Here is a 72,089-nt window from a genome sequence, read left to right on the forward strand (position 1 = left end):
GCTGAATGGTGGTATAACACTTCCTTCCATACAGTAACAAAAATACCCCATTTATGGCACTTTATGGGTATCAACCACCATCCATCACATCATATTTAAGAGAAAATTCTAAGGTTCAGGCAGTGGAACATCACATCGAACATCAACAACAAGTCCTCCAACTCTTAAAGGATAACCTCATGTTGGCACAAAATAGAATGAAACAACAGGCATATCAACATCGTAGTGAAAGAAGTTTTGATGTAGGTGATTGGGTATTCCTACGGCTACAACCATATAAGCAAATGTCCCTAAAGCAAGCTAAGAAGGATAATTAATTATCACCAAAGTATTATGGTCCATACAAGGTGTTGCAAAATATTGGTACTATGGCATACAAATTGGAGCTTTCTACAGCTTCTCGATTGCACCCAGTTTTCCATGTTTCATGTTTAAAGAAGGTTATAGGCGACAAGCTACCAGTTCAAACAATATTGCCAGAACTTGATGAGGAAGGAAAAATTATATTGGAACCGGAATCAGTCACAGAAATAGGAACTCGACAGCTACGAAATCGATCAATTTCAGAGTATCTTATCAAGTGGAAGAACTTATCCGCTGAAGATTCCACATGGGAGGATGAGAATTTTATGCAGAAGTATCTAGAACTACTCAAGCGTTGAGGACAACACTTTTTTGAAGGAGAGGGGCATGTTGGGTCCCTATAATACTAGTGATTACCCCATTACTATTGTAGTTCTACCCCTTATTTATATTGTTGTGCCCCTATTAACCCCATGTTGTTATTTCTGTGCCCCATAGAATCCCTCTATTGTTATTTTTGTGGCTTTATATTATTATTGTTAGGTCGACTGGATTATATTGTGACTCCTTAGACTCCTATATATAGAAAGGAGGTTTTGTCATTTGTATCATCCAAGAATTGTTCATCTATGTAATGTAAAGGAGGTTGCCCCCTCGAAGAGGTTGAATTCTAAGGCGTTGATCTATCTTTTCTATCTTTTCTTGAGCTGGTTTCATAACAGGCTTATTGATATAATTTCTCTTAGTCAGATTCTATACCTCCGCGAAGGTCTATGACTGCCTTTCACGGACCCTAAACAAGTGAATCAACCCTCTACATGCCTCTTTAACTACCCTTAAGCCTGTATTTTCCCAGGTTGGCTTAAGTGTTGATAATATTAACATGCAATAAGATATTCTTCGCATAAAAAATTATTATTACTTGCATTCATATGACAATGAAAACCATGTAAAATTGCACATGGGTAGAGCATTAATTTATAAACCCATCATTCATCATAGCATACGAGCGCATTCATTCGTAACAAGAATAGATAGACAAAACACAAATATTTCTAGAATAATCTCTTTATTAATGATTTTGTTCTTCTTATAGACTCAAGACTTCCCTACGCACTCAGCTGCAGGGGTCCACAGACTCAGCTGCAAACTCTACTCTAGGCCTCTGTGTACACAACTGAAAAGCCTCTCTTATACTCTAAGACTTCTTCTCTCTTACTACTAATGACCCATTACATCTCCATTCCCCGTTTCTATCTATGCCTTAGACTCTCTAAGACTCTCTGTTTTATACAATCTATACGAGCCGACACAACTTACATAACAGAAGGGTAAAACCCTTTATGACACTTAACTATCTATGCACTTCACGACCATAACTTGAGGAGACTTTACATTATTTACAACAAAACTTGGGATTTTTGCCCCAAAACTTGGGCTTTTGCCCCAAAATTGACCTTGGGGGATCCTGTCCCAACAGGCCCCCAACACAAATATCATGACTCACCCTTGAGTCACTCTGTTGGCATGGTCATCTTACTGTGGACACCTCCCAGCTCTACTTGTGCCACTGTCACCTCATCCGTTCCCTACGTGGCTGTCTATTTGATCTACTTTGTTGTTGGTCCTATGCTGTCTTCCTTGATCTTCTGTTGCGTTCTCTGTAGGATTGCCAATTTCTCCTCAATGGTGGTGGAGATAACATAGGCTTCATCCAACCAAGGCCCCAATTGAGCCTTGAGGACCACCTCTTTCCTTTGCACTACCTCCACCTGTTCAAGCAACTGTTTTGCATCATGCAGCTTATCCAATTGCTGTGAAATAGTGAAAGTGCGCATCGTCACTCTTGCTTCATTGTACTGATGATGTAATTCATGGGCTTCTGTGTTCAACCTCTACATGTTAGGATCTTCTTGCATAGTTGTAACTACCTCCATAGATTGGTCGAAGAGCACAGCACAATCTGCTACCGCGGCATCTACTGCTACAAATATTAGAAAATTATATATTACAGAGCAATGGAACACATAAAATATATTGTAGAAATATAAACACATAAAACAAGAGAGACATAGATATACGTGGTTCACCCAATTTGGGCTGCATCCACAGAGAAACAACCAGTCATTCCTTTCATATTATCCAAAAAACTGAAGAGATACAACCTACAATAGATCCACTATAATTCCCTCTTTTCTCTCAATCTCCTCTCTCTTCCTCGCTCAGAATATAGATCTACATAGACGCAATACAATTCCCTCATATATCGTGAGGGGTTGCCTTCTAGGGAAAAAACCCTAAATTAAAGATAACTTCTACCATCAGATCTTCGCCTAATGAATGGCCCAGATTGACTATGAAATTACAACGTCGCCCCCCTTGGACCCCCCTTGCAGCATAAATATTACGAGTGGCGTTGCGTCATGTTGGATGTATGGGTCCTGACTGAGGTTCAGTGTTAGTTCGCCAAACAAATCCCTACACTACTGGCCCTTTCGGCATCAGCCCATGGAGCACAGACCAAAGTCTCACCCGAAGTAATATGGGGGGATGCTAGAACCAGGTTTTTGCACCCTGAGATGGTTATGATGTTAGTTTGTACCCTCTTTTCCTATTTTCGTGTAGGTTACTAAGCTTTAGGGCTTTGTCAGTCTAGCCCTTTATTCTGCCCTTTAGTACCTCCATGAAGGTGTACAATTGACCTTCGCACAACCTTAACCTGCAGTCCAGGTACTTTCGCATTGCTAGGACAATGTATTGTATAGGTTCCCAAGTTATCTTAAGTGTTTTACTTATCTTACTAAACAATCACAGTTAGCACCACGTAAATTAATATTCTTTCTTGCATTCAATTAACCAATATAATCACATATATTCGCGCATCACATAAACATTGTAAATTAAACCCAAAACGTAGTATAACCAGATGCAGTAATAGGAAATAAATACATAGAATTTGTAGAATACTTCTCTTTATTGATATCTTCAATTTAATAAAGACTCTATTTGACCTCTGCACACAGCTGCAAGGGTCCATGCACTCAGCTGTGGACTTCCACCCTAGGCCTCTGTGCACTTAGTTGTAGAGCCTCTACCTATGCTAAGACCTGAAACACTTAGATTTCTCTACCAAGACTCTTCATTTCATTCTTCACTATCTTCTCCAAGACTACGTAGAGCTTACTTACTTAGCTCCTTTTTATACAATCCCATGGTTCGCGTGTACCATGGGTGGATCTTTACAGCTGACTTTACACTTTGAAAAATAATGGCAGACAACCCTTTATGACTCTTGACAGGTCGATCATGGCAGTGATGGCAGAGTCTCACTGTAAGGTCATATGTTCATTATTAATCTTATGCTCATTGATCACCTGTAAAGCACAGTGTTCACAGGCCACTAGCTCCGAGATCACTCCATCCTGCAATAGGTGGAGTGCCTCACTAGGGAGCGCTACTAAGTTCAACCCCACTCCCTTGAGGGCGCTGACAGTGGGCCTGTCAACGTCATTCTCTATGGTCAGTGCTTCATCTGGCAGCACTATCGTGCTGGAGACCTTTGCACACAACATCTCGGTAGCTTTTGAAGTGCCGATAGCAAGGTTGGTGGACACGATACCAGCCTAGGATGAGTGGGTCTGTAGCTCCTATCGACCTGTCTGGATGGCCCCCAAGAGTAGATGCTGCTATTTCTTCAACTACTATAGTGCCTCTGCAGTGACATCCCACACCATGTCTCCAATGTCATGCAAATTGCCCTTTGTGAGAGTGATTGGGTCTAGCGACATCTTAGTGGCCTTGGATTTCTTCCTTGACCCTCCTTTCTCTTGTTCCCTTGGACACTTGATGCGGGCAGACGTCACCTGCAGGTCCGCGCTGTGCTACTCTATTTGCTCGTTTGTTTCTTCCTCTGTCTCGAGCGAAAGCAACCTCATGCCTTTGTCAGAGCCACACTCTGTTTCACCTGTCTGTTTTTTTGTCTTCTGGGTGGCATTGCACTACTCCTGGTCCTTGTCAGTGGCCTCCTTCTTCCTCTTCTCAGCTAGTTGTTCCATCTTGAGCTTGGAATCCTCCTTCTTGCTGCACGTGGTAGACTTTCTTGCCCCTGTTAGGGTCCTATAATAATAGGATTCATAATTTTGAATTGACTATGATTAGTCTTGTAATATTGTACATACTTTTTCTTTCTCCAAAATGTTTTCCCATATTAAAAATAAAAAATGTAAAGAGGGTGAAGTCCTAAAAGAAAAATCAAAGGACTAATAAAAGAAAAGGATTAAAAAAAAAAAAAAAAATATGAACCCCACCAAAAATAGATAAAAAATAGATTCTGAAAGTGATGCAATTTCAAATGCCACTACTTTTTACTTTGTTTTACAAAATAAGATTGTGTGTAGCTTGTCAAAAATGCCACAATCCATGATGGCCAAAAAGTTTAATTTTGATTCATTCATGCTTTAAATTTCATGCTAATAGATAGAGAATAAATATCTAGATAAACTGTTAAATGGTCAAAAAGTAGTTAGGTAGAGAATAATAATGAGCTCAACAGTTTAATCTGAGCCACTGCAAAGTCATAAGGTTAGAATTAGATAGTTTTCTTACAAAAGAAAAAGAAATAAAGGGTCAGCAAACTCAAATGCACCTAGTGAATGAAGAAAAAATGTTAGGGTAAATGATGGGTAGGCAGAAGGAGCTTTCACAAGGCATGGAGAGTATCAATTGGCTCATTTTATATTACTAACTTCCTTCCAAACTCATTTTCCCTTGTAATAAAACTGCTTCCCTATTAATTTTCCCTCATTCTAACACATTCCCCTTCCTGATTTTCCCCTTATTCTAATGCTTTCCCTTCCATAAAATCCTTTCCCTAGCTTAAAAACCCATTCCCATCATTAAAACCCTTCCCTTAAGGTAATCGGGCCCCATGTGAAAATCCCACCCGATATTATTTAACTCATCCCTACTGTGTTTCTAACACTTTCTCTCATATTTCCTCAAAACCCCTTTATATTATTTTAAGCTATAGTTTTGATATATTTATTCCTCACCATATAATCCTAACCCCCACTATATTAAACCCTCACAATATGTATTATACCCCTCCACATACAATATCCCTTGGTCCCACTTCATTTAAACTCCTACTATCATGTAAACCTCTGCCTATCTATAACCTAACCCCACACCCGAACTCATCCCTCACAACTCCACCATGTGATAACCCTCTAATCACTAACCTCCAGATCCAACGGCCCACATCCCATATCGTGCACTTCGACGTCTAATCTTTCACATCCCAAAAGCACATGAGATTAGTGATTTTCCCCACTCGCCTTTTTGCTACGTGGCAGCTCCATGTTATATCACGTCCTCTAAAAAAATACCACCCTGCCACTCAAAAGCAGTGCGATAAACCACCTTATTGCCTCCTTGCATCAGACAAAACCGCCTTGCTATTTAGACTTAACCCCACGCCCAAAGATTAACCACTATTGGTTAAAAGCCAAAGAAGCCACCCTTTACAAACTTTTCACTATTATTTTGTTAGTGGTTGTAGAAAGAGCCTCTCCTGACCTATTCTAAATCCCATAAGATATGTTGAATTTTTTTAAGCCATTTACGACCAGAAGATGTCGTAGACTCTGATTTGAAGCAGGATAAATACCATTGAAGCCTCAGAAAGCCTCCACTACCCCTAGAGAACCCTTCTGCGTACCAAAGCTTCATTTTCCAGGTATTCCTAAAGTACCGAAGGCCTGTACTTAAGCTTTGCACAACATTTCTAATAGGTTAATCAATTGAACCAATCTAAAGCCTTGCTAACTTAAAGAAAGCCATTGCTGCATCCAAAACCCTTTTTGCAGACTATATTCATATTTTCACACTATCCCAAAGGTCCTAAGCCTATTTCTTAAGCCAAATAGTGATAAATTGAATAAAATAAACGAATCTATGGCTTCCCAAAGCATTCTGGATGCAAAGCACCTTCAAACTCCTCACCTAGATATTGGCCACCTCCCATATCAAAGATACAACCTCCCCTAGCAATCTGTTAGAACTCCACTACTGGAGCAAAGATAAATTCCTCAACCAGAATGATGATATTCGGCTATGGGAATCAAATTTACCCAAATATTTGTTCCCACGGGCACACCAGTTCCCTGAAATCATCCACCTATGCCAACTCTATTATATCCCAAGTCAAAGATCCATAGTCTCTCCTAGCCAACAAATTTTGTTCACAATCACTAAACGATAAACAAATGAAATGTTACAGATCCAGTGAAATTCTAATGAAGCCCATTTTCTATTGAAAACCTAATTGATCTGTACCTAAAGCTGCACCTTCCCAAGAGATCCAAAATTTTTCATACTTTCCTCCTAGAAAAGGTCCAAGTTCCTATAGATAGCCCTCCATACTCTGCCACCATTTTCTCTGAGAAAGCCAGACAGATTGTAACCATGTTGTCCTATATTCTAGGATATACCACTGATGAACATGTAGATGAGCCTATACTTGGTTTCCTTTCTATTTTTTTCTAGGCAACCCTCCAACTAGAAAGAGTATTCAAATACTCTTCAGTATTGTTCCATATGTTTCTATACTTCTAGTCAGAAAAGATTACAGTTAACATCCAAAAACTGGACACTAAGGGCCATCCTAGATCTGTTATCTTTTGGACACCCTTAATCTAAGAATATTCCACTATTTTTAGCTACAAGGAGTAAATTGATTCATTTGTTCACCCAGTCATTAACATGCTAAGCGGTAGCAATCAACCCAGGGTCAGTGATGAAATAAAGAAAGTTTTACAGTTGTAAAAAAAAATCAGAACAGGAGACTGGTATTTATACCAGAATCACACTAAAATTAGGGTGTATGGATGTCAACTCACTCCATATAAGCTTCCCAAATATCTACCCATGAGGATATTTTCACTAGAATATATCAAGCAGATCATAAATTTAGATGATGTTAATTTTCTATTAGCCAGGAAGAAAACACAGTTTAAAATCAGGAACCTGATTGGTCCTTTTATCTACAATAATAGGGATGCTGGAGAGGAAGCAGAAAGATGTTTATAGGAGATGAAGTTCAGTGATAGTTTCAAATGGAAATATGTTAGGTGTAATAAACAAACCAAGCCTCAAGTTTAAATTTAGCCCTTTTATGCATGAGTGCAAGCGAAAGATTGAAAGATATGCCAACTAGTCAGAGTGGTTGGAAAACAGCTTACTGGATATGGAGGAGCAGATAGATACTAGTTCCATTCTACATACTCCATCCCTACAGGAAAAAATGTAAAAAGGACTAGAGAATAAGGTTCTTGCTCAAACAAAGATACAAGAGATAACAAATTTGAAATAATGTACAAAAAAAGAAATCCTGTAATGAGCAAGAAGAATAAATTGATACAATTGAGATCATTGATATTGACACTATCATTAAGAAAATTTGCCTCCTTAAATTTCAAAGGAAACTCATCAGCCTTCAACTTCTAGTGCTTAGATCATCTAGAAGCAACATAGTGTTGAAGTCTCTTCATCAAGTGAACCGAAGGACAGAGAAAGATACAAATATATCAAGGCTAAAATTGAAGAAATAAAAGCTAAAATATATTCACAGTACTTGAAGTAGACTCCTAGAGGCCATAACAGATTACTTTCTGCATGTGATTATAAGAAAGGAAAATGTAGATGACCTTTTCGCAGCCCACAATACAGCAGATTACAAAATGACAGATTATGAGATTTCTGCCAAAGATGTTCATCCTCTAGACCAAATAGAATTTCATAAGCAAGTAGGAGAAATGATGTACTCAATTATGACTGAAAAATATATGAGTGCCCAAAAGCTTCACAATTCTTTGGAAAATGTAAAAGTACAGTTGAAACTACAAAAAGCATCCTCACAGGCTAGAGATAACATAATTAAATCCCTTGAAGATTTTTTATTGAAATGGGATATGATATTAATAATGTCAAAGGTGCAGAAGAACTCATTAAGAAAAAGAATGTAGACATTGTTGCATTGAAGAAACAACTTAAATGTCCTCCTACTGAACATCCACAGACCAAGGAAATCCTAGAGAATCAAAACCAAAAGGATGAAATGATGAAACTCATTCTTTACTTAACTGCTCAATTAACAGAAATGGAAAATGAGATGGATAAGTTAGTATAGGAGAAAAAGGTCGGCATGAAGCAATTACTGTCACTATAATTCCTCAGTTACTACAGCAGTTCCAGTAACTAAAACACTTCCTACTACATCAACGACTACATCAGTTACAGGATCATCTACAGCAGCAACTCATCCTAGTGATGAAGCATGAAAATTAATCAAAGCTATACAGGATATGTCCATCCAAACAAATGAAATAAGTAGACTTAAATATCAAATAAAAAGTCTAGAGGATGAAAAGAAGCTAGTTCAAATCTTGCATAAGGATGAAACACAGAAGTCAAACAGATTGACTAAGAGGATACAGAAGTTAGAAGAATAATTGACATTAAAAGAACCACTCGCCCAAGCAAAGTAGCAGTTGTGGGCCAATATCATTAACTCTGTTAATGATATTTGGCCATCCATCCAAGTCATCTTTGAGAATAAGGATTTAATCAATGAACCAATGGAATCTATTCAAAAGGTTAAGGAAGAACTTGGTAGCAAACTAGAAGAGGCCAATGAAGTCATTAAATTTCTTAATTTCAATTACAATTAGGAATTGGAAGAGATTTACATAAGTGACAGGACTGAAACAATTCTAGAAGTAAAGAAGGTAATCACCAAAAGGAATCTGATGATGAAACTTGAAGAAAAGTGTCAAAACATGGAGCTTGGAATAACCAGATTTATGGTGAAATTTGATGTTTTGAGGAAAAAAGGTTTGCCTAATCCATTGGTTATCAATGATAGATTGATGAAGCATGAAGACTATGATAATAAAATCAGAGAAGTGGCAAAGGAACAAACAAACAATTCAACGATGAAAGGGATTCCAACAGGGAAAGTGCTATATCAGCTAAGTCAAAGAGTATCAGATGAAAGACAAAGTTTAAAATTCAAAGGCAGAGTAAAGGGACAGCCAACGTAGAGCAACAACAAAAGATCAAAACATCAAACAACAAAATCAATAAAATAAGGGATATCTAGCCTTTTAGTCTCCTAAGTGTCTCTATCTTCTTGTATGAATATATTTCATTTTCCTTGAATAATTCCTAAATCAATTTTAGGATATTTTGTAATAGTTTTTGTATAAACACTTCACAATTCAAAGTATAGAGTGTGGATTGTTGAACCTTTCTATGGTTGTACTGATCTGAAACCTAAGGGTTTATTGTAACATTTTCAAGTCATCAGACTTGACAAGTAATAAAGGCATTGCATTATAGGATTCAAGTGTTGGGAAACTTCAGTGAAGTATCTTTCAATTGTTCAAATTGTTATTTTCTTAAGTATTCCATAAACTTGTACGTTTTCCAAATTTAAATGTTCTAACAGGAATATTATTGTAGAATATGTTTAATTACACTCTGTTCTGAACTGTTATTCATTTTGATGTTTTCTTCTAATATCTAAAGTAGGGAATTCTTCACTACTCCCTAGTTTCGATTGACCTCTTTCATTTCCCTCATTATCCAGTTTGAGCAATCCTTAACTGCTCCTTGATCCCAATTGAAAACCACTTCACCCTTCAGCTTAAAAAAATCTGAATTTGCTCAGCTACCTTGCCCTGTGGACACTTCCTTTAGAACTTGATTCGGTCCTGTTTTCTCAACATTTTGACTCCATAGCCCAATGGTAAAAAGACATTTATCTATCCATTGAAATCAGTGATTCCACCACCAAATCAAATCAAAACCCAATCAAGCTTAAATAACTAGCCTAAAATCAATCAATTCAACAAAGTTAAATTATTAAGAAAGAGACCTCTCTGAGATCTCAAAAATAGGTTTGTGGTTACCTCTATTATTTCTTTAAACACAACATGACAACCCTAGGGAAATTTTAGAGTAATAGCATAGTGGCTACCATACTGGGGAATCAATCCTCAGTTTAATAAACCTTAAAGGAAATCCTAAATCTCATCTTTTCACCTTAAGGCCATTTTACGGTTGTCAAAGGTTTCATTAACAAAAAAAAATAAAAAATAAAAAATTTCGTTTCCAAAAGAACATTCTATACCAGTGCACATCCAGATCCAAACCCTGCTATAATTGTTGATAATCCAGAAAAAATCTTAAGAAAAAACAATAAAGTAGAAAGTCAAGAAATCATTAGTCAGCTAATCAAAGAACATTCACTTCCTAAAGAGTTATCAAAATTAGAGGATCTTCAATTTGATTTACCATTTGAGCATTCATTGTTTCCTAACAAATATGAAACTTCAGTCCATGATATTTTAATAGACCCTACTTTTATTCAATTTATTGAATCAAAGAAGAATACTATACATCCTGATTCAGATCAACATGTTCTAGACACTTTTGAAAAACTTGATGCTTTAACCTCAAATTTGATAAGACACGTAGACGAATCCTATTTTCAACAGTCAGTTGAATTAGCTGCCCTAATTACTGCTACTCCTAAGCCTTCTATCATTCCTTCAGAGTCTGTAAATTCATATTTATTTAGTACCACCTCATCTATTATTTCCACTACACTTCATTCCATAGAATCATTCATCCCCGAGCTTCCTCTTCAGCCCAAAGTTTTATTTCCATCTCCAAATACTTCAAGTTCATCTTATAGCACTTCTGCTACATTTTCTAGCACTTCAAGATCATCTGTAAGCCCTTCAAGTTCATCTTCAAGCACTACCACTTTACCTCCTAGCCTATCTAGAATCTTAGCCATGGCTGCCAGATATGCTCCTTTGACCTTGCCAGCTCAAGTACATGCCATGCCCCAAGACTGTCAGAGTAAAATCTTTTAGTTTTATAGTACTGGCCATTATACTGCACATCAACATGTAAATAAAATGAATGATTATTTTGAATTACATGAAATTGATGAAGAAGATGTACAGATGAGATTATTTGCAAAAACCCTAATAGGAGATGTCAAGAAATGGGTTAAATATTTACATGTTGGTCATATTGCTGATTTAACTATTTTCCATAGATTATTTATCAATAGATGGGAAAGAAACAAAATTCCTTTAAAAATATTGTCTGAATATGAAAACATTAGAAGAGCTCCTAATGAATTTGTTCAGGACTATTGTACTAGATTTAACAATATTTATAATGCAATCCCTGCAAATATCAAACCTCCACCAGACTTAGCACTAATCAAATTTCTTGATGGTTTTGACACTGATATGTCTTATCAATTAAGAGAAAGAAACCCTCCAACTTTAGAATAGATGCAGAGTGATGCAGTTAGTGTAGAAGCTAACTTGATGGCTAAAAGAGCTAGAATGAAGAACGAGAGGAGAGTTACCATTAAGGAAGAACCACCCACTTCAGATGTTAAGATAGATACTTTGGCTAAAATTTTAGAAAAGTCAATGGATAGCTTAGAGAATATGGAAAGAAAACCCCAGTGGGAAAATCAACAAGGACCTCAAATAAAAAACCCTAACTTCAGGAAAAATCCTACTACTAGAAAATCAAAAGAAGGTACACCCAATCAACAAATTAGGCCACCTTTCCAGTAAAATTATGTTGAAGGTTCGCAACAGCTTGAAGAAGACCAGGACACCCAAATAAACTTGATGGGAGTAAACAATGAAGATGCCATTTTTCTTACCCAAGAAGAACATGAATTGTACATGTTATAGCAATTACAATTAGAATCTGGAGAATCCTTTGACTACAAACAAGGCTATGAATCTACCATCTATGAAGCTCACAAATAATATAGCATTAGAAGCAAAAAAACACAAAATTTCCTATTAGGAAGTCAATCCAAACCCAAACTAAGAAAATAGCAGAAGCCCCTGTGACCAAAATTCCACAAATTCTACCTAGAGGAACTCAGGAGGCTTCCAACCCAAAAATTGTAGACATAACTTCTGGTGAAACTCAAACTTCAACTGCTACTCAAACTATTCCAAACAAGAAAATTGAAAGAAAAATTGTTGATACAAAAATTAAATTACCAAGTGCTGGTAAAGAAGACAAAAACACATAAACCCAAATTGCTAAAAATAAAATCATTCAACTAGGCAAAACTCAAATGCCATTCAATATAAAAATTGAGATAGCCAAATTGAAAATACCAGTTCCTCTAACAGAGCTGGTGAAAAATGAATCATACAAAGCACAAATTATTGAAACACTTGACATAGCTGAAGGCGAAGATGTTGTAAACCTTAATGATGATCAACCTGAGTGATTATTTGGTCCAGAAGTGAATGGAAAACATCAACAAGGTGGTATTTCTCCATTCTACATTAGCTTAAACGTTCTGATAAACTCCTACATAATGCTATGTTAGATTCAGGAGCATCTCATAACCTTATGCCTAAAGCAATCATGGAAATATTAACTTAGACATCACTAGACCCTACAAGGACATGTTTGCCTTTGATTCTAGTCAAGTCAAATGCCTAGGCTTGATAAAAGATCTGTGTGTAACTCTAGTCCAATGTCCATCAAAAAGTATTGTTATGGACATAATAGTTCTTGATATTCCACCTAAATATGGTATGTTGTTATCTCACTCATGGGGAGAAAAATTACAAGGATCTCTGCAATTAGACATGTCATATGCTACCATTTCTGTATTTGGACAACAATGAAAGATTTATAAAGAAACCTTGATGAAATACATGGTAAGTAGTTCAGAAAGACCCCAAAATTACCCTATTTATTCCATGCATTCTGATTTGGATTCATTTATCTTGTATAATTCGAACAATGGTGTTAGCCTCCTACTGCAGCAGGTTAATCATCTTTCATGATCGACATTTTTACATGCCAAATATGTCATACTTTGCTTGCTGCAATGCTCCATATTTGCTACAAGTGGCCAGAGAAGTATCCATGAGAGTGTGCTAGTCTAAATGCCACTGCTGTGTTCCCATTTTGATGAGTAATCCATTTTGATCAGTTTTTAAGTATAGGGAGGTCCGAACAGCTTAATCTTCGCCTCCCTAGGTTTCAATTTCATGTTGTAGAATATAGAGAATAAACATCTGTCCAAACTGTTTAATCTTGGCAGATCTGTAAATAGGTAGAGAAACAAGGGTGCTCAACAGCTTAATCTGAGCCCCTGGATGCAATAAGTGTAGTTGTAGATAGGAGGACAGTAAGAAGAAAAGAATGAAAAGCTGGGTATGCTAGTTCAAGTGCACCCAAACCAAAAGGAAGAGAAAATGCTAGGTGAGTAGGTCGGGTAGGTAGCTTTGTGGTTGCAGAATCATGGCTTGTGATCCATTTCATATCGTCAAGTGTTATATCTATCATATCACAAGTTGAAGGCAGTTGTTTAGTTGGAGGACTTCAAGCGAGGCATGTCTAACTTCCCCTTCTTCCTCTTTCCCCAAATCACTCATTAACTTCCCCTAAAAGAGGTCAAGATCTGCTTGATACCTCTTAAATTCATCATTCTCCATATCATTTGCCTTGGTGGAGATCTGCTTCACTCAAGGAATGTTCACACTTCTTCTATCAGTCATTTTCCCCCATTGATAGCCTAAGACGTCATTCTTAGCACTTTTTCTCATCACTATCATATTAACTACTAACTTTATTATGTAACTCCCTATCTATTTCCCCTTCCCCTAGTAAAACTATGTATATAACTCCCCTGTATACTTATCCCTTCCCCTTGGTTGAAAAATAATCATATATATCCTCGGGAATTGCTAAGTTTATCTGAAACTCAGCAAGAACCCTCATTGACCCCTCTGACCATCTTCCAAATGCATAAGGACTCATTCCTTTGCACAGTTTCCCTTCATATGTATAAAAATCATCTCTTTGGACTTGGCTTGCCTTTATAAGGCATGAAACCCTCTTTGGTCACTAAACCCCTCTCAAAAACACATCACATTCCTCCTAAATGCCTTTGGACTCCTTCCAAGGCATGAAAATTGCCAAAAACCATGCAAAAATCATTAAAAACCTTCTACAAATGAAAAAATCCTCCCTTTTTGGCCATCAGACCCCTTCCGATGCCTTAGAATCCATCCGAAACACCAAAGGCTACCCCTCCGAATTCATTTTTCCTTTTCATTTTAATAAAATGCATGCTTCGATGAGAAAAGGATCTATTTGGTCCCCCTCCGATGCGATATCGCTATCGGGAGGGGGAAGTGGCATATAACAAGCATATTTGGAAACCCTCCGAAGACATTTGCCCTCCCTCCGACGCGATATCGCTGTCGAAGGTCGGGTGATATAATGTGTTAGCTCTATGTTGCATTGCCGAAAGCCCGGGCCGGACCCGATTTCAAAAATAATAAAGAGTTTGCAAAGGATTTCGGGTCCGCCATATTTCGGCGTTTCTATGTGGCAACGCCATGACCCCGCCCCCCGGTCCCTCCGACTGCCGATCCGCCAATGGATCCAGGACCGTTGGATCGGGCCCCAGATCTGATGATCCAGATCTTGTCGCGCGGCCCCCCACTTCGTATCGCCCCATATACTGCTCCGATTTGGCGGAGCCGATGAGTTATCAAATACAGTGTTAAGGGTTTTCGGGTTCGCAGACCCATTCCACTGTTAAAACCGCCGATTTGGGTTCCGCCGATGGGTCGGACTCGAAATAAAATAAAGAGGGCCTGTATAACTTATTGGGTTCGATGGGTTTTGGCGTTTCTATGTGGCAACCCCATGACCCCGCCGATAGTGAATTGCCAATTTAATCTCAGCCATCCATTCAGGCCCAGAGATCAACGACCCATATTTAATCGCATCACTCCTATATGGCTCTGACTATCGGAGCCGAAAAGTAATAAAGCACGGCATAAAGGCATATCGGGTCCGAAAGGGTCCGCACTGTGTGCTCCTATATCCCGGAGCCGAAAAATATTAAAGGGCATATAAGCATTTCGGGTCCACCAGGTTCATCGCTATTTTGAGGTTTTATGTGTTGGGACCAATGGTCTGCCCCGATGCGAGTTAGCGCCAGCCGTTGGATCTGCCTTCGCGCGATCCAACGGCCAGGATTTAATCTCCGCTATAGTGCCACTCTCGCCTATGTTTTTCACAAATTTTACATAGAAATTGGTTTTTTTCTGTGTAAAAGAAGAGGCGGCATTTGTTCATATTTTCACATATATGCCCGCGCCTGGCTCCCGATAAGGGAATGCATGCATCCCTAAGCTTTCTGAGATCGCTCCAAGGCCCAGTTTTGCTTTAGATAGCTAGTTTTGGCCTCAGCACAGTTGGAAACACTTTTTCCTCCTGTTTGCACCATTTTTCAAAAAGTTTAAGGCTAGTTTTGATCAGCCAAGCGCCGATTGCACCCAAAGGCCACAGAGGACATTTTTTTCTAGTTTAGACTAACCTAAGTACCCACGGGGATTTGAACCGGTGACCTATCGCAAGGAGTGCCTTAACAAGGCACCCATTCACCGTCAATCCAAACCCCCGTGGGCAGGCCACAGAGGACATTAGCAGTAGTTATTTTTTCATTAAAAGTTAGAAGGGGGCGATGGGATAGTTTAAAGAGTATCAGCGGTCAGAAAAGGCCTAGATTCAGTGCCAAAATGTATCAGGATACGGCAAAGAGTATCAGTCGAGTTTTTCAAAGCAGATGAAAGCAAAGTAAGCCCAGCAAAGTCAACAAAGCATCATTCAACCATTAAGGCTCACCAACACTTCTTTTGTTGCTTTAAAGCCACCTAAAGGCATAGATGAAGGCTTTCAAGGCAGAGTTATTGCAGAGACATTGTTCCCAGTCATATTTTTGGAGCAGCGCTGCTTCCTTAATTGCGTAGTTATCACACAGAGGACAGTGCGTGGCTCAAGGCACTCTTTCAGTCCTTTTTTGAAGCTGCAGGACCCTGTGCAGCCCTAAAGAGCCATTTTGATGAGGCTGCTCCCTTATATGCAGCTGTTTTATATATTTCATTGCATTTATTTCCAGCACAACTTAGCATTAGAAGCAGTTATTACACAGATCTCTTTTGGCTCTATTTTGATAGATATTTTGAGATATTTTCTCCTTTGACACCTGTTCAAGGGATGTTTGCAAATATTTTCTATTTAAACAACCCTCTATATTTATGTAAAGGGTTGGTTGGTCGATAACTCCCACTAGACTTGCATTGTATTTTCTGAGAGTCTCTATAATCAAAGATCGCTGGAATGTTTGGGAGATGAACTGACTGTTTTGTTTTAATGTCTGAAGAGTGACTATGGAATCCTAACGCTTCTACATAGCCCAATAAGTGTTTCTTATCTCTATTTACAGTTTATATGTTTTATGCCATCATTGCTTCACTATCTAAATAGCAGAAAGAAAGAATAGTTCAGAGCTCCCTTAGTTGTATTATGTTCTCAATTTCTCTGATTTATCTATGTTTTCCTATAAATAAGTCCTGAATATGAATACTGATTTGCTCATATTTACGCTAGTTCCTTCATATATGAATGTTGTTTAGGAATCCTTGACTGCTCCTATATAAACGTTCATTCACCTTCCCTCTGTCAGCATAATGAGAGCCACTTAGTTGCCTTTCATTCACTGACCTTCATTCCATCTTTATTCTAGCTAGATATTGTTTTTTGTGTAGCTATCCTGCTCTGTATTCCTCTTGTGACCAAGAAAACGCAACAGCAAGCCTAATCCATGACTCCATGCCCAATGGTTTGAACTTCTCATACTATTCATCCCAACTCTGTTTGAAAGAATCCTCCATCCCACCAAAATCAAAACAAAACCCAAGAAAATCATAACTAGCCTAAAATCAACCCAAAACAAAGCTAAATTATAAAGAGAGAGCCCTCTCTGATTGTAGGTAGGCTAGGACCTGCAATCCAAAGATTGGTTTGTGGTTACCTCAACTGTATCCTTTAAGGAGCTTTAAGGACAACCTGAGTGATAACATAATGGCGACTCCACTGGGGACAATCCTCAGTTAATTTCACAAATCAAGTTGGAAAGCTCCACTGGGAAGGAACCAGACCTTCAAAAGTTTCTTTCTAACCCTTATATTCTTAGAAAAATCCCCAAAAAACAAGCTAGAAGCTGGCTCCCAAAAAGAATTCACGTTATACAAGGTCAAATCCAGACCCAAATCCCCCAGCAACTTTTGAAAATCCCAATATAATCCCAAGGAACCTCAGGAAGCTAGAGCGAAGAGAGGATTTTGCTGATAATAGTCCTGAAGCAATTCACCCACGCTGTGGCCTAACCCCTGTCAAAGTTTTATTTCGTTCAACCCCCAGTTCCCCTTGTTCTTCATCCACCTCTCAAAGCACTCCTTCCACACCTCCATTCACTGCACATACTACCACTACTACTCCTATTATCCCAATTTTTCTAGTTGTTCCACTTATCCCTGTTGTTCCACTTATCCCTGCCAACATAGCGAATAGATATGCACCATTACAGCTGCCTGCAAATCCCGGGGCTATGCCTCAGGATTACCAAACTAAAATAACTTATTTTGATGGCACAAGTGCTTGCACAGACCTTCAGCATACAAAGAAAATGCAGGATTACTTTGAAAGCTATGAGATTGACGATGATGGTGTGAGAATGAATATTTTTTTCCAAATCTTGTCAGGTGATGTCAGGACTTGGTTTAGATCACTTCCAGCCAATTCCATAGCAGACCCAGAAGCCTTATACCAGTCATTTATCAACATATGGGAGAAAAAGAAATACCCCTTGCACATACTAGGAGAATCTGATTTAATTAAAAGAGGCCCTCAAGAGACTGTTTTGGAGTACTATGCAAGGTTCAATAGCGTTTATAATGCTATCCCACAAAACTTAAGGCCCCCACCTGACCTTGCCTTATATAAATTCCCTGATGGATTTGACCCAGATATGGCCTACCAATTAAAAGAAAGAGCCCCTAACAACCTTGCAGACATGCAAAATGTGGCTGTCACTATGGAGGAAAATTTAATTGCCAAAAGAAACAGAGCTAGAACTGAGAGAAGAACCACTTTCAAGGAAGATCCCTCAGCCTTAGATCAAAAGCTAGATGCTATTATCAATGGCATGCACAGACTGGGAGACAGAGTAGAGAGTGTTGAGAGGAAATCATCATGGGACGGGCAGCAAGCTAACACTGTCAGGAACCCGAATTTCAGGAAAAATCAAAATCCAAACGCTGGTAGGTCTAGCCCAGACCATGATATAAGACCTCCTTTCCAAGAAAACTATGCAGAAGCATCCACATCTAGTGATGCCATAGAGGACACTAACATGAACTTGGTGGATTTGAAGGGTGAGAAACAAATTTTCCTAACTCAACAAGACCAAGATGAGCATGACTTTAATCAATTTCAGACCAGGTCAGGTGAGTTTTTTGACTTCAAACAAGGTTATGATTCAGCGGTTTATGAAGTGCACAAACAATATAAACTGAGAACTAGAATAATTGATGTAACCGAGCCCACCAAACAGAAGGAAACAAAGCAGCCCAAGAAGATTAAGGACAGAGCTGCTTCCACAGAACCGACCAAACAAACAATCCGAGATTCGAAAGAAGTCACAATAGAGGATATAACAGACACACCAGACATGCAGCCCTCTAATGATCAGCCTCTGCTACCTTCGTCCTCAAAGGAAAATGTAAATAGCACTCCTAAAAGCCTTCCCAAAACAAAAATACCGCAAGGTATCACTCACCATAACACTGATAATCAAGAGGAAAACACAGAAAATACACTTGAAAAGGGGAAATCTGCTATTGCCAACACAAAGACTCCATTGGAGAAACCATTCAACTTAGAAGCAGAAATAAGCAAACTTAAGATTTCCATCCCCTTATCTGAACTTGCAAAGCATGATGTGTATAGGAAACAAATCCAAAGATCACTGCAAATGCCAGAGAAAAGGGATGATGTGAATGTTTTATATGATACAACTGAGTTGCTTTTTGGTCCAGAAGTTGGTGGCAAATCAGCACATGGAGTTGTTCTACCCTTTTATGTCAGTCTGCACATACATGATAAAGTTTTACATAATGCAATGTTTGACTCAGGTGCCTCACACAACCTTATGCCCAAAGCTGTAATGGAGAAGCTAAACCTTGATGTAACAAGACCATACAAAGATCTATTCTCCTTTGACTCAAGTCAGGTCAGGTGTTTAGGCTTAATCAAAGACTTATGTGTCTCCTTAGTCCAATACCCAAACAAGACAATCCTCATGGATGTGGTGGTTGCTGACATTCCACCAAAGCATGGCATGCTGTTGTCAAGATCTTAGGGGGCAAAACTCCAAGGATCTCTCCAATTAGACCTCTCCTATGCCACTATTTCAGTCTTTGGGCAACCAAAGAGACTGTATAGAGAAACACTGATTAAGTATGTGGTAAGTAGTGAGGAAAAGCCCCAGAATTTCCCTATCTATTCAATCCATTATGATATGGATTCTTTTATTTTGTTTAATAATGAAACAAGCCCTCCAACGGATTATAAGCCTATGGCTTTAGTACAACAAGCACACATCAATGAAGAATCAGTTGCACATACCCATGAGACTATCACAACAGCCAATGCAACCAGCACACAAGAAAAACCTCCCGAAACACAAGACTCGGGTCTGCCCAATCCTAAAATGACTGAAACTCTTAATAATAACCACAAGCAAGAAATCACATGGTATTTAGAGTTTGATGGCTCTGTTAACAAGTTAGGAGCAGGGGCAAGAATATGGATTCACAATACACATAACAACCATGCAGAGGGTCATGCTTATAGACTGAATTTCAAATGCACCAACAACATGGCTGAGTATGAGGCACTCCTCTTAGGCCTTAAGCTGCTCAAAGCTTTAGGAGCTGCCAAAGTTTCCGTTCTAGGTGACTCAGACCTAGTAATCCAACAAATAAAAGGCAACTTCGTTACCAATGATAGAAGGCTAAGAGCTTATAGGACTGCTGCCACTGCAATACTTGATACATTCACTGAATCCAAGCTTGCCAAGATTTCAAGAAATCATAACATTCATGCTCACAGCCTAGCCACTTTTGCTAGTACATGCAAGCTTCCCTTTGAGCCAAATCACCATTTCACTGCTGAAATAAAACATAGGCCTCATGTCCCAAATACCATTAAAGATTGGCAAGTGTTTGAGGATGATGCTCAAATCAATAATTTTCTTACCTTACAGCATGAGTTTTCACGCCTAAACATTGATATGGATGCTATGGATGAACCCCTGCAAGCAATAAACCAAATCCAGCAAACTGTAACAGCTGAAATAGCTAGAAAATTGCTACAGCCAACCATCTTTGATGAAGAAAACATAGAAGAGCTCAAACACCTGCATTTGGAGGAAATAGCCAAAACAGAGGCCGAAATCATTGATCTAAAGGACAATTTTCTCCCGGTTGGCCTCACTCCACTAGAAGACATGTTTGATGCAAATGATGTGCCCAAAAAGCCAAAAATGCAGCCTATAAACATTGCCAAAGAAGAATACAACATTGGAACAGCAGAGAAGCCCAAAATGATCAAACTGTCTAAATCTTTGCCTCCTGATCAAAAACCAAAGTATGTGGATTTGTTCAAAGAATTCCAAGATGTATTTGCTTGGAGTTATGAGGACTTGAAATCCTATGACACCTCAATTATTCAACATACCATTCCCTTAAAGCCAAATCAAAAGCCCTTCAAACAGAAACTGAGGAGAATCAATCTTGTGCTTCTCCCTTTAATTGAGAAAGAAGTGAAAAGAATGTTTGAAGCAGGTATCATAGCACCCATTAGATTTTCTGAATGGGTATCCAATCTAGTTCCCACAAGAAAGAAAACATGTGAGATTAGGCTTTGTGTAGATTTGAGAAACCTAAACGAAGTCTCCCTTAAAGACCACTACCCATTGCCCAAAATGGACCACATCCTACAAATAGTAGTGGGGTCATCTAGAATCTCTTTTGCTAGATGGCTTTTCAGGTTTTAATCAAATACTGGTTCACCCAAATTATCAAGACAAGACAACCTTTACAACACCTTGGGGAACATTTAAATATGTGAAAATGCCTTTCGGCCTAAAGAACGCAGGTGCCACCTTTCAAAGGGCCATGGACATTGCATTTTCCAAGGAAATCCATGATTTCTTGGTTGTCTATCTTGATGATCTTACCCCTTTCTCCAAATCTGACAAGACCACCTAAGACATTTGAGACAAGTGTTCCTAACATGTAGGAAATATGGCATTTCCTTGAACCCCAAGAAGTCTTTATTTGGCCTTGAAGAAGGCAAATTACTTGGACATATCATTTCAAAAGACGGGATTAGAATTGATACGGAAAGGATCCAAGCCATTCTCCAGATCCCATATCCAAGAAACATAAAAGAGCTACAAGCCTTCCTAGGAAAGATCAATTTCCTAAGGAGATTTATCCCAAATCTAGCCGAGCTGATAACGCTGTTGAGCAACATGTTAAAGAAGGATGCCAAGGTAAAATGGTCTCTTGAAACCAAGCAAGCATTTGAGAGTATCAAAGTTGCCCTAACTCAAGCCCCAGTCCTCACAAGTCCTCAATTTGATAGGGACTTTATCATATTTTCATTTGCATTTGATAATACCATAGCCACTGTCCTATTGCAAAAGGATGACCAAGGAAATGAAAAGCCAATTGCTTTTTTCAGCTGAGCCTTAAGAGATGCACCCCTGAAGTACCAAATCATGGAGAAGCAGGCCTATGCCCTTGTTAAAGCAATCAAAGACTTCAGAATTTACATTTTATATTCACACGTGATTGCTTATGTGCCAAACGCTATTGTAAAAGACATATTAACCCAAGAGGGGTTAGCAGGCAAAAGAGGCAAGTGGATTGCTAACATTCTTGAGTATGACATAGAAATAAAACCAACCAAGCTGATAAAGGGACAAGGTTTAGCTAAACTGATGTCTGAAACAAACTTTCAAGCCTTAGACATCAACCAACTAGACAATGAACAGGAGCTGGAGACTCCACAGATCAGTGACACCTTTTTGCAATCCCGATGGTATGCTGATATTTGCTTTGTATTGTTAAACCTGTTTGCTCCCCCAGGGTTGTCCAGGACCAAGAAGAGATTTTTAAGAATGAAGGCTTTGAAATTTTGTGTCTTAGATGGTGCTTTATTTTGGAAGAATCATGAAGGCATATTGCTTAATTCTTTGACCATGAATGAAACTAATAATGTCATGAAAGAATTCCATGCAGGGGACTGTCGAGGACATCTATATTGGAAGTCCACTGCTGATAAAATTTTAAGGGCTGGTTTCTATTGGCCCTCTTTGTTTGCAGATGTAAAGAAGTTTTCTATCTCATGTCACAAATGCCAAATCTTTGAGGGCAAAAGAAAGCTGTTGCCCTTGCCTCTTAAGCCCATCTCAACCGAAAAGCCTTTTCAACAATGGGGTCTTTACTTCATTGGAGAAATCCATCCCTCTTCCTCAAGCCAACATAAGTGGATTCTAACTGCCACCGACTATTTCACCAAGTGGATTGAAGCCATTCCATGCAGGCAGGCCAATGACACCACCATTATCCAATTCCTTGAGTGCAATATCCTGTCTAGATTTGGCTGCCCTGAGAAGATCATCACTGACAATGTCGCTGCTTTCAAATCCAAAAAGATGATCAATTTTTGCCATAAATTCCATATCACTTTAGGCCATTCCACAGCCTATTACCCTCAAGGTAATGGCTTAGTCGAGTCATCTAACAAGAGCCTCATCAGTATTATCAAGAAGATCTTAGAAGAAAACAAGAAGAACTGGCATAAAAAGCTCACCAATGCCCTTTGGGCAGACAGGTTTTCGACAAAAAAATCAATTGGGATGAGCCCTTATGAGCTAGTATATGGCATGGAGGCCAGATTTCCTTCATCACTGGGCATTCCTATTATCAAGCTACTGCAAGAGATTCAAGCTGAGCCAAATGATATACAAAGGAGGATAAACCAAACAATTCATTTGCAGCAGACAAGAGAGCAGGTCTATGACAGAGCTCAAATTATGCAAGAGAAGCTCAAAAGGATGTTTGATAAGAGGACTAAAGCTGAGAATTTCTGTGTTGGAAACAAAGTTCTAAGGTGGGACTCATGAAGAGAAGACAAGGGAAAACATGCAAAATTTGATTTCCTTTGGAGAGGGCCATTTGTTATTTCTGTTGTTCAGGGAAATAACACATATTTCCTCAAATCTGTAGAGGGCAGCACTGCTGAAGAAGGCCCTGTAAATGGTCGTATGCTGAAGCATTATCATGATCCCTTGTGTTGAACATAACACAGCTTTGTAAATATCCCTTTGTACATTGATATTTGTATATATCATCACTTTTGTTTATTATTTTGCATAAACAGTCTGATTGTTAGAGGAGAAACAACAAAGTTTGTGAAGACACAGTCAATGCAAGTCCTCTATTTTTAATCTCTGTCTCTGCAGTAATCTCAGCAAAATAGCAAGAGCAGCGCTGTCATATCACAGTGATTTATGTTAAAGAGAAGCTGTTTGCAGCTTGTAGTCTTCAAGTCAACAGTATCAAAAAGAAAGGAGGATTTTCAGTTTACTTCAGCACCCTTTCAAAGACAAGAAAAGAAGAGCTCCAGTTTTATTCCCTTTTTGTGTTTATTTCACAAGGCAGTGCTCAAGCAAAAGTGTATGCAATATCAAGCATGCAGAAGAAAGCAGGCGATGCTTTATTTTTCATAGTGTTTCAGATAAGGAGAAGTGCTGCATTCAGAAGTTAAAGTTCTAGTCATTCAGCAGTTAGCACAGAAGAAACTTTCAAATAACAGCAACTACAGAGGATCAAGGCATTCTGACCTGCTCTTCTTGGCTTGTCACAAGGAAAAGCCATCCCCAAGTGGAGCCACTGTTACCTCCTGCTGCAGCAGGTTAATCATCTTTCATGATCGACATTTTTACATGCCAAATATGTCATACTTTGCTTGCTGCAATGCTCCATATTTGCTACAGATGGCCAGAGAAGTATCCATGAGAGTGTGCTAGTCTAAATGCCACTCCTGTGTTCCAGTTTTGATGAGTAATCCATTTTGATCAGTTTTTAAGTATAGGGAGGTCCAAACAGCTTAATCTTGGCCTCCCTAGGTTTCAATTTCCTATTGTAGAATATAGAGAATAAACATCTGTCCAAACTGTTTAATCTTGGCAGATCTGTAAATAGGTAGAGAAACAAGGGTGCTCAACAGCTTAATCTGAGCCCCTAGATGCAATAAGTGTAGTTGTAGATAGGAGGACAACAAGAATAAAAGAATGAAAAGCTGGGTATGCTAGTTCAAGTGCACCCAAACCAAAAGGAAGAGAAAATGCTAGGTGAGTAGGTCGGGTAGGTAGCTTTGTGGTTGCAGAATCATGGCTTGTGATCCATTTCATATTGTCAAGTGTCATATCTATCATATCACAAGTTGAAGGAAGTTGTTCAGTTGGAGGACTTCAAGCGAGGCATGTCTAACTTCCCCTTCTTCCTCTTTCCCCAAATCACTCATTAACTTCCCCTAAAAGAGGTCAAGATCTGCTTGATACCTCTTAAATTCATCATTCTCCATATCATTTGCCTTGGTGGAGATCTGCTTCACTCAAGGAATGTTCACACTTCTTCTATCAGTCATTTTCCGCCATTGATAGCCTAAGACATCATTCTTAGCGCTTTTTCTCATCACTATCAGATTAACTACTAAACTTTATTATGTAACTCCCTATCTATTTCCCCTTCCCCTACTAAAACTATGTATATAACTCCCCTGTATACTTATCCCTTCCCCTTGGTTGAAAAATAACCATATATATCCTTGGGAATTGCTAAGTTTATCTGAAACTCAGCAAGAACCCTCATTGACCCCTCTGACCATCTTCCAAATGCATAAGGACTCATTCCTTTGCATAGTTTCCCTTCATATGTATAAAAATCATCTCTTTGGTCTTGGCTTGCCTTTATAAGGCATGAAACCCTCTTTGGTCACTAAACCCCTCTCAAAAACACATCACATTCCTCCTAAATGCCTTTGGACTCCTTCCAAGGCATGAAAATTGCCAAAAACCATGCAAAAATCATTAAAAACCTTCTACAAATGAAAAAATCCTCCCTTTTTGGCCATCGGACCCCTTCCGATGCCTTAGAATCCATCCGAAACACCAAAGGCTACCCCTCTGAATTCATTTTTCCTTTGCATTTTAATAAAATGCATGCTCCAATGAGAAAAGGATCTATTTGGTCCCCCTCCGATGCGATATCGCTATCAGGAGGGGGAAGTGGCATATAACAAGCATATTTGGAAACCCTCCAAAGACATGTGCCCTCCCTCCGAGGCGATATCGATGTCGGAGGTCGAGGGATATAATGTGTTAGCTCTATGTTGCATTGCCGAAAGCCCGGGCCGGACCCGATTTCAAAAATAATAAACGGTTTGCAAAGGATTTCGGGTTCACCATATTTTGGCGTTTCTATGTGGCAACCCCATGACCCCGCCCCCCGGTCCCTCCGACTGCCGATCCGCCAATGGATCCAGGACCGTTGGATCGGGCCCCAGATCTAACGGTCCAGATCTTGTCGCGCGGCCCCCCACTTCGCATCGCCCCATATACTGCTCCGATTTGGCGGAGCCGATGAGTTATCAAATACATTGTTAAGGGTTTTCGGGTCCGCGGACCCATTCCACTGTTAAAACCGCCGATTTGGGTTCCGCCGATGGGTCGGACACGAGATAAAATAAAGAGGGCCTGTATAACTTATCGGGTCCGATGGGTTTCGGACGTTTCTATGTGGCAACGCCATGACCCCGCCGATAGCGAATTTCCAAGTTAATCTTAGCCGCCCATTCAGGCCCAAAGATCAACGGCCCATATTTAATCGCATCACTCCTATATGGCTCCAACCAGCGGAGCCGAAAAGTAATAAAGCGTGGCATAAAGGCATATCGGGTCCGAAAGGGTCCGCACTGTGTGCTCCTATATCCCGGAGCCGAAAAGTATTAAAGGGCATATAAGCATTTCGGGTCCGCCAGGTTCATCACTATTTTGAGGTTTTATGTGTTGGGACCAATGGTCTGCCCCGATGCGAGTTAGCGCCAGCCGTTGGATCTGCCTTCGCGCGATCCAACGGCTAGGATTTAATCTCCGCTACAGTGCCGCTCCCGCCTATGTTTTTCACAAATTTTACATGGAAATTGGTCTTTTTCTGTGTAAAAGAAAAGGCGGCATTTGTTCATATTTTCACATATATGCCCGCGCCTGGCTCCCGATAAATGAATGCATGCATCCCTAAGCTTTCTGAGATCGCTCCAAGGCCTAGTTTTGCTTTAGATAGCCAGTTTCGGCCTCGGCACAGTTGGAAACACTTTTTCCTCCTGTTTGCACCATTTTTCAAAACGTTTAAGGCTAGTTTTGATCGGCCAAGCGCCGATTGCACCCAAAGGCCACAGAGGACATTAGCAGCAGTTATTTTTGCATTAAAAGGCAGAAGGGGGTGATGGGACAGTTTAAAGAGTATCAGCGGTGAGAAAAGGCCCAGATTCAGTGCCAAAATGTATCAGGATGCGTGAAAGATTATCAGTCGATTTTTTCAAAGCAGATGAAAGCAAAGCAAGCCCAGCAAAGTCAACAAAGCATCATTCAACCATTAAGGCTCACCAACACTTCTTTTGTTGCTTTAAAGCCACCTAAAGGCATAGATGAAGGATTTCAAGGCAGAGTTATTGCAGAGACATTGTTCCCAGTCATATTTTTGGAGCAGCGCTGATTCCTTAATTGCGCAGTTATCACACAGAGGACAGTGCGTGGCTCAAGGCACTCTTTCAGTCCTTTTTTGAAGCTGCAGGACCCTGTGCAGCCCTAAAGAGCCATTTTGATGAGGCTGCTCCCTTATGTGCAGCTGTTTTATATATTTTATTGCATTTATTTCCAGCACAACTTACCATTAGAAGCAGTTATTGCACAGATCTCTTTTGACTCTATTTTGATAGATATTTTGAGATATTTTCTCCTTTGACACCTGTTCAAGGGATGTTTGCAAATATTTTCTATTTAAACAACCCTCTATATTTATGTAAAGGGTTGGTTGGTCGATAACTCCCACTAGACTTGCATTGTATTTTCTGAGAGTCTTTATAATCAAAGATCGTTGGAATGTTTGGGAGATAAACTGACTGTTGTGTTTTAATGTCTGAAGAGTGACTATGGAATCCTAACACTTCTACATAGCCCAATAAGTGTTTCTTATCTCTATTTACAGTTTATATGTTTTACGCCATCATTGTTTCACTATCTAAATAGTAGAAAGAAAAAATAGTTCAGAGCTCACTTAGTTGTATTCTGTTCTCAATTTCTGTGATTTATCTATGTTTTCCTCTAAATTAGTCCTGAATATGAATATTGATTTGCTCATATTTACGCCAGTTCCTTCATATATGAATGTTGTTTAGGAATCCTTGACTGCTCCTATATAAATGTTCATTCACCTTCCCTCTGTCAGCATAATGAGAGCCACTTAGTTGCCTTTCATTCACTGACCTTCATTCCATCTTTATTCTAGCTAGATATTGTTTTATGTGTAGCTATCCTGCTCTGTATTCCTCTTGTGACCAAGAAAACGCAACAGCAAGCCTAATCCACGACTCCATGCCCAATGGTTTGAACTTCTCATACTATGCATCCCAACTCTATTTGAAAGAATCCTCCATCCCACCAAAATCAAAACAAAACCCAAGAAAATCATAACTAGCCTAAAATCAACCCAAAACAAAGCTAAATTATAAAGAGAGAGCCCTCTCTGATTGTAGGTAGGCTAGGACCTACAGTCCAAAGATTGGTTTGTGGTTACCTCGACCGTATCCTTAAGGATCTTTAAGGACAACCTGAGTGATAACATAGTGGCGACTCCACTGGGGACAATCCTCAGTTAATTTCACAAATCAAGTTGGAAAGCTCCACTGGGAAGGAACTAGACCTTCAAAAGTTTCTTTCTAACCCTTATATTCTTAGAAAAATCCCCAAAAAACAAGCTAGAAGTTGGCTCCCAAAAAGAATTCACGTTATACAAGGTCAAATCCAGACCCAAATCCCCCAGCAGCTTTTGAAAATCCCAATATAATCCCAAGGAACCTCAGGAAGCTAGAGCGAAGAGAGGATTTTGCTGATAATAGTCCTGAAGCAGTTCACCCATGCTGTGGCCCAACCCCTGTCAAAGTTTTATTTCGTTCAACCCCCAGTTCCCCTTGTTCTTCATCCACCTCTCAAAGCACTCCTTCCACACCTCCATTCACTGCACATACTACCACTACTACTCCTATTATCCCAGTTGTTCTAGTTGTTTTGTTTATCCCTATTGTTCCACTTATCCCTGCCAACATGGCGAATAGATATGCACCGTTACAGCTGCCTGCAAATCCCGGGGCTATGCCTCAAGATTACTGTTGTGGGGGAAAGTATCCAACTCGGAATGACCCTAACCCACTCTAAGGGTGACAGTTCCTTAGCAACAGCTGAAAGCAAAGCTATCTAAAGTTTCTTCTTTATGACATGCAAGAGATAAAAGAAAGAGATCCACTTACCGATGTCTTGCGCAAATGGTCGATCCAATCTCCTCTATTTGCCGCTTGCTCCCAACTCCAAGTCTTTTCACGGGCCCAGCTACACGAGATCTTGCAAACAAGACAAAGAAAGGAAACTACAAGAAGCATGCATTCATAAATGATTCAAGGATTAGTATAAATCAAAAACGCAAGTAAGACAATACATCATTGAAACACATGCGAATAGAAGAACCTCAAATGCTTTATTAATATATGGAAGTAAGGTTCAGGCGGTGATACAACCATGAGAGGTCCAATCCAGCATCACCTTCCCGACGGAGAGAAATCTCTTCTTCACCTCCCTCAAGCAATCACCCAATGCTCACAACTGTAAACCAACAGCAATCCTTTGCATTAAATTCCACCCTCCTAGATCCCATGGGATGAGATCCTTATATAGAGTTCTGGAGTGAAGATAAGTCAGCTTGATGTGTGACTTGTTGTCCTCTTCAACCCCATTTGTTCTTCAGTCCTTCACTCGGAGTTTCTACCTTCCACTTGGAGTTTTAGAACCTCTTTACTCATCATTAGGCGAATCTTCTAATCCAAGTGTCATTTTGGAAGCTTCCTGGGCACTGGCACATTGAGAAAAGATTCCTCCACATGTCAAAGTACGCCCAGCGCAGGTAGCCTTTGTTGCACTTGCTATGCAGCGCAGGTACACCATAGAGCTTTTGACATTCAGCGCAGATGCTTAGTGGAGCAGCTGCTTTGATCCAAAATTGACCTGTTTTTGAGTGTTTTTCAGTGGAGAACTGATTTGCAGTGCTGTGGTTTGCTGACCTTGTTCCTCTAAGGGTAAGAAAAACATGTTTAGGGACTTTGGATCCCTTAGATTATTGACATTTCATGCTCTGTGCTGTAAGGCACAAAAATGTCTATAACAATTACCAAACTAAAATAACTTATTTTGATGGCACAAGTGCTTGCACAGCCCTTCAGCATACAAAGAAAATGCAGGATTACTTTGAAAGCTATGAGATTGACAATGATGGTGTGAGAATGAATATTTTTGTCCAAATCTTGTCAGGTGATGTCAGGAATTGGTTTAGAGCACTTCCAGCCAATTCCATAGCAGACCTAGAAGCCTTATACCAGTCATTTATCAACAGATGGGAGAAAAAGAAAGACCCCTTGCACATACTAGGAGAATATGATTCAATTAAAAGAGGCCCTCAAGGGACTGTTTTGGAGTATTGTGCAAGGTTCAATAGCGTTTATAATGCTATCCCACAAAACTTAAGGCCCCCACCTGACCTTGCCTTATATAAATTCCCTGATGGATTCGACCCAGATATGGCCTACCAATTAAAAGAAAGAGCCCCTAACAGCCTTGCAGACATGCAAAATGTGGCTGTCACTGTGGAGGAAAATTTAATTGCCAAAAGAAACAGAGCTAGAACTGAGAGAAGAACCACCTTCAAGGAAGAGCCCTCAGCCTTAGATCAAAAGCTAGATGCTATTATCAATGGCATGCACAGGCTGGGAGACAGAGTAGAGAGTGTTGAGAGGAAATCATCATGGGACGAGTAGCAAGCTAACATTGTCAGGAACCCAAATTTCAGGAAAAATCAAAATCCAAATGCTGGTAGGTCTAGCCCAGACCATGATATAAGACCTCCTTTCCAAGAAAACTACGCAGAAGCATCCACATCTAGTGATGCCATAGAGGACACTAACATGAACTTGGTGGATTTGAAGGGTGAGCAACAAATTTTCCTAACTCAACAAGACCAAGATGAGCATGACTTTAATCAATTTCAGACCTAGTCAGGTGAGTCTTTTGACTTCAAACAAGGTTATGATTCAGTGGTTTATGAAGTTCACAAACAATATAAACTGAGAACTAGAATAATTGATGTAACCGAGCCCACCAAACAGAAGGAAACAAAGCAGCCCAAGAAGATTAAGGACAGAGCTGCTTCCACAGAACCGACCAAACAAACAATCCGAGATTCGAAAGAAGTCACAATAGAGGATATAACAGACACACCAGACATGCAGCCCTCTAATGATCAGCCTCTGCTACCTTCGTCCTCAAAGGAAAATGTAAATAGCACTCCTAAAAGCCTTCCCAAAACAGAAATACCGCAAGGTATCACTCACCGTAACACTGATAATCAAGAGGAAAACGCAGAAAATACACTTGAAAAGGGGAAATCTGCTATTGCCAACACAAAGACTCCATTGGAGAAACCATTCAACTTAGAATCAGAAATAAGCAAAATTAAGATTTCCATCCCCTTATCTGAACTTGCAAAGCATGATGTGATAGGCAACAAATCCAAAGATCACTGCAAATGCCAGAGAAAAGGGATGATGTGAATGTTTTAGATGATACACCTGAGTTGCTTTTTGGTCTAGAAGTTGATGGCAAATCAGCACATGGAGCTGTTCTACCCTTTTATGTCAGTCTGCACATACATGATAAATTTTACATAATGCAATGTTTGACTCAAGGGCCTCACACAACCTTATGCCCAAAGCTATAATGGAGAAGCTAAACCTTGATGTAACAAGACCATACAAAGATCTATTCTCCTTTGACTCAAGTCAGGTCAGGTGTTTAGGCTTAATCAAAGACTTATGTGTCTCCTTAGTCCAATACCCAAACAAGACAATCCTCATGGATGTGGTGGTTGCTGACATCCCACCAAAGCATGGCATGTTGTTGTCAAGATCTTGGGGGGAAAACTCCAAGTATCTCTCCAATTAGACCTCTCCTATGCCACTATTTCAGTCTTGGGCAACCAAAGAGACTGTATAGAGAAACATTGATTAAGTATGTGGTAAGTAGTGAGGAAAAGCCCCAGAATTTCCCTATCTATTCAATCCATTATGATATGGATTCTTTTATTTTTTTTAATAATGAAACAAGCCCTCCAATGGATGATAAGCCTATGGCTTTAGTACAACAAGCACACATCAATGAAGAATCGGTTGCACATACCCATGAGACTGTCACAATAGCCAATGCAACCAGCACACAAGAAAAACCTCCCGAAACACAAGACTCGGGTCTGCCCAATCCTAAAATGACTGAAACTCTTAATAATAACCACAAGCAAGAAATCACATGGTATTTAGAGTTTGATGGCTCTGTTAACAAGTTAGGAGCAGGGGCAGGAATATGGATTCACAATACACATAACAACCATGCAGAGGGTCATGCTTATATACTGAATTTCAAATGCACCAACAACATGGCTAAGTATGAGGCACTTCTCTTAGGCCTTAAGCTGCTCAAAGCTTTAGGAGCTGCCAAAGTTTTCGTTCTAGGTGACTCAGACCTAGTAATCCAACAAATAAAAGGAAACTTCGTTACCAATGATAGAAGGCTAAGAGCTTATAGGACTGCTGCCACTGCAATACTTGATACATTCACTGAATCCAAGCTTGCCAAGATTTCAAGAAATCATAACATTCATGCTCACAGCCTAGCCACTTTCGCTAGTACATGCAAGCTTCCCTTTGAGCCAAATCACCATTTCACTGCTGAAATAAAACATAGGCCTGATGTCCCAAATAACATTAAAGATTGGCAAGTGTTTGAGGATGATGCTCAAATCAACAAATTTCTTACCTTACAGCATGAGTTTTCAGGCCTAAACATTGATATGGATGCTATGGATGATCCCCTGCAAGCAATAAACCAAATCCAGCAAACTGTAACAGCTGAAACAGCTAGAAAATTTCTACAGCCAACCATCTTTGATGAAGAAAACATAGAAGAGCTGAAACACCTGCATTTGGAGGAAATAGCCAAAACAGAGGCCGAAATCATTGATCTAAAGGACAATTTTCTCCCGGTTGGCCTCACTCCACTAGAAGACATGTTTGATGCAAATGATGTGCCCAAAAAGCCAAAAATGCAGCCTATAAACACTGCCAATGAAGAATACAACATTGGAACAGCAGAGAAGCCCAAAATGATCAAACTGTCTAAATCTTTGCCTCCTGATCTAAAACCAAAGTATGTGGATTTGTTCAAAGAATTCCAAGATGTATTTGCTTGGAGTTATGAGGACTTGAAATCCTATGACACCTCAATTATTCAACATACCATTCCCTTAAAGCCAAATCAAAAGCCCTTCAAACAGAAACTGAGGAGAATCAATCTTGTGCTTCTCCTTTTAATTGAGAAAGAAGTGAAAAGAATGTTTGAAGCAGGTATCATAGCACCCATTAGATTTTCTGAATGGGTATCCAATCTAGTTCCCACAAGAAAGAAAACAGGTGAGATTAGGCTTTGTGTAGATTTGAGAAACCTAAACCAAGTCTCCCTTAAAGACCACTACCCATTGCCCAAAATGGACCACATCCTACAAAGAGTAGTGGGGTCATCTAGAATCTCTTTGCTAGATGGCTTTTCAGGTTTTAATCAAATACTGGTTCACCCAGATTATCAAGACAAGACAACCTTTACAACACCTTGGGGAACATTTAAATATGTGAAAATGCCTTTCGGCCTAAAGAACGCAGGTGCCACCTTTCAAAGGGCCATGGACATTTCATTTGCCAAGGAAATCCATGATTTCTTGGTTGTCTATCTTGATGATCTTACCCCTTTCTCCAAATCTGACCAAGACCACCTAAGACATTTGAGACAAGTGTTCCTAACATGTAGGAAATATGGCATTTCCTTGAACCCCAAGAAGTCTTTATTTGGCCTTGAAGAAGGCAAATTACTTGGACATATCATTTCAAAAGATGGGATTAGAATTGATCCGGAAAGGATCCAAGTCATTCTCCAGATCCCATATCCAAGAAACATAAAAGAGCTACAAGCATTCATAGGAAAGATCAATTTCCTAAGGAGATTTATCCAAATCTAGCCGAGCTGGTAAGACTGTTTAGCAACATGTTAAAGAAGGATGCCAAGGTAAAATGGTCTCTTGAAACCAAGCAAGCATTTGAGAGTATCAAATTTTCCCTAACTCAAGCCCAAGTCCTCACAAGTCCTCAATTTGATAGGGACTTTATCATATTTTCATTTGCATCTAATAATACCATAGCCGTTGTCCTATTGCAAAAGGATGACCAAGGAAATGAAAATCCAATTGCTTTTTTCAGCCGAGCCTTAAGAGATGCACCCCTAAAGTACCAAATCATGGAGAAGCAGGCCTATGCCCTTGTTAAAGCAATCAAAGACTTCAGAATTTACATTTTATATTCACATGTAATTTCTTATGTGCCAAACGCTATTGTAAAAGACATATTAACCCAAGAGGGGTTAGAAGGCAAAAGAGGCAAGTGGATTGCTAAACTGATAAAGGGACAAGGTTTAGCTAAACTGATGTCTGAAACAAACTTTCAAGCCCTAGACATCAACCAACTGGACAATGAACAGGAGCTGGCGACTCCACAGATCAGTGACACCTTTTTGCAATCCCAATGGTATGCTGATATTTGCTTTGTATTGTTAAACCTGTTTTCTCCCCCAGGATTGTCCAGGACCAAGAAGAGATTTTTAAGAATGAAGGCTTTGAAATTTTGTGTCTTAGATGGTGCTTTATTTTGGAAGAATCATGAAGGCATATTGCTTAATTGTTTGACCATGAATGAAACTAATAATGTCATGAAAGAATTCCATGCAGGGGACTGTGGAGGACATCTATATTGGAAGTCCACTACTGATAAAATTTTAAGGGTTGGTTTCTATTGGCCCTCTTTGTTTGCAGATGTAAAGAAGTTTGCTATCTCATGTCACAAATGCCAAATCTTTGAGGGCAATAGAAAGTTGTTGCCCTTGCCTCTTAAGCCCATCTCAACCGAAAAGCCTTTTCAACAATGGGGTCTTTACTTCATTGGAGAAATCCATCCCTCTTCCTGAGGCCAGCATAAGTGGATTCTAACTGCCACCGACTATTTCACCAAGTGGATTGAAGCCATTCCATGCAGGCAGGCCAATGACACCACCATTATCCAATTCCTTGAGTGCAATATCCTGTCTAGATTTGGCTGCCCTGAGAAGATCATCACTGACAATGCTGCTGCTTTCAAATCCAAAAAGATGATCAATTTTTGCCATAAATTCCATATCACTTTAGGCCATTCCACAGCCTATTACCCTCAAGGTAATGGCTTAGCCGAGTCATCTAACAAGAGCCTCATCAGTATTATCAAGAAGATCTTAGAAGAAAACAAGAAGAACTGGCATAAAAAGCTCACCAATGCCCTTTGGGCAGACAGGATTTCGACAAAAAAATCAATTGGTATGAGCCCTTATGAGCTAGTATATGGCATGGAGGCCAGATTTCCTTCATCACTGGGCATTCCTATTATCAAGCTACTGCAAGAGATTCAAGCTGAGCCAAATGATATACAAAGGAGGATAAACCAAACAATTCGTTTGCAGCAGACAAGAGAGCAGGTCTATGACAGAGCTCAAATTATGCAAGAGAAGCTCAAAAGGATGTTTGATAAGAGGACTAAAGCTAAGAATTTCTGTGTTGGAAACAAAGTTCTAAGGTGGGACTCACGAAGAGAAGACAAGGGAAAACATTCAAAATTTGATTTCCTTTGGAGAGGGCCATTTTTTATTTCTGTTGTTTAGGGAAATAACACATATTTCCTCAAATCTGTAGAGGGCAGCACTGCTGAAGAAGGCCCTGTAAATGGTCGTATGCTGAAGCATTATCATGATCCATTGTTTTGAAAATAACACAGCTTTGTAAATATCCCTTTGTACATTGATATTTGTATATATCAGCACTTTTGTTTATTATTTTGCATAAACAGTCTGATTGTTAGAGGAGCAGCAACAAAGTTTGTGAAGACACAGTCAATGTAAGTCCTCTATTTTTAATCTCTGTCTCTGCAGTAATCTCAGAAAAACAACAAGAGCAGCGCTATCATATCACAATGATTTATGTTAAAGAGAAGTTGTTTGCAGCTTGTAGTCTTCAAGTCAACAGTATAAAAAAGAAAGGAGGATTTTCAGTTTACTTCAGCACCCTTTCAAAGACAAGAAAAGAAGAGCTCCAGTTTTATTCCCTTTTTGTGTTTATTTCACAAGGCAGTGCTCAAGCAAAAGCGTATGCAATATCAAGCACGCAGAAGAAAGCAGGTGATGCTTTATTTTTCATAGTGTTTCAGATAAGGAGAAGTGCTGCATTCAGAAGTTAAAGTTCTAGTCATTCAGCAGTTAGCACAGAAGAAACTTTCAAATAACAGCAACTACAGAGGATCAAGGCATTCTGACCTGCTGTTCTTGGCTTGTCACAAGGAAAAGCCATCCCCAACTGGAGCCACTGTTAGCCTCCTGCTGCAGCAGGTTAATCATCTTTCATGATCAACATTTTTACATGCCAAATATGTCATACTTTGCTTGCTGCAATGCTCCATATTTGCTACAGATGGCCAGAGAAGTATCCATGACAGTGTGCTAGTCTAAATGCCACTGTTGTGTTCCAGTTTTGATGAGTAATCCATTTTGATCAGTTTTTAATTATAGGGAGGTCCAAACAGCTTAATCTTGGCCTCCCTAGGTTTCAATTTCCTGTTGTAGAATATAGAGAATAAACATCTGTCCAAACTGTTTAATCTTGGCAGATCTGTAAATAGGTAGAGAAACAAGGGTGCTCAACAGCTTAATCTGAGCCCCTGGATGCAATAAGTGTAGTTGTAGATAGGAGGACAGCAAGAAGAAAAGAATGAAAAGCTGGGTATGCTAGTTCAAGTGCACCCAAACCAAAAGGAAGAGAAAATGCTAGGTGAGTAGGTCAGGTAGGTAGCTTTGTGGTTGCAGAATCATGGCTTGTGATCCATTTCATATTGTCAAGTGTTATATCTATCATATCACAAGTTAAAGGCAGTTGTTCAGTTGGAGGACTTCAAGCAAGGCATGTCTAACTTCCCCTTCTTCCTCTTTCCCCAAATTACTCATTAACTTCCCCTAAAAGAGGTCAAGATCTCCTTGATACCTCTTAAATTCATCATTCTCCATATCATTTGCCTTGGTGGAGATCTGCTTCACTCAAGGAATGTTCACACTTCTTCTATTAGTAATTTTCCCCCATTGATAGCCTAAGACATCATTCTTAGCACTTTTTCTAATCACTATCATATTAAATACTAACTTTATTATGTAACTCCCTATCTATTTCCCCTTCCCCTACTAAAACTATGTATATAACTCCCCTGTATACTTATCCCTTCCCCTTGGTTGAAAAATAACCATATATATCCTCGGGAATTGCTAAGTTTATCTGAAACTCAGCAAGAACCCTCATTGACCCCTCTGACCATCTTCCAAATGCATAAGGACTCATTCCTTTGCATAGTTTCCCTTCATATGTATAAAAATCATCTCTTTGGCCTTGGCTTGCCTTTATAAGGCATGAAACCCTCTTTGGTCACTAAACCCCTCTCAAAAACACATCACATTCCTCCTAAATGCCTTTGGACTCCTTCCAAGGCATGAAAATTGCCAAAAACCATGCAAAAATCATTAAAAACCTTCTACAAATGAAAAAATCCTCCCTTTTTGGCCATCGGACCCCCTCCGATGCCTTAGAATCCATCCGAAACACCAAAGGCTACCCCTCCGAATTCATTTTTCCTTTGCATTTTAATAAAATGCATGCTCCGATGAGAAAAGGATCTATTTGGTCCCCCTCCAATGCGATATCGCTATCGGGAGGGGGAAGTGGCATATAAAAAGCATATTTGGAAACCCTCCGAAGACATGTGCCCTCCCTCCGACACGATATCGTTGTCGGAGGTCGGGTGATATAATGTGTTAACTCTATGTTGCATTGCCGAAGCCCGGGCCGGACCCGATTTCAAAAATAATAAAGGGCTTGCAAAGGATTTCGAGTCCGCCATATTTCGGCGTTTCTATGTGGCAACCCCATGACCCCGCCCCTCGGTCCCTCCGACTGCCGATTCGCCGACGGATCCAGGACCGTTGGATCGGGCCCCAGATCTGACGGTCCAGATCTTGTCGTGCGGCCCCCCACTTCGCATCGCCCCATATACTGCTCCGATTTGGCGGAGCCGATGAGTTATCAAATACAGTTTAAGGGTTTTCGGGTCCGCGGACCCATTCCACTGTTAAAACCGCCGATTTGGGTTCCGCCGATGGGTCGGACCCGAAATAAAATAAAGAGGGCCTGTATAACTTATCGGGTCCAATGGGTTTCGGCGTTTCTATGTGGCAACCCCATGACCCCGCCGATAGCGAATTGCCGAGTTAATCTCAGCCGCCCATTTAGGCCCAGAGATCAACGGCCCATATTTAATCGCATCACTCCTATATGGCTCCGACCAGCGGAGCTGAAAAGTAATAAAGCGTGGCATAAAGGCATATCGGGTCCGAAAGGGTCCGCACTATGTGCTCCTATATCCCGGAGCCGAAAAATATTAAAGGGCATATAAGCATTTCGGGTCCGCCAGGTTCATTGCTATTCGAAGGTTTTATGTGTTGGGACCAATGGTCCGCCCCAATGCGAGTTAGCGCCAGCCGTTGGATTTGCCTTCGCGTGATCCAACGGCCAGGATTTAATCTCCGCTACAGTGCCGCTCCCGCCTATGTTTTTCACGAATTTTACATAGAAATTGGTCTTTTTCTGTGTAAAATAAAAGGCGGCATTTGTTCATATCTTCACATATATGCCTGCACCCGGCTCCCGATAAGGGAATGCATGCATCCCTAAGCTTTCTGAGATCGCTCCAAGGCCCAGTTTTGCTTTAGATAGCCAGTTTCGGCCTCGGCACAGTTGGAAACACTTTTTCCTCCTGTTTGCACCATTTTTCAAAAAGTTTAAGGCTAGTTTTGATCGGCCAAGCGCTGATTGCACCCAAAGGCCACGGAGGAAATTAGCAGCAGTTATTTTTGCATTAAAAGGCAGAAGGGGGCGATGGGATAGTTTAAAGAGTATCAGCGGTGAGAAAAGGCCCAGATTCAGTGCCAAAATGTATCAGGATGCGACAAAGAGTATCAATCTAGTTTTTCAAACTAGATGAAAGCAAAGCAAGACCAGCAAAGTCAACAAAGCATCATTCAGCCATTAAGGCTCACCAACACTTCTTTTGTTGCTTTAAAGCCACCTAAAGGCATAGATGAAGGCTTTCAAGGTAGAGTTATTGTAGAGACATTGTTCCCAGTCATATTTTTGGAGCAACGCTGCTTCCTTAATTGCGCAGTTATCACACAGAGGACAGCGCGTGGCTCAAGGCACTCTTTCAGTACTTTTTTGAAGCTGCAGGACCCTGTGTAGCCCTAAAGAGCCATTTTGATGAGGCTGCTCCCTTATGTGCAACTGTTTTAGATATTTTATTGCATTTATTTCCAGCACAACTTAGCATTAGAAGCAGTTATCGCACAGATCTCTTTTGGCTCTGTTTTGATAGATATTTTGAGATATTTTCTCCTTTGACACCTGTTCAAGGGATGTTTGTAAATATTTTCTATTTAAACAACCCTCTGTATTTATGTAAAGGGTTGGTTGGTCGATAACTCCCATTAGACTTGCATTGTATTTTCTGAGAGTCTCTATAATCAAAGGTCGCTGGAATGTTTGGGAGATGAACTGATTGTTGTGTTTTAATGTCTGAAGAGTGACTATGGAATCCTAACGCTTCTACATAGCCCAATAAGTGTTTCTTATCTCTGTTTACAGTTTATATGTTTTATGCCATCATTGTTTCACTATCTAAATAGAAGAAAGAAACAATATTTCAGAGCTCACTTAGTTGTACTCTGTTCTCAATTTCTGTGATTTATCTATGTTTTCCTCTGAATTTTTCCTGAATATGAATACTGATTTGCTCATATTTACGCCAGTTCCTTCATATATGAATGTTGTTTAGGAATCCTTGACTGCTCCTATATAAATGTTCATTCACCTTCCCTCTATCAGCATAATGAGAGCCACTTAGTTGCCTTTCATTCACTGACCTTCGTTCCATCTTTATTCTAGCTAGATATTGTTTTATGTGTAGCTATCCTACTCTGTATTCCTCTTGTGACCAAGAAAATGCAACAGCAAGCCTAATCCACGACTCCATGCCCAATGGTTTGAACTTCTCATACTATGCATCCCAACTACGTTTGAAAGAATCCTCCATCCCACCAAAATCAAAACAAAACCCAAGAAAATCATAACTAGCCTAAAATCAACCCAAAACAAAGCTAAATTATAAAGAGAGAGCCCTCTTTGATTTTAGGTAGGCTAGGACCTGCAGTCCAAAGATTGGTTTGTGGTTACTTCGGCTGTGTCCTTTAAGGATCTTTAAGGACAACCTGAGTGATAACAAATGGCAAAGGTGAAATCACAACTTTAGAAGAAAAACATTAAGAACCTGATAGTCATAATATATTTCATGAATCTAGGTGGCACCTAGATTTTGATGGTTCAGTGAACAGATTAGGAGAAGGTGCAGGAGTTTGGATTCATAACATGGAAAATAATCATTTTGAAGGTCATGCCTTCATATTAAACTTCAAATGTACTAACAACATTGCAGAGTATGAAGCTTTAATCTTAGGATTGGAAATTGTAAGAAACCTTGGAGCCAAGAGAGTTTCTATCATGGGAGACTTAGAATTGATCATAAAAAAATTAAAGGAGGGTATTCTATAAATATTCCTAGACTTATCCAATACAGAAACTGTTCTAGATCTGATTAGAGAACTTCTTGAATTGATTTTTCTGTTATTCCTAGGAAACAGAACATGCAAGCTCATAGTTTGGCTACTTTTGCTAGCACTTGCAGATTAACTTTTCAACCCATTCACCAGTACACTGCAAAGGTAAGACACACGCCTGTTATACCTAATAATCTGAAATATTTGCAGATTTTTTCACAAGATTCTCAAATCTGTGATTTTATGAATGCTAAGGGAGAGTTCCAAAACTGTAACATAGATACTGATTGTACAGTAGATGACATCATAAATAGCGAGATAGATATAAATGTTGTAGATGTAAATAAACCCACTAAATTCACTAAAGTAGAAATAGATAACTTAGAAAAAGTAGAAATAGAAGAAATAGTCAATGATGATTATGAGATTTTAAACCTTAAAAATAACTTTTTTCCTAAGGGATTAGCCCCATTAGAAGATTTGTTTGATTCAAATGATGTAGCTAGAAAATAAAAAATGGATCCTTTAAGATCAGACATAGAAGAATGTAATATAGGAATAGAATAAAAACCTAAGATTATTAAATTATCCAAAGCATTACCTCCAGCTAAAAAGTTGAAATACATAAGTATGTTTAAATAATTTCATGATGTCTTTCCCTGGAGTTATGAAGACCTCAAATCTTATGATACTGACATTATTCAACATAAACTACCCATCAAAGAAGATCAGAAACCCTTTAAAAAAAATCTTAGTAGGATTAATCCAGTTCTTATGCCATTGATAGAAAAAGAATTAAAATGGATGTGTGAGGCACAAATCGTAGAACCAATTAGATATTCAGATTGGGTCTCTAATTTAGTCACCACTAGAAAGAAAACATGAGAAATTAGACTCTGTGTTGATTTCATAAAATTGAAAAAGTATCATTGAAGGATAACTATCCCCTCCCTAAAATGGACCACATTCTCCAGAGGGTAGTAGGGTCATCTAGAATTTCATTACTTGATGGATTCTCTGGATACAATCAAATCCTAGTCCAACCCGAAGATCAAGCAAAGACTGCATTCACCACTCCCTAGGGAACTTTCGTGTATTTAAAGATGCCCTTTGGATCGATGAATGCTGGAGAAACATTCCAAAGAGAAATGGACATAGATTTTGTAAAAGAAATCCATGACTTTTTATTTGTTTACCAAGATGATATCACAGTGTTTTCCAAATCAGATAATGAACATCTAGATCATATGAGAAGAGTTTTTATTAAATGTAGAAATTTGGCATTTCTTTGAATCCCAAAAAGACATTCTTTGGGCTAGAAGAAGGTAAATCTTAGGACACATAATTTCAAAAGAGGGCATTAGAAATCATCCAGCTAGAATAGAAGCAATCCTAAACATCAGTCATCCTAGGAACATTAAAGAATTGCAATCATTTTTAAGTAAATTAAATTTTCTTAGAAGATTCATTTCTAACTTAGTAGAACTAATTAGATATTGAATAACATGTTGAAAAAGGATTCAACGCTTAAATGGATAGTAGAGGCTAAGTAGCCTTTTGAGGCAATCAAATAAGCCCTTACTAAAACACCTATCCTTGTAAGTCCTAATTTCAACAAAGACTTCATAATTTTACATTTGCTTTAGAACACACTATTACAGCAGTCTTGTTGCAAAAGAATGATGAGGGTTATGAACCCATTGCCTTCTTCAGTAAATCTTTGAGAGATGCTACACTAAAGTATAATATAATGGAAAAACAAGCTCTTTCTTTAGTAAAATCCATAAAGGATTTCAAAGTATATGTTCTATACTCTCACATAATAGCATATGTTCCAAACTTAGTTGTAAAGGACATTCTAACTCACAATGGGCCTGATGGAAAAAGAGGCAAATGGATTGCCACCATATTAGAATATGACATTGAGATCAAGCCTACAAAGTTGATTAAAGGCCAAGGTTTAGCCAAACTCATGGCTAAATCGAATTGTTGAGCCTTAGACATAAATTTCATTGCTGCTATAGATGATCAGGAAGAGATGGCAACTCCACAAATCAATGAAGCTTTCATAGATTCACCCTAGTATGCAGACATTATTTTTGTTTTACTCAACTTACAAGCTCCTCCTGGTTTATCTAGAACCAAAAGTAGATTCCTAAAGATGAAAGCAATGAAATATTGTATCTTAGACAATGTTTTATTTTGGAAATATAATGGTGGCATTTTGTTAAATTGTTTATTAAAAGATGAAGCTGACAAAGTCATGTAGGAATTTCATACAAGGGATTGTGGGGGATACCTATACTGGAAAACCACTGCTGATAAAATTATAAGCGAAGGTTTTTATTGGCCCACCCTTTTTTCAGATGTCATAAAATATGTGACCTCCTATCACAAATGCCAAATATTTGAAGACAATAAGAAACTCTTACCATTACCCCTCAAACCCATCTCCGCAGAAATGCCATTTCAGCAATGGGGTCTAGACTTCATTGGTGAAATTCATCCATCCTCATCAACCCAACATAAATGGATTTTGACAGCCATTGATTACTTTACTAAATGGATAGAAGCCATCCCTTCTAGACAAGCCATAGATTTTGTCATCATTTCATTCCTTGAAAACAACATCCTTTCTAGATTTAGATGCCCACAAAATCTTATCACTGATAATGCTGCTCCCTTTAAATCCAAGAAAATGGTAGACTTTTGTAACCGATACCACATTACCCTTGGCCATTCCATGGTCTATTACCCTCAAGGTAATGGACTTGCAAAATACCAAAAAAAATCATGGTTAATATCATCAAGAAATTGTTAGAAGAGAATAAGAAGACCTGGAACAAAAATTTGATTAATGCCTTATGGGCAGATAGACTAACTACAAATAAGTCCAGTGGTACATCTCCATATCAGCTAGTATATGGAATGGATGTTGTTTTTCCATCCTCTTTAGGAGTACTAGTAATGAAGATGATTCAAGAACTGCAGGTAGAATCCAATGATAACCAAAGGAGGATAAATCAGACAATACATTTGCAGCAAACCAGGGAAGAATTCTATGACAAATCCCAAGTGATCTAAGATAAAATCAAAAAGTTTTTTGATAAGAAAACCAAAGATGATGATTTTTACATAGGTGACAAAGTACTCAAATGGAATTCCAGAAGAGAAGAAAAAGGTAAACATGGGAAATTTGATTTCCTATGGCAAGGCCCTTACAACATTTATGGTTACAGAGTTAACAATGCATTTTTCTTGAAACAGTTAGATGGAACAGATCTACCAGGTGGACCAATCAATGGTAGAATGTTGCAGCATTACCCTTCCCCAGATTAACATTAGTTCATTTGTTTAATTTTCTCATGGTACATAACATTTCAAAGTTTATATTTGATTGGATGATTGCCTTTTGAGGTTAAAGCCCGAAGAGAAGGCCTTAAACTTTGAAAGGTGTAGCATCATAGATATGAATAAAGCAAATCATAGAAAAATAGTTACAAGGCAAGCACAGTCAAAGTTTGAAAGGCTATTCATCTTAAAGTTCTTGACATTTCACCAGCAAAAGCCATCCCCATGTGGAGCCACTGTTAGGGTCCTATAATAATAGGATTCATAATTTTGAATTGACTATGATTATTCTTGTAATATTGTAAATACTTTTTCATTCTACAAAATGTTTTCCCATATTAAAAATAAAAAAAGTAAAGAGGGTGAAGTCCTAAAAGAAAAATCAAAGGACTAATAAAAGAAAAGGATAAAAAAAAAAAAAAAAATATCAATCCCACCAGAAAGAGATAAAAAATAGATTCTGAAAGTGATTCAAATTCAAATGCCACTACTTTTTACTTTGTTTTGAAAAATTAGATTGTGTGCAGCTTGTAAAAAATGCCACAATCTATGATGGTCAAAAAGTTTAATCTTGATTCATTCACACTTTAAATTTCATGCTGATAGATAGAGAATAAATATCTAACCAAACTGTTTAATCTTGGCAGATTAGTAGTTAGGTAGAGAATAATAATGAGCTCAACAGTTTAATCTGAGCCATTGGAAAGTCATAAGGTTAGAATTAGATAGTTTGCTTACAAAAGAAAAAGAAATAAAGGGTCGGCAAACTCAAATTCACCCAATGAATGAAGAAAAAATGTTAGGGTAAATGATGGGTAGGCAGAACCAATTTTCACAAGGCATGGAGAGCATCAATTGGCTCATTTTATATTACTAACTTCCTTCCAAACTCATTTTCCCTTGTAAGAGAACCCCTTCCATATTCATTTCCCCTTGTTCTAACACATTCCCCTTCCTAATTTTCCCCTTATTCTAACCCTTTCCCTAGCTTAAAAACCCGTTCCCATCATTAAAACCCTTCCCTTAAGGTAATCAGGCCCCATGCAAAAATCCCTCCTGATATTATTTAACTCATCACTAATGTGTTTCTAACACTCTCTCTCATATTTCCTCAAAATCCCTTTATATTATTTTAACCTATAGTTTCGATATCTTTATTCCCCGCCATATAATCCTAACCCCCACTATATTAAACCTTCACAATATGAATTATACCCCTCCGCATACAATATCCCTGGGTCTCAATTCATTTAAACTCCTGCTATCATTTAAACCTCTGCCTATCTATAACTCGATCCCACACCCTGACTCATACCTCACATCTCCACCACGCGATAACCCTCTTATCACTCACCTCTAGATACAGTGACCCACATCCCATATTACGCATGATCCAGGTGGATATTGGTGGCCACCTACCAAGTCCACCTGGACCCCCACCATTGTTTCTCTCAGCATTTTCAGTTTCCTTAATTGTAGCACAACTTACTATTTTTAGTACTTTTTCAGGTCCTGAACTTCCGGAGTCGTTTTGAGGCCTTAAACGATGTTTTTTGGGAACTCTGGGGCAACATGCGACCATGTACCAATGTTGCCTCCCAAAGTGGTAGTGCTCGGATAAATCTTTCTAACGAGCTATTGTACGCGTCAAACGGAGATCGTATGCCAAAGTTACGACCCCGGGAAATTGGTGTACCAATTTACCCAAACGGGGCCCATAGTTTGGCGTTTCATCTTCTAGGGTTAGGTTTTGGAATGTTAAGGGTTTTCCATTGTTTCTCAACAATAAATAGGCCTTTGAGTCTCACTGTAACACAGTTCAGAGGCATGTAGCCACCACATATCTTCTTAGAGATAAGCTACCATCACCCTAGCTAGTTTATTTCCATTACTGTTTGTAAGCATATTTCAATATTTTACATTAATGAAATGAAGTATTATTTCCACTGCATATCTGTGTTTATGGTTATCTCTGTAATTTGTTGCGTCCCTGTTTAAGTATGGATCAGTGGTATCAGAGCGGTCTGCTTTTTCTCTGTTTTTCTTTGCATGTCCCCAACAAGGTCGGGATATAAGGAGTTAGGGCTTGAACTGGTCGAACCTTTGCAAGATCAACCTTGCAAATCCCGACGGCCTCCCATGGTGGATGAGAAGAAAGATGAGGGGGTAGGAGATCCTATCAAAATCTTGCTCGAAGAAGCCCTCGAGCGACAACAAAACGCGATGATGGACAGCTTTGCCCAGATCCTTCATCGGCTACCCAGAAGCGACGCATCAGCTTCCAGTAGCTACTCTGGAGACACCACGCCCTTTAAGGTACAAGTTAATTTTGAAATCCCCATATTTGAGGGTCAGATAGATGCAGATGCCGTAGATAAATGGTTAAATCTGCTAGAGGATTATTTTTCTGTTCATGAATTTTTGAGTCAGGAAAAGATTGTTTTCGCTCTTCTCAAAGCAGCCCCCCACGTCAAGGACTGGTGGGAAACCTACTGCGAGTAGAAGGATGAAAGTAATGGCTCACTATTTTCAGCCGCACCCACCTGGAATTCATTCCGGGATGCCATCAAGGAGCAGTACTACCCTGTCGGAAGCTATGAGGATGAATACATAAAGTGGACCACGCTGCGGCAGGGAAGGGACCAAGACGTGCCAGAGTTCACCAATCTTTCCATACCCTTCGCACAAAGTTGGGTATCAAGGATTCGAAGCAGCATTTGATACTCAAATACCGTGGCTGCCTGCACAAGTACATCCAGGAAGAAATACAATTCCTGAACATCTCCTCGCTCGGCACAGCATACCGATATGCCGTCAAGGTCGAGCAGAAGTTTAAACAAAAGAAGCGAGACTTTGGATCTACGAATCCAAAGCAGGAGAAAGGTGCCCCTAAACCACAGAACAAAGGACAAAGCCAAGGCGGGGCAGCCCAAGACAACTGTCGAAGCTGCAAGCAAAGAACAATGCCGTGAAGCCGAAAAAGGACACGGGAAAATGGTGTGAGTTCCATAAGAGCTCCACCCACAACACAAGTGAGTTTCGGGCCAAGCAGTCACTGGTGGCTGAGCTAAAGGTTTCAGAATCAGATGCATGTTCTGACTCTGAGTCAGAACCCGACAAGGGGAATGACAAAGGGAAGCAGATCATTGATGCGGATCCCAATGCCACTTTTGCTACCGCCAAGATCTAGAAAAATGAACCCGAAGATCCAGAGGAGGAGGAGCGTCTCTTCCACTCCCAGATGTGGGTAAAGGGCTCCCCGATACAGTTCATTGTTGATAGCGGGAGCCAAAAGAACCTCACTTCGGTAGAGGTCATGAAGCAGTTGGGCTTAATGACCACAGCACATCCACAACCGTACACCATCGGGTGGCTTCACCAAGGGCGAGATCTTCGCGTCAGCCAGAAGTGTTGCCTTCCATACAACATCAAGCCCTTCACAGATGAGGTATTGTGTGACATTGGTCCCCTTGAAGTTTGTGATGTATTATTAGGACAGCCATACTTGTGGAAGCGACATGCTATGTATGAATCAAGGCCCCATGTTGTTATTATTACATTGGGAAATAAGTTGTACATGATACCAGAGGTAGCACCACCTACTGCCATCTCTTTGATTACTGCAAAACAATGCAGTAAGCTCATTTCCAAAACCGGGAAATTTGTTTTCCTGATGATACGCCCTCAAGGAAAGAAGCAGACGGTGACCGCGGCCTCCAGACAGGGCCCCTCCGCATGACAACTACAAATGGACAAGGTCGTGGAGGAGTACGAGGACATCTTCACCTCCCCCGCAGGGGTTCCTCTGCACTGTCAGGTCAAGCACTCCATCGATCTGACCCCAGGTGTGCCACTACCTAATGGACCAATTTATCGGTGCTCCGTTCTGGAGAACGATGAAATCAAGAGGCAGATTGAAGAGCTCCTGCAGAAAGGTCACATCCATCCGAGTTCATCACCTTGTGGGAGCCCGATCGTGTTGGTACAGAAGAAGGATGGGACGTGGAGACTCTGTATTGACTATCAGGCGCTGAACAAGATCACTGTCGGTAATAGGTACCCGATCCCACGAATTGATGACCTCCTGGACCAACTAAAGGGGGTGGAATATTTCAGCAAGATCGATCTGAAGTCAGGATATCACTAGGTACCAATCGAACCCTCTGATGTGTGGAAGACTGCCTTGAAATCCAAGGAGGGCCTTTTCGAATGGTTGGTTATGCCTTTCAGATTGACGAATGCTCCTGCAACCTTCATGAGGCTAATGGATGACATCTTGTGGCCATTCACCAACCCATTTGTAGTAGTATACTTGGATGACATTCTGATCTTCAGCGAGAGTTGGGAAGAGCACCTCCACCACATCTGACAGGTTCTCCAAACACTGCGGCAACACAAGCTATGTTCCAATTTGGAGAAATGCACTTTTGGCATGACCCAGGTTCAGTATCTGGGATACATCATTGATGAACAGGGGGTGCATGTGGATCCAGTGAAGATCCAAGTCATTCGGGATTGGCCATCTCCAACCACTCTAACAGAGCTCCGCAGCTTTCTAGGTCTTGCCAACTTCTACCGCAGGTTCATGTTGGGGTTTTCTCATATTACTTGGCCCTTGAGTCAAGTCACCAAGGGAGGAGCGAAAGCAAAATTCTTTTGGCCTGAATCTCAACAGAAGGAATTCATAGATTTGAAGGATCGCCTCTGCACGGCACCAGTGCTCGCGTTACCAGATTTACAACAACCATTTGAGGTCGAGACAGATGCCTCTGACTATGCTATTGGGGCAGTCCTTACTCACATGGACATCCAGTGGCATATCATAGTGAAACACTTTCAGACACAGTCCTGAAGTACCCCACTTATGATAAAGAGATGCATTTCATTGTGCAGGCCTACCAACAATGGAAGCATTACATTTTGGGGAAGGAAACGGTCATCCACACAGACCATCGACCCCTGCAGTTCATACAAACCAAAGGGAAATTGCAGAATGATCGCCATCAGAAGTGGTCTACATACCTGCAACAGTTCCACTTGAATATCAAGTATAAGAAGGGAAACACCAATAATGTTGCATATTGCCTCAGTCGACCACCGATCATGGCGTTAACCACCATGCTTAACTCTTGTGGGCACAAGACTTCTGATTGGCCACTTCTCTACAAAAGCGACCTAGAATTCGGCCACACATACCAGACACTCTTGGAGGGTCGGCATGTTCCAGATTTTCACCTCCAGGATGCCCTGTTATGCCACCTAGGTCACCTTTGTGTTCCTTCAAGAGAGTGTGCCAAGATGATTTGGGAAGCACACTATAGTCGGGCTGCTAGGCATTTCGAGGTCGAGAAAATAGTGGAAGTACTGCAAAATTATTTCTATTGGCCGAAGCTTCGACAGGATGTTGGGAAGTACATCAGATCATGTACTGCCTGTGCCATTGCCAAACCGCCATCAAGAAGCACGGCCTCTATACCCCATTGCCTACCCCTAATCAACCTTGGGAATCCATCTCCATGGATTACATGTCATGCCTTCCTTCCACTAAGCATGGAAATGACTGTGTTTTTGTGGTTGTCGACAGGTTCTCGAAGATGGCCATTATGGCAGCCTACAAGAAGAATATCACAGCAGAAGCCACTGCTAAACTCTTCTTTGAACGAGTGTGGGTGCACTTTGGGATCCCACAGTCTATCATCTCAGATCGGGACAGTCGGTTCCTCAGCACATTTTGGTCCAGTCTCTGGTCAATGCTGGACACCAAACCCACGAAGTCCACAGCCTTCCATCCTCAAACTGATGGCCAGACAGAGGTTGTCAATAGGATGATTGTGCACATTCTGCGCATGTATAACTCAAAGCATCCACACACAAGGGACGAGAGCCTCCCCTATGTTCAGCATAGCTACAACCGAGCTCTTCACAGCTCCACTAGCCATAGCCCTTTTCAGGTGGATTTGGGATTCCAGCCACTATGCCCCATTAATGTGGCCATGCCACTTGCAGCTACTCACATAAATTCAGCTCATGTATAGTTCGAAACAGATAAGGCCACCAGCTTCATTGAACGCATCCAACATATTCGCCAGCAGGTCCATGACATTCTGGAGAAATCAAATGCCAAGTACAAGCAGTGACATGATCAACATCGGGTGCCACACAAGTTTCAAGTGGGCGACAAAGTCTGGTTGCATTTGCAAAAGGAACACCTTACTGGAGCCTATTGGAAACTGAGACTACTCCGATATGGTCCTTACACCATTACTAAGGCTATGGGAGATAATGCATTTGAGCTCAGCATTCCCCCATTCCTTGGCCTGCACCTAGTGTTCAATGTGGACCGCCTTCGGCCATACTTTCCACCATTGCTAGACACATCTGACATTGCAGAACAACTCACACCCACAAAATTAAATCCAGATTGCATGGAACAAGCTACAACTGATTGGATCATGGAAACACAGATCAAGAACACTCGCCAACAGAATATCCAACTGTATCGAGTTGTCAAAGCAGGCCAACTCCTTCACCAGGGCAAGTGGCTCACCAAGGAACAAGTTCAACAAAAGTTTCCTCATCTCATGGAGGAACTCAAAGCAATGGGGACCATTGCTTCCTAATGGGGGAGGAATGATCCAGGTGGATATTGGTGGCCACCTGCCAAGTCCACCTGGACCCCCACCATTGTTTCTCTCAGCATTTTCAGTTTCCTTAATTGTAGCACAACTTACTATTTTTAGTAGTTTTTCGGGTCCTGAACTTCCGGAGCCGTTTTGAGGCCCTAAACAATGTTTTTTGAGAAATCTGGCGCAACATGGGTCCATGGACCGATGTTTCCTCCTAAAGTGGTATTGCTTGGATAGATCTTTCTAATGAGCTATTGTACGCGTCAAATGGAGATTGTATGCCAAAGTTACGACCCCAGGAAATTGGTGTACCAATTTACCTAAACGTGGCCCACAGTTTGGTGTTTCATCTTCTAGGGTTAGGTTTTGGAATGTTAAGGGTTTTCCATTGTTTCTCAACAATAAATAGGCCTTCCAGCCTCATTGTAACATAGTTCAGAGGCATGTAGCCACCACATCTCTTCTTAGAGATAAGCTACCATCACCCTATCTAGTTTATTTCCATTACTGTTTGTAAGCATATTTCAATATTTTACATTAATGAAATGAAGTATTATTTCCGCTGCATATCTTTGTTTATGGTTATCTCTATAATTTGTTGCATTCATGTTTAAGTCCAGATCAACACACTCCGACGTCTGACCTTTAACATCCCAAAAGCACATGATATTAGCAGTTTTCCCTGCTCGCCTTTTTGCTACGTGGCAGCCCCACATTATATCACATCCTCTAAAAAAATACCACCCTACCACTCAAAAATGGTGCGATAAACCACATTACTACCTCCTTGCATCATATGAAATTGCCCTGTTGTTTAGGCTTAACCCCACACCCAAATATTAACCACTGTTGGTTAAAACCCAAAGAAGTCACCCTTTCCAAACTTTTCAATATTATTCTATTAATAGTTCCAGAAAGAACCTCTGTTGACCTATTCTAAAGCCTAGAAGATATGTTGAACTATTTTAAGCCATTTATGATGAGAAGACGCCATAGACTATGATTTCAAGCAGGATAAAGACCATTGAAGCCTTAGAAAGCCTCTGCTACCCCTAGAGAACCCTTCTACATACCAAAGCTTCATTTTCCAAGTGTTCTTGAAGTACCGAAGGCCTGCACTTAAGATTTGCACAAAATTTCTAATAGGTTAATCAATTGAACCAATTTAAAGCCTTGCCAACCTAAAGAAAGCCATTGTTGCATCCAAAGCCCTTTTTGTAGATTATATTCATCTTTTCACACTATCCTAGAGGTCCTAAGCCTACTTCTTAAGCCAGATAGTGATAAATTGAATAAAATAAATGAATCTATGGCTTCCCAAAGCATTCTAGATGCAAAACACCTGCAAAATCCTCACCTAGATATTGGCCACCTCCCATTGGCTGATAGAGATTTCCAGATCAAAGATACAGCCTCCCCAAACAATCTGTTAAAATGACACTGCTGGAGCTAAGATAAATTCCTCAACCAGAATGATGATATTCAGCTATGGGAGTCAAATTTACCCAAATACTTGTTCCCACAGGTATACCAGTTCCTTGAAATCATCCACCTATGCCAACTCTACTACATCCCAATTCAAAGAGCCATAGTCTCTCCTAGCCAACAAATGTTTTTCACAATCACTGCAGGATCAATAAATGAAATGTTACAGATCCAGCCAAAGCCTAATTAATCTCCATTTTCTATTGAAAACCTAATTGATCTATACCAAAAGCTGGACCTTCCCAAGAGATCCCAAATTTTTTAGACTTTCCTCCTAGAAAAGGTCCAATTTCCTGTAGACAACCCTCCATATTCTGCCACCATTTTCTCTGAGAAATCAAGACAAATTGTAACCATGTTGTCCTATATTCTAGGATGTACCACTGATGAACATGTAGATGAGCCTATACTTGGTTTCCTTTCTATTTTTTTCCTAGGCAACCCTCCAACTACAGTTTTCAATTTTGCCCAATTCTTAGCAGACATAATCCATGATCAACTGATCAAATTGCTAGATGAAAGAGTATTAAAATAATCTTCAGTATTGTTCCATATGTTTCTATACTTCCAGTGAGAAAGGTTTACAGTTAACATCCAAAAACTGGACACTAAGGGCCATCCTAGATCTATTATCTTTTGGAAACCCTTAATCCAAAAATTTTCCATTGTTTTCAGCTACAAGGAGTTCATTCATTCATTTGTTCACCTAGTGGTTAACATGCTAAGTAGTATAAATCAACCCAGGGTCAGTGATGAAATAAAGAAAGTTTTACATTTGTCAAAACAAATCAGAACATGAGACTGGTATTTATACCATAACCACACTGAAATTAGGGTGAATGGATGTCAACTCACTCCATATAAGCTACCCAAATATCTGCCCATGAGGATATTTGCACTAGAATATATCAGGCAGATCATAAATTTAGATGATGTTAATTTTCTATAACCCAGGAAGAAAACACAGTTTAAAATCAAGAACCAGTGTTGTCCTTTTATCTGCAATAATAGTGATGTTGGAGAGGAAGAAAAAAGATGTTGACAAGAGATGAAGTTCAATGATAGTTTCAAATGGAAGTATGATCCTTTAGGTGTCATAAACAAACTAAGACTCAAGTTTAAATTCAGCCCTTTTATGCACGAGTCCAGGCCAGAGATTGAAAGATATGCTAACTAGTCAGAGTGGTTGGAAAGCACCTTACTGGATATGGAGGAGTAGATAGATACTAGTTCCATTCTACATACTCCGACCCTACAGGATAGAAATGTAAAAAGGACTAGAGAAGAAGGTTCTTTCTCAAACAAAGATACAACAGATAAAAAATTTGAAATAATGTACAGAAAAAGAACAAAGTTGAATCCTATAAATGAGCAAGAAGAAGAAATTTATACAAGTGAGATCATTCATACTGACATTTTCATTAAAGAAAATGCACCTCCTTCAGTTTTAAAGCAAACTCATCAGCCTTCAACTTCTAGTGCTCAAATCATCTAGTAGCAGCATAGTGTTGAAGTCTCTTCATCAAGTGAACCAAAGGACAGAGAAATGGACATCAAAGAAAGATACAAAGATATTAAGGCCAAAAATGAAGAAATAAAAGTTGAAATATATTCACAGTACTTGAAGCAGACTCCTGGAGGCCATAACAGATTACTTTCTGCATGTGATTATAAGATAGGAAAAATGTAGATGACCTCTTTGTAGCCCACAGTAGATAACCAGGAGAAATTTTGTACTCAACTATGACTGACAAAGATATGAGTGCCCAAAAGCTTCACAATTATTTGGAAAATTTAAAAGTACAGTTGAAACTAGAAGAAAGCATCCTCACGGGCTAAAGATAACATAATTAAATCCTTGAACATTTGGTTATTGAAATGGGATATGATCCAAAGAATGTCAAAGGTGCAGAAGAACTCATTAAGAAAAAGAATGCAGACATTGCTGAATTAAAGAAACTGCTTTAATTGCCTCCTACTGAACATCCACAGACCAAGGAAGTTCTAGAGAATCAAAACCAAAGGGATGAAATGATGAACCTATTCTTTAATTAACTGCTCAATTGAAAGAAATGGAAAATGAGATGGATAATTTAGTATATGAGAAAAAGGCTAGCATGGAAGCATTGTCAATCACTACCATTCCTACAGTTACTACAGCAGTTCCTTCCACTTCAGCAATTCTAGTAGCTACAACACTTCCCACTACATCAACAACTACAACAGTTACAGGACATCTATAGCAGTAGCTCATCCTAGTGATGAAGCAGGAAAATTAATCAAATCTATGCAGGATATTTCCATTCAAACAAAAGAAATAAATAGACTTAAAGATCAAATAAAAAGTCTAGAGGATGAAAAGAAGCTAGTCCAAATCTTGCATAAGGATGAAACACAGAAGTAAAATAGATTGACTGAGAGGATACAGAAGTCAGAAAAAGAATTGACATTGAAATAACCACTCACCCAAGCAAAACAACATCTATGGGCCAATATCATTAACTCTGTTAATGATATTTCACCATCCATCCAAGTCATCTTTGAGAAGAAGGATTTAATCAAGGAAGCAACTAAAGCTATTCAAAAGGTTAAGGAAGAACTTGGTAGCAAACCAGAAGAGGCCAATGAAATCATTAAATTTCTTAATTCCAAGAACAAACAGGAATTGGAAGAGATTGGCATAAGTGATAGGACTGAAACAATTCTATAAGTAAAGAAAGTAATCACCAAAAGGAATCTGATGATGCAACTTGAAGACAAGTGTCAAAACATGGAGCTTGCAATAACTAGATTTATGGTGAAATTTGATGTTTTGAGGCAAAAAGTTCTGCCTAATCCATTGGTTATCAATGACAGATTGATGAAGCATGAAGACTATGATAAGAAAATCAGAGAAGTGGCAAAGGAACAAGCAAACAATTCAGCCATGAAAGGGATTCCAACAGGGAAAGTGCTATATCAGACTTTTGAGAATGTCTTTTACCTCCAGCATGAGGTAAAATATATCTTTATCAACAAACCTACATTTTCTAAATACACAAAGGCTGATGAAATCTTCAGAAGAATGGTAAATATCAAATTACCATATGCAAAGACTTGGGAAAATTTGAATGACTTACTGTGAAAATGAAAGGTAAAATAGTGAAAATAGAGCAGTCAAGAGCAGTCAAGGTAAAACAGCAAAGAGTAATAGATTAGCTAAGTCAAAGAGTATCAGATGAAAGACACAGCTTAAAATTCAAAGGCAGAGTAAAGGGATAGCCAGTGTAGAGCAACAAGAAAAGAGAGAAAGCAGCAAAAGATCAAAACAACAAACAACAAAATCAGTAAACGAAGGGACAACTAGCCTTTTAGTCTCCTAGGTGTCTCTATCTTATTGCATGAAGATATTTCATTTTCCTTGTGTTAGAGTCCTATAGTGATAGGATTCATAATTTTGAATTGGCTGAGGTTGACTGTTGTAATATTATACATACCTTTGCTTTCTGCAAATGTTTTCCATATTAAAATTAAAAAATTTAAAGAGGGTACGTCCTAAAAGAAATATCAAAGGACAAGAAAAATAAGAATAGATCAAAAAATACAAAAAATGAAAAGACATGAACCCCAAACAAAAAACATATCATGAAAGTGTGCAAGTCCAAGTGCCACTAATTTTTACTTTATTGTCTTAAATAATGGTTGTGTGCAGCTTTTCATACATGCCACAACCCATGATAATCAAACTTCTTAATCTTGACTACTTCATGCTTTGAATTTCATGTTTATAGTTAGAGAATAAAATCTGACCAAATAGTTTAACCTTGGCAAATCATTAGATAGGTAGAGAAATAAAAGGAGCTCATCAGTTTAATCTGAGCCCTTGGAAGATATAAGGTTGGAAGTAGATAGTTTGTTTTATAAAAGAAAAGGAAAGAAAAGGGTTTTCTAGCTTAAGTGCACCCACCAAACTAAAGAAAAAATGTTAGGGTAGGTAAAAGGGTAAGTAAAGAAAGGTTTCAGAAATACAAGTCATTTGGAGCATAAGCACTACTATCATGCTTAACTATGTGTTTCAATTGTGTAGGAGAAATTATCAATGAAAAAAGCATTCTCATAAGCTGATTTTCCTAACTCCCCCTTCATTACATTTCACACCCACCATATACTCACTAATTTCCCTTTTACCCCTTCATGGCTTATGAAAACCCCTTCCCCCTCATTTTTACTCCTACCCCTTAGTTTCACACATTTCCCTAGTCAATTACTCCTAAAATCCATTTCCCTAAGTGTGAAACCCCTTCCCCCCTTTAAAATCATTTTTTCCCTTTAATAATTACCCAAAACCCCTCTAAACCCTTTATCCTAACTCTGAAAACCCCCCGCTTCACTAACTCCGCCACTTAACCATTTTCCCGACTAAACTCTAGTTTAACCAGCCACCGTAGTGAGGTAAACTAACCTCACTACCCGTAAAACTCCCCAGTTAATTAAATTTGTGATTAATCATGGGTTAATTACTCTAAATAGTGATTAAAACCCATGGGTCCCGCTAACCTCCACCCAATCACCTGACCGCACAACTTTCCCACACAATAGCCATCCAATCATCCACCCCTGGATCCAACGACCATCATCCATATCGCGCTCGTGCGATTTCCAACCTTTAACGACCCAAGAGCACGCGATATGGGTGGTTTTGCTTAGGGCCCATTTTCCTACATGTCGACCTCTGACATAGATCATGTTCCCTTAGCAAAATATGGCTTGACCCCATAAGCAGTGCGATGACCTTCGAAAACACCTCCATACCAAAATGAAAACCAACATTATTCATAAAACATAATTTCCCCGCCATTTTTCCAACCATTCGCAGTTAAAAGCCTTCCAACCCCCATTTTTACCATTTTCACTCGAATCACACTGTTGAACCTCTGAAGCACTCGTGCCTTCCAAACTCCTGCAACCAGCTAAAAAGTACTAGATACTTCTGATGCCACTGCTGCACACCATCCTCGCTACCAAAGCCCTTTGTAAACCCCAATTAAAAACCAGTTGCAACCCTGATTGTAAATTCCAGGTATTTAAGCATAAAACTAGAATTGTCCCCTCTTTAATGAAAAAATATTAAATTCTTAAAATAACTGAAAGAATTTAATTAATTTAAATTTAAATTGAGAGTCTACCATTCCCAAAGTACCGGAACCCCAACCGCAACCAGCTCATACCCTACCCTGGTTATTCAAATACTCAAGTTTCACACCCAAAGCCATATAAAGCCAAATTTTCTACATCTTATCACATAAATGGCTGCCCCAACCTCTCTGGATGTCAGACCTGTTAGCGCTTGAAATTTCACCTCAGGCTGAGAAAGGTAAACCTCAAGGCAACATCAAACCACTTAGCCTCGTAGCTAGCCCTACGGGGCAGGAGAGGGCTCTCTCCGGTCTATCTCGGTAAAATATTCAATGGATGACATGACCAATAGGGTAACACTGATTTTAGGCTAGTAAACTGATCAAAAAGGTTGATTTGGGGTTTTTAGGGTTTTTGGTGGCAAATTGAGGGGATGGCAATTTTGGGTGCGAGGATTGGACACAGTTTCTGCAGGGGGTTCTTTGGGGCGAGGTAGGAGACAATATTGATGCCTTTGATTGGGGTGGATGGTCAGGAATGACAGGTGAGGAGCTAAGGAGAGCAAACAATAACTTTGAATTCTCCTTAAACAGTAGAAAACATTGAAATTAAACAAACTTAAAAGCAGAGCATGACAGTCATGAATTCTTACTTTAACACTTCGTTTGCTTAATGTGCAGAAGGAAAAGAAAGGAAATTATTCACATAACACACTTACAGGTACATAGAGAAACACACCATCAATACATGTAACCACAAGAATCCCAAACAGGACTGCAAAACCCTGGTCTTCCTTAACCAAAAATTGCAGAGATACAGTGAATAATACAATGATAGCTTCTCCCTCAAGAGTCCAACCATGAAAATGAGCAAGAAAGTACATAATATAGATGATCTAACCTCTTTCCCTGCCTCCATGGGTCGAGCTCACTATCCTAGGAGCTGTTTCAACCAATTCTAAACTAAGCACTACAAACTAGGCAGTCAAAACAACTTGCCTCTATAAGTTAGGAAACCAATTCATTCATTTAATATTTACCCTTTTCATGAATGATTCTTCTAGAAGTGTTACATAAGAGTAAAAGTGTCTTAAAAGTACAATAATTACATCAAAGAGAATCATAATTCACCCCAAAAAGTCAAACTGAGTCAAACTGCGTTTTTCTGAGCTGTACAGTGCATTTTGGAAAAATCTGCCTGACGGGTCGCGCGCCTTTGGAGCCAATTTTGGGGCACTTGCAGGTGTCCAAATTTGGCAAGAGTAGGCATGTTCGAAAGGTCTGTGAGTCTACTTTCCAACCCAACTCGAATTTTTTAATTTGGAGTTCATTTTCCCTGTCAAAAATCAAATCTCCCAAGACTTCTTTCTGCAATTCAAAAAAGTGGCAGAAAGTCATTTTTTGCTAGTTTTTTGACTTTCTGGAGGCCCAAAACTTCACCAAATCTCAAGTCCATCCATGAGCATGTGTAACTTTGCATGAAAAATCTGGAAATGCTGAGTTTTTGTCAAATGGAGTTGCCAGGATGAAGGGTCGTGCGGGCCTGACGGGTCGCACCTGTTATGAAATTACACTGCGGGTTGAGCTCTGGTGGGTCGCGCGCCTGGCCTAACGGGTCGCGCGCCTGTCCTGCTCCCAATTTCGACCAGTTTTCACTCAAAATCGCTTGGATTCTCGCCCAATCTCTCTTGCAAGTGTCTTGGATGCACAATGAGAGTAAAAGGAGGGAGATTGGGTCTTTATAAGCTTCATTTGAATAAATTTCATGCTCAAACCCACTTTCTAATGTTTCTCTTTGACACTTTATAAAACTGACTTTTTGGTTTCCTTTGTCCTGAAATTGACTCATTTAGTGCTTTGGCTTGATTCTTTTTGCAAGGAGATCATCTGAGGGATCTTGGCAAGGGGACCAGGGTTACATGGTGTCCGCTGAAGTCTTTTGCAATTTCATCACTTTTTACAAAAATTTGAAAAATGACCTTGGCTTTAACAACAGAGTTTTTAAATCCAAGGTGAAAATTAATTGTACAAGATAAAAAATTTCGAAGAAACATCTTTACAATCATCCCTCTGGCTTGCTGAGCACTTATTGACCTTCAGAAACATGACCTTGTAAACATACTTGACCAAAACCCTAGACCTAGGAATTTGACCTCAAGACAAGACAAGACAAGCTTGAAAGAGCTTAATGACTGAAATGACCTAATCCAGCAATGCCAAGAGGGGTACAAATACACCAACTCCTCCATCAGGGTTATGGCATGCCTAATGGGATGCAAAAATTGACACTGATGAGACACCTACCTATGCAAATGCAAAGAGTTTTGATCACTGATGGAGGGCTCAAGACCGACTCTAACATTGGCTCCAATGGGGATGGTAGCTCCTTGGAGGTACCAAGAACCTTAGACCTCTGGGAGAGCAGACCAGTGCTTTATTAACATTGGGCAATGGAGTCAAATTTAACACATGTGACCAAATTTGGATAACTTTATTTGACTTTGACATTTGACTGAAATTTAAACTAACTTTGACATAAACCGACTCACTTTACGCAGAAAATAGACTGACTAAAACAACTTTAAAAACTCACACAAACTAATCACCATTTTCAGAATTATAGCCTTCACCTCGGGCCCCAAACTAAAGATGGGAGATCAGTTCACACTTGCTACAGAATGAAAGTAACATGGTAATTACAATGAGAGTGATTAGAGCAGAAAATGCTCAAGCATGATACCTTTTGAGTAGCCGGCCATTCACCGACCCACCGAGACATTCATCATCATTCATTTCTTTGAGAAGAAAGGCATTTGGACCACGGTATGCTGCAATTTTGTAGGGACCTTTCCACAAGTTGTCGAACTTTCCATGCTTCCCTTTGTCATCATTTCGGGCATCCCATCTCAAAACAACATCATCTATCTGAAAATCATCTGATTTGGCCTTTCTGTCATAGATTTTCTTTATGCGCTCGTGCAACTTAAGGGAATTTTGATGAACCTCCTCTCGTGTCTGCTGTAAATGAATCATTTGACTGATCCGTCATTGCATAGGATCCTCCTCGCCACCAACTTCTTGAAACAACTTGGCTACTAGAACACTAAGTGAAGTAGGAAACACTGCATCTACCCCATAAACCAGTTCAAAGGGTGACATACCAAATGACTTCTTTTGACTTACCCGATCATCCCATAATGCATTTACTAACTTTTTGTGCCAGCTCTTCTTATTTATTTCCAGCAATTTCTTTATGATGTTCACTAGAGATTTGTTCGAAGATTCAGCCAGCCCATTACCTTGCGGATGGTAGGTGGTCGAATGCCCCAAGCTGATGTTATATTTGTAGCAAAAATCAATCATTTTCTTCGATTTGAATGCTGCTGCATTATCTGTAATCAACTTATGTGGACAGCCGAAACGTGACAATATGTTACTTTCAAGAAAAGAGATAATTACCGAGTTCATGGCTTGCCGAGTGGGAATGGCTTCAATCCACTTCGTGAAGTAATCTGTGGCGGTCAAAATCCATCGATGCTGCCCGGAAGATGCTGAGTGGATTTCGCCAATAAAGTCCAAGCCCCACTGCTGAAATGGTGCGCTGATTTCAATGGGCTTGAGAGGCAACGACTGTAACTTTTGCTTTCCTTGAAAAATTTGACATTCATGACAGCTCTTTACCACTTTATACACATCAGAAAATAAAGAAGGCCAATAGAAACCAACTCTCAAGATCTTATTAGCCGTGGTCTTCCAAAACAAGTGACCCCCACAGTCACCTTTATGAAAATCTTCTACTGTTGTCTTAGCTTCTTCTTCAACCAAACAGTTCAGCAATATGCCACCGGGATCTTTCCAATAAAGTGCTGATTTGATAATGCAAAATTTGGCAGCCTTTAGCTTCAATTTTCTAGCTTTGTTTCTAGGCATCCCAGGGGGTGAAGACAAATTTTAAAGCACATATACTATATCAACATACCAAGGAGAGGAAACAAAGATATCAGATACCTGTAGAACTGCATTTTCTTCATCTTCATCGGATAAGGCAGCAATCAAATTGATGTCAAGGACGTGGAGATTCGTTTCAGCCATCAAATTAGCAAGACCTTGACCTTTAATCAACTTGGTAGGCTTAATTTCTACATAATACTCTAATAGTGCAACAATCCACTTACCCCTTCTTCCTTCCGGTTCCGTTTTTACTAAAACATCTTTAACAGCTACATTGGGAACATATGCCAAAATATGAGAATTCAATATGTATACCCGGAAGTCTTTCAAGGCTTTGATCAGCGCCAATGCTTGCTTTTCAATAATATTATAATTCAGTGCTCTGTCCCTTATGATGCGGCTGAAAAAAGCGATGGGCCTCTCAACCCCATCTCTCTTTTGCATCAATATGGCTGCCAACGTATGCTCAGAAGCAAATGAAAATAAAATAAAATCCTGTGTATAATCTGGGCTGATCAAAGTTGGGGCTGAAGATAAGATTACCTTTACCAAATTAAAAGACTTTACCGCCTCTTCGGTCCATTTGAGCTCGCTGTCCTTCTTGAGCATGTTGGTTATCTCTCTAAGATGTTCGGCAAGATTGGGAATGAAGCGACGCAGAAAATTCAATTTGCCATTGAAGGACTGAATTTCTTTCTTGCTTCGGGGCTGCTCTAATTTCTGAATTGCTTCCACTCGTGCAGGATCTATACGTATGCCATCTTTAGAAATGATGTGGCCCAGCAGCTTGCCTTCGCTCATAGCAAAAAGACTCTTCTTCGAATTCAATGAGATGCCATACTTTCTGCACTTTTGGAACACCTTAGTCAAATGAAACAAATGCTCTTCATCTGATTTAGAAAACACGGTCAGATCATCAAGATAAACAACCAAAAAGACATCTTTCTCATTAGCAAAGGCCATGTCCATTGCCCGCTGAAAAGTGGCACCAGCGTTCTTCAATCCAAACGGCATCTTGGCATAATGAAATGTTCCCCATGGAGTAGTAAATGTTGTCTTGTCACGGTCATCTTCGTTGACCAAAATCTGATTATATCCAGAATAACCATCAAGAAATGACATCCTCGATGCCCCCACTACCCGCTGCAATATATGGTCCATTCTGGGCAGCGGATAATTGTCCTTTAATGACACCTTGTTCAGATTTCTGAAGTCTATACACAATCGAATCTCGCCGGTCTTCTTTCTCATGGGCACCAAGTTGGAAATCCAATCAGAAAATCGGATTGGCACTATGATTCCAGACTTATATTACCTGTTGACTTCCTTCTCGATTAATGGCAGCAATTTAGGATTAATTCTTCTCAATTTTTGTCGGAAAGGCTTTTGATTTGGCTTTATGGGAATAGTATGCTGAATGATACTTGTGTAATAAGTTTTCAAATCTGAATAATCCCATGCAAAAACATTAGAAAATGAAGACAACAATCTGATATATTCATTCTTTACCTTGGGCGACAATGCTTTTGATAGCTTCACCATCTTTGGATTTTCGGCTGTCCCAAGATTGACATCTTCAACACCTTCGTTTGTTGGCCTCAAAGTTGGCTTGTGGGCCACATCATCTTGATCGAATAATTCTTCCAAAGGAATTAATCCTTTAGGAATGTAATTGTCCTTGAGCTGCAACACATCCATATGATTTACTCCTTCAGCTTCCATGTCTATTGAAATGTCTTCGAATTTACCCTCAATTTGCAGAAAATCTTTGATTTCTTCGTCATCTTGGAAAACTTGCCAACACCTTTGATTATCTGGGACTGTAGGACGATGCTTTACATATATCTCAAACTTATTGCTGGAATTCATGGGTATTTTCAAATTACTTGCTGCCTTTCCCAATGCATCCGCAACACCATTTTGAATCCAGGGCACACATGTCAAAGTATGTTCTGAAAATCGCTTTAAGATATTTAGGACAGCATTCTGATATGCTCGCATACGAGGATGTTTGGCCTGAAATTCACCTTTCACTTGCTTGATAACCAACTCGGAGTCGCCATATACCGCTATCTTTTTTGCCTTCAACTTCCGAAGGATTTTCAGACCAGCAATAAGAGCTTCATATTCCGCCTCATTATTTGAACAATCAAATGCCAATTTATAAGAACATACCCGTACCTTGCTTGGAACTTGGTTTTGGACTGAAAATGGGCTTCAAATCCACACACCTATACCAGCACCATCGCTTCCCACTGCACCATCACAATCCATGGTGCAAAGACCATCCTCATCATCTTCTAAGTGCTGAAAATGTGATGTTGATGCATGCTCTGTTTGCTGCCCATTTGTTTCAGCAATTGGCCTTATGACAGCAGACCTTTCTTCACTTTCCTTTCTCAAAAATTCTCTGAAATTTTCTGAAATGTCTGGTATATCTTCTACTTGAACTAACTAACTATCTACCTCATTGAAATTATCCGCAAACAAAACAAAGGATTCTAAATATTTTTGTACATAATTTACAGGATGATTGACGGGATTTTCCTTACTAGTGATCATGTATTTCATCTTTTGCTCCCGATATAACTTCCTCATCTGACCAAAAACTGGAATTGTAGCATAGGAAAAATCGCGTTGAAGTGTACCTTTGAGCTTGGCTCCCCATGACCTCGAAAGCAACATGCCAAATCGCGGAGGAATATCCGCCACTACCACGTCCAACAAAACATTCTTTGCTGGAATTTGATCTAAACTTACCACCAAGTCTTTGATCAAACCAATACATCTTACCCGGCTGGAATAAAACGAATACAAATCATGATACTTCCTTGTGATGTCAAGTCCCATCTTCTCCATAATCGTTTTGGGCATCAAATTATGCAAAGCTCCTGAGTAAAACATGGCATTATGCAACACATACTCATGCAGTCGTAAACTGATATAGAATGGAGGAACATCACTTTCAGGAGACTCACCATTTAAAGCAGGCCCAAAAATCAACTCCGACTGATCATCTTGTACATTCACCGTGTCTAGCATTGGATCAAAATTCAGCATCTTGGAAATTTGGCCTCGGTAAGTGTTGTTCTTCATGATTTCCGTCAAGGGAATAGACAACTTCAACTTTGCAATCTCATTCTCCAAACTGAGAACTGAAACCTTCTCACTTTCTTTGACCTGATTATCTCTTTTTTCAGCTTTATCTTTTGGTGTATTTGATTGCTGATCTATCTTGGCTGCTGGTGGTGATTGACTTGCTGAAGGACCAATTATGTCTTTTCCTTTTGTGTGTGAGGAGGCCAAATCATTCTTTGCTGATGTATCTTTCTTTTTCTGAATGGGATTTATGGGAACAGCTCGGTTTCTCAATTGTCTTTGCTAACCTTGCTGGGCTGATAAAGCATGCAAATACCCTCTTTGATACTCTTCGGATTCTTCTTCAAGTATTGCATTGTTGGACAAAATATAATTCTCATCTTGGGGAATGATGGAATTACTCACCAACTCATCTTCTTCTGTAATATAAGTGGCCATATGATCAGGAGTGAAGAAGTGATTTTCCTCTCCAACATTATCACCTTCATCCTCTGATTCTTGGCTAACAAAATTCTGCTGAAAAGGAGGTTTCATTTGCTGTTGAACTGCTGCCTCTTGTGCCTTTGTTTCACGCTGCTTGATCCTATATTGTTGTTGTTGTTGACCTCTGAAATTTGGATTACGAATCTGAGGCTCCGGCTTGTCAATATGAACATTTTCAAATGCCCTTTTAAGTTGTTCAAGTTCACGGAGAACCTGATTTGATGTGGATGCTTCCTCCTTGATTGTGACTCGCTTTTCAGCCTTCATTCTTGCTCTTTTGTCATTTAAGTTTGCCTCAACGCTGACAGCAATCTTCAGCATATCCTCCAAGGTAGGAGGATCTCTATCTCTCAATGAATAAGCCATCTCCAGATCAAAACCATCCGGGAATTTAAGAATTGCTGATTTTCTAGATGGCCTCAAATCATCAGGAATAGCATTATAAACTGTATTGAATCTGATTATGTAATCTTGAACGGACTCACCCGGATTACGCTTGAGGTTGTTGTATTCAGCATTAATCTGAAGAGGTTCTTTTCTGATTTACTCCTTCAGCTTCCATGTCTATTGAAATGTCTTCGAATTTACCCTCAATTTGCAGAAAATCTTTGATTTCTTCGTCATCTTGGAAAACTTGCCAACATCTTTGATTATCTGGGACTATAGGACGATGCTTTACATATATCTCAAACTTATTGTTGGAATTCATGGGTATTTTCAAATTACTTGCTGCCTTTGCCAATGCATCCGCAACACCATTTTGAATCCGGGGCACACATCTCAAAGTATGTTCTGAAAACCGCTTTAAGATATCTAGGACAGCATTCCGATATGCTCGCATACGAGGATGTTTGGCCTGAAATTCACCTTTCACTTGCTTGATAACCAACTCGGAGTCGCCATATACCGCTATCTTTTTTGCCTTCAACTTCCAAAGGATTTTCAGACCAGCAATAAGAGCTTCGTATTCCGCCTCATTATTTGAACAATCAAATGCCAATTTATAAGAACATACTCGTACCTTGCTTGGAACTTGGTTTTGGACTGAAAATGGGCTTCAAATCCACACACCTATACCAGCACCATCGCTTCCCACTGCACCATCAAAATCCATGGTCCAAAGACCATCCTCATCATCTTCTAAGTGCTGAAAATGTGATGTTGATGCATGCTTTGTTTGCTGCCCATTTGTTTCAGCAATTGGCCTTATGACAGCAGACCTTTCTTCACTTTCCTTTCTCAAAACTTCTCTGAAATTTTCTGAAATGTTTGGTATATCTTCTACTTGAACTAATTGACTATCTACCTCATTGAAATTATCCGCAAACAAAACAAAGGATTCTAAATATGTTTGTACATAATTTACAGGATGATTGACGGGCTTTTCCTTACTAGTGATCATGTATTTCATCTTTTGCTCCCGATATAACTTCCTCATTTGACCAAAAACTGGAATTGTAGCATAGGAAAAATCGAGCTGAAGTGTACCTTTGAGCTTGGCTCCCCATGACCTCGAAAGCAACATGCCAAATCGCAGAGGAATATCCGCCACTACCACGTCCATCAAAACATTCTTTGCTGGAATTTGATCTAAACTTACCACCAAGTCTTTGATCAAACCAATACATCTTACCCGGCTGGAATAAAACGAATGCAAATCATGATACTTCCTTGTGATGTCAAGTCCCAGCTTCTCCATAATCGTTTTGGGCATCAAATTATGTGAAGCTCCCGAGTCAAACATGGCATTATGCAACACATACTCATGCAGTCATAAACTGATATAGAATGGAGGAACATCACTTTCAGGAGACTCACCATTTAAAGCAGGCCCAAAAATCAACTCCGGTTGATCATCTTGTACATTCACCGTGTCTAGCATTGGATCAAAATTCAACATCTTGGAAATTTGGCCTCGGTAAGTGTTGTTCTTCATGATTTCCGTCAAGGGAATAGACAACTTCAACTTTGCAATCTCATTCTCCAAACTGAAAACTGAAACCTTCTCACTTTCTTTGACCTGATTATCTCTTTTTTCAGCTTTATCTTTTGGTGTATTTGATTGCTGATCTATCTTGGCTACTGGTGGTGATTGACTTGCTGAAGGACCAATTATGTCTTTTCCTTTTGTGTGTGAGGAGGCCAAATCATTCTTTGCTGATGTATCTTTCATTTTCTGAATGGGATTTATGGGAACAGCTCGGTTTCTCAATTGTCTTTGCTGACCTTGCTGGGCTGATAAAGCATGCAAATACCCTCTTTGATACTCTTCGGATTCTTCTTCAAGTATTGCATCGTTGGACAAAATATAATTCTCATCTTGGGGAATGATGGAATTACTCACCAACTCATCTTCTTCTGTAATATAAGTGGGCATATCATCAGGAGTGAAGAAGTGATTTTCCTCTCCAACATTATCACCTTCATCCTCTGATTCTTGGCTAACAAAATTCTGCTGAAAAGGAGGTTTCATTTTCTGTTGAACTGCTGCCTCTTGTTCCTTTGTTTCACGCTGCTTGATCCTATATTGTTGTTGCCGTTGACCTCTGAAATTTGGATTACGAATCTGAGGCTCCGGCTTGTCAATATGAACATTTTCAAGTGACCTTTTAAGCTGTTCAAGTTCACGGAGAACCTGATTTGATGTGGATGCTTCCTCCTTGATTGTGACTCGCTTTTCAGCCTTCATTCTTGGTCTTTTGTCATTTAAGTTTGCATCAACGCTGACAGCAATCTTCTGCATATCCTCCAAGGTAGGAGGATCTCTATCTCTCAATGAATAAGCCATCTCCAGATCAAAACCATCCGGGAATTTAAGAAGTGCTGATTTTCTAGACGGCCTCAAATCATCAGGAATAGCATTATAAACTGTATTGAATCTGATTATGTAATCTTGAACGGACTCACCCGGATTACACTTGAGGTTGTTGTATTCGGCATTAATCTGAAGCGGATCTTTTCTGATTTTCCATTGATCTAAAAACTAATTCTGAAGTGCTTCCAAGGTGGCAATGTTGTTAGCTGTCAACCCTCTGAACCATTTTCTACCTTCTCCTGCAAATGTTTGCACGAACAACCGCATGGTAACATCTTCTTCATCTAACTCATATAGATCAAAGAAAGTGGTCATTTTGTCAATATGTTGTTGAGCAGTAATACTTTGTGGAGTGCCATCAAACATGGGAATTTTACTTTGATAATCAGCTGGCATATCATGAAGATTCGCGGGCAGAGCCAGTGGGGCAAACCAGGCAGCCATTGCTTTAGGAGGAGGAGTAGGATGAGTATGAGGAGGAGGAGCTGTGATAGCAGGGACTATAATAAGAGGAGTTGTAGCTTGTGGAGTTGGGGGAGTCGGAGGGCTAGGAGAAGTAGGAGGGGTATGGGGTGTAGAAGGAGAACCGACTGTGGATTCGCGATAGGTGATTATAAGCGAAACTGAAACATAAGGAGGATAAGATTCTTCGTGAGCCGTGATAGTGGATCCAAAATGATCAGAGATATTCTCAACAAAATCAGCAAGGGTAGTAGCTTGAATATGCATCTGGAGATGTCTCAAGATGAAATTTTCGACCAATTTGTTATGTTTCTCAAATTCAATAGCAGCTGCAAAATCAGGGTCAAGGACTAGAGAATCGAGCGCACTTTCAGACTTGGCTTTAAACAGAGACAACTCAAAACTTTCCTCAAAATCTAGATCTTCAAGATAATCAAAAATAGCTGGGCATGAATGAGATTTGAAAATGGGTCTAGGATCTGTAGCCAGCTTGTTTTTCTCAAAAAGACTAGGAAAGAAAAACCATTCAGCCTGTGAAAACTCTCAACCTATCATCCACGGGTCAGAGTTAACAATTATACTGGGATAAAGTGTCAATGAAGCGCTACGTCCACAAGCTCACAGAGATTGACTGAAGCAGCGTTTATCTACTAACGTTGACGTAAAACAAGAGCGTTTTCGAAGGCTACCTAGCGTAACTTCAGGCTCCGTCTAAGACTTATGAAACCAACGTAGCAATCAACACACAATTTTTTCTCCCCAGTATGGTCACCAATATGTTAGCGCTTGAAATTTCACCTCAGGCTCAGAAAGGTAAACCTCAAGGCAACATCAAACCACTTAGCCTCGTAGATAGCCCTACGGGGCAGGAGAGGGCTCTCTCCAGTCTATCTCGGTAAAATCTTCAATGGATGAGATGACCAATAGGGTAACACTGATTTTAGGCTAGTAAACTGATCAAAAAGGTTGATTTAGGGTTTTTAGGGTTTTTGGTGGCAAATTGAGGGGATGGCAATTTTGGGTGCGAGGATTGGACACAGTTTCTACAGGGGGTTCTTTGGGGTGAGGTAGGAGACAGTATTGATGCCTTTGATTGGGGTGGATGGTCAGGAATGATAGGTGAGGAGCTAAGGAGAGCAAAAAATAACTTTGAATTCTCCTTAAACAGTAGAAAACATTGAAATTAAACAAACTTAAAAGCAGAGCATGACAGTCATGAATTCTTACTTTAACACTTCGTTTGCTTAATGTGCAGAAGGAAAAGAAAGGAAATGATTCACATAACACACTTACAGGTACATAGATAAACACACCATCAATACATGTAACCACAAGAATGCCAAAGAGGACTGCAAAACCCTGGTCTTCCTTAGCCAAAAATTGCAGAGATACAGTGAATAATACAATGATAGATTATCCCTCAAGAGTCCAACCATGAAAATGATAAAGAAAGTACATAATATAGATGATCTAACCTCTTTCCCTGCCTCCATGGGTCAAGCTCACTATCCTAGGAGTTGTTTCAACCAATTCTAAATTAAGCACTACAAACTAGGTAGTCAAAACAACTTGCCTCTATAAGCTAGGAAACCAATTCATTCATTTAATATTTACCCTTTTCATGAATGATTCTTCTAGAAGTGTTACATAAGAGTAAAAGTGTCTTAAAAGTACAATAATTACATCAAAGAGAATCATAATTCACCCCAAAAAGTCAAACTGAGTAAAAATGCGTTTTTCTGAGTCGTACAGTGCATTTTGGAAAAATCTGCCTGACGGGTCGCGCGCCCCTGCTTGACGGGTCGCGCGCCTTTGGAGCCACTTTTGGGGCACTTGCAGGTGTCCAAATTTGGAAAGAGTAGGCTTGTTCGAAAGGCCTGTGAGTCTACTTTCCAACCCAACTAGAATTTTTTAATTTGGAGTTCATTTTCCTGTCAAAAATCAAATCTCCTAAGACTTCTTTCTGCAATTCAAAAAAGTGGTAGAAAGTCATTTTTTGCTAGTTTTTTGACTTTTTGGAGGCCCAAAACTTCACCAAATCTCAAGTCCATCCATGAGCATGTGTAACTTTGCATGACAAATCTAGAAATGTTGAGTTTTTGTCAAATGGAGTTGCCAGGATGAAGGGTCGTGCGGGCCTGACGGGTCGCACCTGTTATGAAATTACACTGCGGGTTGAGCTATGACGGGTCGCGCGCCTGGCCTGATGGGTCGCGCGCCTATCCTGCTCCCAATTTCGACCAGTTTTCACTCAAAATCGCTTGGATTCTTGCCCAATATCTCTTGCAAGTGTCTTGGATGCACAATGAGAGTAAAAGGACGGAGATTGGGTCTTTATAAGCTTCATTTGAATAAATTTCATGCTCAAACCCACTTTCTAATGTTTCTCTTTGACACTTTATAAAACTGACTTTTTGGTTTCCTTTGTCCTGAAATTGACTCATTTAGTGCTTTGGCTTGATTCTTTTTGCAGGGAGATCATCTGAGGGATCTTGGCAAGGGGACCAGGGTTACATGGTGTCCGCTGAAGTCTTTTGAAATTTCATCACTTTTTACAAAAATTTGAAAAATGACCTTGGCTTTAAAAACAGAGTTTTTAAATCCAAGGTGAAAATTAACTGTACAAGATAAAAAAATTCGAAGAAACATCTTTACAATCATCCCTCTGGCTTGCTGAGCACTTATTGACCTTCAGAAACATGACCTTGTAAACATACCTGACCAAAACCCTAGACCTAGGAATTTGACCTCTAGACAAGACAAGACAAGCTTGAAAGAGCTTAATGACTGAAATGACCTGATCCAACAATGCCAAGAGGGGTACAAATACACCAACTCCTCCATCAGGGTTATGGCATGCCTAATGGGATGCAAAAATTGACATTGATGAGACACCTACCTATGCAAATGCAAAGAGTTTTGATCGCTGATGGAGGGCTCAAGACCGACTCTAACATTGGCTCCAATGGGGATGGTAGCTCCTTGGAGGTACCAAGAACCTTAGACCTCTGGGAGAGCAGACCAGTGCTTTATTAACATTGGGCAATGGAGTCAACTTTTACACATGTGACCAAATTTGGACAACTTTATTTGACTTTGACATTTGACTGAAATTTAAACTAACTTTGACATAAACCGACTCACTTTACGCAGAAAATAGACAGACTAAAACAACTTTAAAAACTCACACCAACTAATCACCATTTTCAGAATTATAGCCTTCACCTCGGGCCCCAAACTAAAGATGGGAGATCAGTTCACACTTGCTACAGAATGAAAGTAACATGGTAATTACAATGAGAGTGATTAGAGCAGAAAATGCTCAAGCATGATACCTTTTGAGTAGCCGACCATTCACCGACCCACCAAGACATTCATCATCATTCATTTCTTTGAGAAGAAAGGCATTTGGACCACGCTATGCTGCAATTTTGTAGGGACCTTTCCACAATTTGTCGAACTTTCCATGTTTCCCTTTGTCTTCATTTCCGGCATCCCATCTCAAAACAACATCATCTATCTGAAAATCATCTGATTTGGCCTTTCTGTCATAGATTTTCTTTATGCACTCGTGCAACTTAAGGGAATTTTGATGAACCTCCTCTCGTGTCTACTGTAAATGAATCATTTGACTGATCCGTCGTTGCATAGGATCCTCCTCGCCACCAGCTTCTTGAAACAACTTGGCTACTGGAACACTAAGTGAAGTAGGAAACGCTGCATCTACCCCATAAACCAGTTCAAATGGTGACATACCAATTGACTTCTTTTGACTTACCCGATCATCCCATAATGCATTTACTAACTTTTTGTGCCAGCTCTTCTTATTTATTTCCAGCAATTTCTTTATGATGTTCACTACAGATTTGTTCGAAGATTCAGCCAACCCATTACCTTGCAGATGGTAGGCGGTCGAATGCCCCAAGCTGATGTTATATTTGTAGCAAAAATCAACCATTTTCTTTGATTTGAATGCTGCTTTATTATCTGTAATCAACTTATGTGGACAGCCGAAACGTGACAATATGTTACTTTCAAGAAAAGAGATAATTACCGAGTCCGTGGCTTGCCGAGTGGGAATGGCTTCAATCCACTTCGTGAAGTAATCTGTGGCGGTCAAAATCCATCGATGC

The sequence above is a fragment of the Pinus tabuliformis genome, chromosome 4_2 (genome assembly GCF_031772625.1).
Source record: "Pinus tabuliformis cultivar Carrire ecotype Pingquan chromosome 4_2, CPIR1, whole genome shotgun sequence".
Lineage (NCBI taxonomy): Eukaryota > Viridiplantae > Streptophyta > Pinopsida > Pinales > Pinaceae > Pinus > Pinus tabuliformis.